The following is a 62,673-nucleotide window of genomic DNA, read 5'->3' as shown; positions in this document are numbered from 1 at the left end:
TATTTGTCCCGCATGGGGAAACTGCAGGGTCGCAGCAGCAAAAAACGTAGAAAGAAAAGTAGAAAAATACAAAGCCCAACCATACAAGGGCAAGTTAATTATAATTTGTATGTAAAATTAGATGTAATTGCATAACAGGAATATACTGACCGACACAACTTATTATTCAAGTTAAATTAAATATAATGAAATACAAATCGAAGACACATATAATTAAATAATAAATAGAAGCCGACAGATGTAAATCAAACTTAATTCACACCAAGATCTAAGACAGATATAATGAAATAAATAACAGACATAGGTTCGATATAATTTAAATATACATTTAAGACAGACAGTGAGTGGGTGATGAGCACATGAGGGGAGATACTGAGGAAGTCACGTTCAGAGGCTTTGGAATGTTTTCATCCTGAACCCTCAGCTTTCTACATCTTCTACAATAAACACTAAATCAATAGTTTAAAGGGAGCAATCAAACACATCACGCAATAAAAACACTACAATGTCTTTGTCTCTGCACTACAAACACCGACTGTCACTTGTAATGACTTATTTTTTCTCATGATACACACTTCAAATTGTTCTCAATTAAATGGTAAATTGACACCAATAATGTTTGCTATTTTGCCATGGCCATATCTGACGTCTGAACCCCGAATCATCCTGGGTTCACAGCCTCTATGTGCTGCAGCGCATTAAATCCTGTTGACTGCAGAGGCAAAACAATTTTGATAATGCATGGACGCACAATCATATTGTGCAACCAATTTCTATTACATTTTGATGTTTTTTTTTTTAAGGTGTTTCTGCAATGTTGAGACACTATGAATTCTGACAACTCACCTTCAAGTCAGACCACTTTTATTCACTTCAGCAGTAGTGCGCCCGATTGCACTGGCACCTGCTCCCACTCAACGTGTCTCCGTTTGTCCCTCCACTGCTGTGTCCTCCAAAAAGGACAGCAGACCGGCTCTCCACCTCACCAATAAGGGGTGGGCAGCATCACCTCAAACCTCCACAGCGGCAGATCCACCGCCTGCATGTGGTGCGTGTCACCTGCCGGCCTACACTTGTGTTTTGCCCTGAAGCAAGATGCTGATCGCCCTTACTCTACTGAATGAGCGATTAAATTGTAAATGCCATGATTATGCACACTCTTGCTCGTTTGGCTGATCAAAAATGTTTTTCTATCGTTTTCGTTTGTTTCTTTATGTTTGGAATAAGATTTAAAATGTTGCTTTTTTTTAATTTGAGTGCTTCAACACAACCCGCCAGAATGTCATAAAAATCTTAATTTTTCGACACGTCATCTGCCTGATCCGCGGTTATCTGCAGGCTCCGCGCTGCACTGCACCGTCTAATGTACCCAGATTTCATTCATGAGTTCATTTGCATACCCATATATGGTGCCAAGGGGTGGAGTTGGGGGGATTGTGGGTGTGATCGGCCACCGTCACTTTCTCCGCAGGATTTGAAACCTTGACTTGGAAATTGCGAACAGCTGTGCGGCGGACCTTTTTTTTGGTTCCTGAATTTTTTTTGCGGACAGAAGTTTGCGTTGCGTTCCCACGCACAATTGTCAGATTTTCCCGCAGAGTTTCATAGGTGAGGCCCCTGGTCCCAGATAAGCAGTGGAAGATGGATGGATGGATGGATGGTTAAACAACCATGTCTACATGGATTTTTTCAAATCCAAGTTCAACTCCACTGTCTCATTTACATGGCTGTTATGTCTACAACTTTGTCTGCTGGTGTCATAGAAATAATTAAGTCTTGATCATCTGAATTTGTTGTTTAAACCTTTGGCGGATGAAAACTATCACTCCAGCCAACGCTTTGGTGCCATTTAGTGGATAAAGCCTGAAGTGTCCCACAGAGAATACAGTCAAGCAACACTTTGGACTGAATTTCCGTCATGGTTTATTAATCAGTTTAGTTAGAAGGAGCATTTTATTACATGAACAGAGAGTATGCAAATGAACACATACAAATACATTTTTAAAAAGTAGTTAGGAACAACAGATAAAAAACATTTTAAATTCAGTTATTGGTCATAAGGAAAAAAATCTAATGAATGAGGCACAGCTATTTTCATTACAACTTTGTTAGTATGTTTTTGAATTAATTACCAATGAAAATAATATTTAAGCCCTGAATGAGGTACGACATTACATCTATTGTCTATCAGTTCCCAAGTTAGTTACAGATATAAAGGGTCATTTTTTAATTGGAGACAGACACAGTAATGAACTTTACAAGAAGCATTTGTTGAAGTGAAAATCATATTAGTAATGTTGGTTTTCATTTCCATATTCAAGCAATCTGCCACTGAGAGCTGTGACTTCTCCTTCAGTCGTCATCTCACTGTGAGCTTCAGGTTTGTGGTTGTGCTTCAGGTGGAGACGCCACGTCCACAGACTGTTGTGACATCAGGAGTTTCTCTCCTTTCGATACCTTGGTCATGAACTCTGCTTTCTCCTTCATGGACGTCAGAGCGTTAATTCGTTCTTTAAAGCCAGGTTTGCCTTCACTTTTCTCTCCCTCAATCAGCATGTCAATGTACTCTGGAGTGGACAGAGGGTTGGGCTTCAGCGCTATCTCTTTCAGCCTATTCAGACACTTGGCAGACTCTGACATCAAATTCACCACCTCAGTCTGCATCTGGCTGTAATCAGCCTTTAGGCCACAAATGATCCCCTGAACTGTCAGTTTCTCTCCTTCAGCTTTCCGGTACTTCTGTTCCAGCTCACCGATGGTTCGTCTTTCTTGAACATCCACGTACGACCATTTGTACTTTTGGTTGAAGTGCACATTCCAGTAGCACCCGCCTGGACACTGATTGCAGTATCCATTTGATCCCATTGCCCAGCAGCCACTTTTATCGCCATCACTGGGAATGCCACATGGGTAATGGCAGGTAACAAAACACTGTTGACAGTTGGTGATGTAGTTCCCAGTTCTGGAGATATCCTCCTTTTCGGGCTTCGTGACAGTAACGTAGAACTCAAAGTTCTTGTTTCTGTTGATTTCTGCCTCGTGGTCTTTGAGCTGTTTCTTTGTTTCATTTATCTCCTCCATCTTTGCTAACCCCAGTTTAACCTGAGTCTGCAGATTTTCGATTGAAACTTCAAGCTGCTGCCGCTCTCTGAGCACCTCCTTGGTCAGTTTCAAGCTTTTGGTGGTTATGACGTTCAGAGCATTAAAGAATCTCTTCATGCTTTTTGACCCCATGTCCCAGAACATCTTGTCAAAACCACCATCTTCACCACCATCATCATCATCATCATCTGTGTTGTTGGCCGCTGAGGACTTGTTGTCTGCAAACAAAGCTGAATTATTGAATTTGAAGTGAATCGGCAGCCCGTCTTTGGATTTGGGACATGGGACACCTGAAGCATTGATCGCCTCCAGGACTGGTGGACGTTGACCATCTGCAAATGTCACCAGGATCCTGATGTTTTCTGCCACATCTTTGCCAAAGATTGACAGCACTGAATCAAACACATATTTCTGAGAGGCTGTGAGACGTGCCAAGGAGGCCTGAGCTACAAAGCAAATGGCGTCGATTTCAGTGACTCCAAAATCAGAAGAGAAGAGATTCCGCAGCTGCTCAACTATCTCCCTGTCTCTGTCTATGCCTCTCGTGTCCCCAAACCCTGGAGTGTCCACAATGGTCAGGGAGAAGGGGACTGTAAAGTCCTTCTCGTGGTTGAGTTTGTACACAGTAACCTCAGAGGTCTGGCTGTGAGCTTGTGATTTGGACGCGTCTTCATCAACTAACTTGAATCGATATGAGTCCTGAAACTGAACACCGAGGATATAGTTGATCATCCCATTGATGAGGGTTGACTTTCCGGCACCAGTGGCTCCGAGGACCATGATGGTACGGTTGTGTTTGGTCAAAGATTGTCCATAACTGAAATGTTTGCAACCATCTACATCAATTTTGTTCTTCTCCAGAGGAATGACGTACACAGGTAGAGGCCCTGGGTCTGATTTAAGCCGCCTACTTTTGTCTTTGACAGCTTCACAAAGACGCTTTGGGCCTGACTCTCCCAAAAGAAACTTCTTCATTCTTCTTTGAAGCAGTCAGGCAAAACAAAATTAGGATTACAGATTGTTTCTTCCTCTCGTGAAGTAAAGATGCGTTCCCGGTGGCTGAATCTGGAAAAAGACAGAACATTCCAATTTAAAATACTGCCACAAATACACGACACTGAGCTCTCAAGAAAACTAATATAGCTCACAAAGTGTATGATTTTCTCTATGATATAACTGAGTGAGATCAGATACCTAAGAATGTAATTCTGCTTACAAATTTTTAGTGAAAGGATTCTACTGTGACTTTATATTTTAAAGGAGTCATATTATGCAAAATTCACTTTAAAAAGGTTTCTTTACAGTCATATCACCTCCCAGAGCCTCTATGAGCCCCAGAAGTGAAACATTCAGTCACCTCCCTCCTTTGCGCACTCCACTTTTAAGGAAAGATACACTCTAACACGCGGTTCTGAAATCTTCCTCTTTCTGACATCATGAAGAGGAACACCACTCCCCCCCGGAAGAGGATCCAGCCTTTGGCCCCCGGACAGGTGGTGACAGCAGTGTGTGCTGCCGTAGCCTCATTAAGACGTTCACATTTGAAAACTGTCTTTTTCCTCCTTGTCTCACTACTCCACATTTTTGAAAATGAAACTGAAACTGAAGCTGAAACTATCGAGGGGATGTGCCTCTGACTGTGCCCCCCCCCCATGTGTGAGAGAGTGGGCGTGGCCAGATGCGTTCAAGTGCATCCCGGAAAGTAACGCCGGGAACGCACTGGACGCGGAAGCGTAGCGGAGGCGCCGCGTCTCCGCGCCGGCGCTTGGCTGTTCGCACTGGAGGCGTATCTGCTGCCTGCGCTCTCCGCTGGTCACACATCGGCTGCACTCGGCTCGCTCCGTCAGCTCTCGGTTTTCACGTTTGTTCCCTGTTCCCTCCGTCTCGCTCTGCCAGGATGGATGTGTGTGTTTTGGTGACCTGTGGAGAGACTTTTTCTCCTCCTGTCCTCTTTTTTTCTGCATCACGTGAATGTCTGTCGCTGTGTGTGTGTGTGAGTGTGTGTGTGTGTGTGTGTGTGTGTGTGTGTGTGTGTGTGTGTGTGTGTGTGTGTTTGGGTGCGTACATGCGTATGTCTGTTTGTGTGTCCATCTGTCTTGTGATTAGACCCAAGTGACAAATTATAGACGGACGAGCAACACCGCCCGTAACTAATCGTCATTTAATTTGTTATATTTTGAAAATGGGCCATTTTCACAGCTCCACTACTTCCTGAAATTAACTGCGCACATTAATTTCCTGTCTTGCATTATTGGCCAAAATGATTAATCCAGGTGTGTCTTGTTGCAGCAGTCTAAACCAGACACACCTGGATTAATCAGTTTGGCCAATAATGTAAGACAGGAAATGAATGTGCACAGCTATTTTCAGGAAGTAGTGAAGCTGTGAAAATACCCCATTGACCGGATTCTCTTGCCTTTTCTGTTTCCGACTTCCTGTCTGGTCCGATCTGCTTGATCCAGCTTGACATATGGCGCTCCTGGCGCTCGCGGCTCGCGTGAAAAATAGAACCAAGCGGAGCGGGCGCGTTGCAGAGCGCGATCCGTGGCGCGCGCGGCGCTCCACTGCGCGTTCGGTGCGGCCGGTTAGATAGGTTAACATGGGAGGCGATCAGAAGCTTCCGCATGCAGTGCGTTCGGGCCGTTAGCTGTGAAAAACAGGCTGTTCGGAGGAGGGCTCCTCAGAGCCACTTTTTAGACGCTCAAACTCCGAACAGAGGATCAATGTGGGGCAAACAAACTTATATACTATGTTTTTGGGCTTCTGTGACCGATATGACGTGACTGAGAAATAGCATAATAGGTCCGCTTTAAATATTGGAGAAATTTCACTTTTATCCAGTGTGTTTCTTGGGAGCAAGTGTCTTCAGTGGGGAGCAGATTATAGATCACGACAACTGCAATGATACAGTCACAGAGGAGGGAAGTCTTCTGTTTACAGACTGGGACTGCCTACCGCTTTCCTGGAAGCTGCTTCACACACTGCGAAGGAGTGGAAAATTCTGCAAAAGGAGAAAAAGAAAAGAGGAAAAATCAGCATTGAGTTTTACTTTTAAGAGATGTCGAAAAAAATATAGTTGGGGTTACAACCCCTTAAACATTGGACGTAGTATGGACGTCCAGATCATGTCCATATTGTGTCCGTCCGTCCAAGACCAATTATAGACCTATTTTGGACGTCCAAAATAGGTGCGGTATTTGGACGTCTTATTATTACCCAATTTCGACGTCTAGATGAAGTTGAAGATCTGGACGTCTAAATTAGGACCCAGTGTCGACGTCTACATGCGGTTGAACATTTGAAAGTCGGGGAAACTTTATGTTCCTTGATTAAAAGTGTTTACCATCTGAACGAGATGAGGAATGATTTATTATGTATGAAATGGGTTTTGATGTATTTTATTTTTGTTTTATTTTGAAGGGCGACAGACAGGACGTTCTGTGTCTGTGTTCACTTATTGGCTGCCATAGTGTATATTAGCTTGACTGAGTGAACCCGGAAGTGGAGGTGTGTCAGATGTGTACACTTTACTGCGAAAGCCACGCTGCTGTCGGGCTAGTGGGGTATTTTCACAGCTTCACTACTTCCTGAAAATAGCTGTGCACATTCATTTCCTGTCTTACATTATTGGCCAAACTGATTAATCCAGGTGTGTCTGGTTTAGACTGCTGCAACAAGACACACCTGGATTAATCATTTTGGCCAATAATGCAAGACAGGAAATGAATGCGCACAGTTAATTTCAGGAAGTAGTGGAGCTGTGAAAATGGCCTATTAAGTGTTTTTCCCTTAATCGCTCGTCCAGCGGTTGTCGGGGAACCCTGATTCCTGTTTTGTGGACCGACGGTAGTCTGGAGCCACCTTGGACCGGCCGGTCTCAGTCCCTTTTGAGGGCAGTCAGCACCATAGCATGCTGGGACAGCGGATGGAGGAAGAGTTCGCTGCAGATTCGTCACTGGTCCGGTATTTTGAGTACTGTGAAGTTTTTGCAATAAAATCTGTTTAAAAAGAATTGGATTGTGATCGTAGTTTACTGTACCTGTAAATTTTGCTGTACCTTGTACCTACTTTTCCGTAAAATAGTGGTCACCCTCCCGTTTACTTATGAAATACTCAATAAACTAACAGCTCAACAGGTAAGGCTGAGGATCGCTGAACACTAAGTCGTGAGTTCAAATCTTGTGTGACACCAGTCTGTATTGAAATACTGAAACAATATGCCTCAAACTCAGAGCGTGTACCCGGTGATTAGATTTTGGTCAATTTAAATTATATTTTCCCCGCTTTTTTTGGCCCTTGTCTGAAGGTCCTGATGACATCGATACCCGACGTCAAAATTACGTAAAAAAAGACGTCATCTGGCGTTTCATTAGGTGCGTTCACGATGGCAAAGCCAGAGGTAGACGGAGCTACACGAAGCAGACGGCGCAGCTGTGGGGCGGAGTTATCAGTCTGCCTCCAACTCGGACAACTCTATGTTCTCCATGTTTGTGTTTCTCATGACTCCCACCGTGGGGGGTGTTTACAGGCCCGGCGTCCGGGGTGGCAATTAGGGGGGCAATGCCCCCCCCCCCCCCCCCCCCCCCACCGCCTGTGCCTCCTTGCCCCCCCTGGCTGTCAGAGGGGTAATTTTGTTTTTCTTATTAAAAACAAAAGAATTCATAATTTCTTTTGTGTGTCACATTGTGTTAATTCATATTCAGTTAACTGAAATAAATAAAATTTAAAAAACAAAATAATTTTAAGTTACGTTTTGGCTTCTGTCATGTGAAGCGTGCTGCTGCTGCAAGTGCTACCAGGCATCAAGGGGGGCAGACTGCCTCGCCCCCTCAGTCCAAAAAATTAATAAAGTTTTCAGTCTATTTTGTGCATAAAAAAAACAACATCAAACTCCACTGGCTTGGTCAAATCAATATGAAGTGTTGTGCTATTCAAAATTCCAGAAAAAAAAAGAGGAGACTCCAGCTCTACTAAAGGTGAGGGCTGGTTATTTTATCATTTGTTTTATTACTATTTGTGCTTTTTAGCAGTGTGATTAATGATCATATGTTGTTGGACATGGTAGAACAGGCCTCTGATCTGTGGATTCTGTTTTTGTGTTGCTCCGTTACTTTTTCGCCACCTTTGCGCTACCCCCCCCCCCCCCCCCCCCCCCCGTTTGTAGCCGCCCGCCCCCCTCCCCCCTCTACACTGGGCTGGAGCCGGGACTGGGTGTTTATTTATGCAAATACAGCGTGTTGTCATCAAACTGATGACGAGTGGGCTGGGGTCCAATCCCCTGCCTGTATGAACCAGAGAGGTGGGCCCGGTAGCCGCGGTGAGTTGCTCTCCAGCAGCTCACGCGGCTACCTCTGTGACCGATCTCGTTTGGGTCTCGCGAGTTTTCGATGCCCTACGTAGGTCCTACGTATCAGTGACGCCGGGCCACATCTGGGCGGGGCGGCTCAAAAGTCTTAAAGGTCTGCCTCTGGCTTTCTCGTGTCGAACGCACCTATTCTGCACCTTGTGGGTACCTTGCTGGGACGTCCAAAAATTACCTTAAAAAGACGTTGATTCAACGTCTTTTTGCTCAGAGGGAACTGTTTTCTATGAGGGGCCGTACAGGACACCATTCATTCTGGCCCTCTCACACACACACTCTGCTTTCACATTCATATAGTGTCACTCCTACTCTTGTCCTGTCATTTCACAAAACTGCAGTTTGCTGTTTTCTGTTGTCAGGCAGGCCAAGTGTGCAGGAATGCAGAGTGGTTTTTTGTTTCATTAGTGGGATGTTGCTGCCATCTAGTGGTTGTAATGGTTAATGAAATCTGCATGAATGGAATTGAAATAAAACACACCTCTGATGACTGCTGTCTGGGTTCAGCTGCAGAAAGTGTGAAGACGACTCCAATCAATACCTTCAAAATACGAAGAAAACAAAGAGTCAGAAAAACTGGTAATTCTAAAGGTCTGTGTAGTTTTTAAATGAATACCTTTAAAATGAAGAAGACAGCAAAAAAAAAAAAAAAAAGAAAGAAAGAAAGAAAGAAAGAAAGAAAGAAAGAAAGAAAGAAAGAAAGAAAGAAAGAAAACCAACAAGCCAGACAACCCTCATTATTACTTTGATTATTCATGACTGCATTTTTATTGAGTTTATTCATTTGAGGTTAAAAATGAAAATTGGTATTTTAAAACACGAGTTCTGCTTATAAAAGGTCAACATTCATTCAGCAGGCAGGCAGACAGAGCAGCTACTCGTTTTAAAATCCAATTTACAGCTTTCATTATATTATGTAAATCACGAATAAGTTGTTCAGAAAAAAAGAAAAAACTTTTGAAAAGTCACAATATTGAAAGAGTACATTTTAAACTGTGCATATAATTGCATAGTTAATAAGAAACTGATGAGCAACGTTCCTGAAACACAATTCACTGCATTCTTCTTTACTCTCTGTAACGTTACTTTTGCAAATAGTCTCAAATTGCACCAAAGGTGAAAAAATATGCATCGAGAGCAATGAACAAGAAAGAAAAGGCAGAATAGTTCAGTAGCTTACCTCTCAGTCTGACTCGGAGCAGGATGGAGGAGGGAGTCCTGCTGCAGTCGCTTCTGTGACCTTTTTTATACTGGACAGACACACAAAGCCAGACCGGGGGCGTGGTTTCACTTCCCATTTAGCAACCACCACCACCCCCCCACCCCCCCCCACCCCCCCAGTCCGCCCCCAGTGCCAGGATAATCTGGTTCAACAACATCACGTCTTCGTCTAAGCACTTCTGCACAAGTACAGTACAAGGCACTAAAATGAGACAAAATGCTGTTCATGTACTGTTCTTAAACATGCAGAGCAACAAACACAACGGACATTACTGTAACATGAGAAATACACTACAAACTGGCCTTGGTGCTTTACCTTTTAAATCAGAAGGAATGTGCATTTGTGGGATGAGCAGCAGAGCGATGGAGCCAATGCAGAACAGTTTGTTCCTTCGCTGGTGACTGTTTGTTGGATGAGATGAATAAAACCTGAAAAATATGTCATTTTGGCAACTTGCAGCTCACATACTGAGCTCTGCTGCTTGTCCCATGAAAGATGTTTCTTTCAAATGTGTCAGCAGCAGTGTTTCCATAAAGAAATAGAATTCCAAACTCAAGACTCCTTACTTGCGATGCATCGTTCAGATGGACTCACCCTGGCTGCGCTGCTGCAGGCTCAATGCTTCCAGACAAGAAGGGCCGAAATTTAACAATTTTATAATTTTCACAAAACTAAGTTACTGGTGTGTTAAAGGGCAACTCCGGTTTTTTGACACCTGGACCTTATTTCTAGGTGTGTCATGCTCATAAACTCACTCAGACAAACATGGTGCAGCTCGGAGTCCTTCAGAAGTTATTTAGATCCAAACGATGTAGCCGCACTAGCGGGGTGCCACAGCAATGGAGCGTTAGCGCGGGACATAATCTCTGCAAAGTCGCTCATTTCGGCTGTATTTCTTCATCCATCGCCAGTGTTATCATAAAGTCAGCTCGTCTACCGTCTTCAGGTGGGTCAGCTGAAGAGCTGACAGTTTTCGCTAACTTAGCCACAATTAGCTCGGATGGGAATGTTGCGGAGCTCCTCTCCCCAGCAGAGAGGCACTTTGAGTCGGCCTCGGCTGTCACGGCGCCCCGGCGTCTGACTTCCAGGGGCCGAGTTGGAAAACGGCCCTCAGCTGCTCCACGGAGGCTCCGGACACCGGCGAAGACGCACGGCTCACACGCGGCCGCTGGGCCGCTGGACGTCTCTCCTCGCCGGGAGGATGCGGATCTCCGCTCCCCGGCAGATGCGCGCTCCACGCCGGCCACGGGACGCACAACGGCCGGAGCTCTGTTCTCGCCGGGAGAATCCAGATCTCCGCCGCCCGGCGGATGCGCGCTCTGAGCCAGGCCGCGGGACACCGCCGGAGGCCCCCCCCTTCCGACCGAAAGGCAACCCAGCGCCGATGGAGGAAAAATACAGCCGAAATGAGCGACTTTGCAGAGATTATGTTCCGCGCTAACGCTCCATTGCTGTGGCCCCCCCGCTAGTGCGGCTACATCGTTTGGATCTAAATAACTTCTGAAGGACTCCGAGCTGCACCATGTTTGTCTGAGTGAGTATATGAGCATGACACACCTAGAAATAAGGTCCAGGTGTCAAAAAACCGGAGTTACCCTTTAAAGGTGTAATACAGGATTTTGATTTCCGGGTGGATCACTTAAATAACTGGTGGGTCTGTTTGTCAATCATTCTGACGAGCTGCTTTCGTAAGGCGGTTCCACGTGCTCGCGCCCAATCAGCTTCTCCCTTTTGCGCATTCAGAGTGTTTCTGTAGCCGTGAGCTTCTGAGCTCGTACTGACCGATGGCGAGTCTGACATAATGAAACTGGAACTGTTTCGGAAAATAAGCTTTATTTATGAGCGAGGCCGATCGCAGAAACTGTAAACAGAGCCGTGCACGCCGGAGAAGAGGAGATCGCGCTCACACGCTTCCACGTTTCCTGGGAGAAGCAGGAGAGCCGGGCGATGGTCTGGAGCATGGCGTTGTTCAAAAAGTGAGTAACAGACGTTTGGCTTCGTCTTTTCGAGAAAATCCTGTATTATACCTTTAATGTCAAAAGTCATGTATTTCAACCTGTTTTTCAACTGATGACAGTTCACCTCATCTTCAGAGCCTCATTCCCTGCTCTGGAGGCCAAAGGGGAACCCAGACATCAGTCTGTGGGTGGTTTTAATGTTATGGTTCATCCAAACAACAGCATTTACTTTAAATCAGGACATTTCCCAGAAATTGTGGTAAGTTGAAAGTGAAAGTAAACTTGTGCGCCCTCCTCCCCATGACTTTGAGTTTCCTTTTTTTCCCTGTCCATTATTCCAGCAGCCCATTTCCAGGAAGTCAGCTGCTCTCCTCTCAGTCCAGCCTCCTGCGGTGAATAACCATGAGGGGGCCGGGCCTTCCACAGAGGATATAATGTCTGAAACTGCAGCTCTCACCAGAGGACCGCAGACATTCCTGCTGTAAGTACTGAAGAATTTATCCACGATGCTGCTGTGCTGTGCTTCTTTAACCCTTTATCAGCCAGATATGACGAGGCTTTAGGAGAGACTGAGCGTCTCACGTTTCTCTTTTGGATGTATGTTTTGGATGTATGTTACATCGGTGAAAGAAGTGAAACTAATGTTTTTTAAAGTAAGGCTGTTCAGCAGAAGCATCAGTATTATTGCTGTCAGGATAGGTTGATCATTGCTCTGTCTGAAATTTGACAAATGAAGCTCTCACATTTCGTAATCATGAGCACAGCATGTTTCAATGTGGGTCTGATAATTAAGTCTCAGGAGGGCGGCTGTGGGTCAGTCGGGAGAGCAGTCGTCCCACAATCAGGAGGTTGTGAGTTTGATCCCTGTCTGCATGTCAAAGTGTCCTTTGGCAAGACTCTGAACCCTGAATTACCCCCAGTGCTGTATGTTGCTTTGGAAAAGTGTCTGCTAAATAAAATTGTAAAGTCTAATCTTTATGTATATTCAATTAAGTGTACATACAGAGAAATGCATGTCAAATTCAAGCAGTTCTATTGAAAATTCTGGACAGAATTAGGCTACTAGTTCAATAGAAAAAGCTTAATAAATCAACATGCTTGGATTTCACAGTTCAATGAACATTTATAGATTCTGAAACAGTGGACAATTAGCCAGATCTGGTTAATAAGTGGCTGTGCACTGGAATGTGCCATAAACATCTGATTTGTTTCAAAGCTAAATATAAGAAACCCCTTATGTTCTGTGAACTCGTTGTAAAACATTCATTAATCCCTCTCTGACAGAATTGTGCAGAATGGAGCATAACTGCATTAAACAGTAGACGTTACAGCAGGTTTGTTGTCCTGAATCACTGCAGACGAGACAAAAGTACCTCACAAAGTGAGCATGAATGAATGAGAACAACTCTGCCTCAACACAACACAACTGATGTCTGACGTCTCATCACTCAAAGTGTACTGAAAGACATGAACCAACATTCAGAGCTGTTTGTATTTCAGAGCTTGAGAGATGGACCCTGAAGCCGGCAGAACCATGGAGCTGGCGGCCCTCGGCCGACCGTTTGGCCTCGGCATGCTGTACGACTGTCGCCAAGACTTACTGGTCCCTGGTAAGAGCTTCACAGGATCGCACTGAGCTCAAGCTTTCAAATAAACTGCAGCTTTCATACTGAAATACTGACTTATCAAACTGTAAATTGAACAAGACAATAGCTCACATATTCTGTGTTATTAATTCGTCCACAGGAATCACAAACCACCTTTAAAAAAAATCCATCAATGACATTTTTATTGACTGCTCATTTAGTGTCAGTGAATTGTTTTCCTTTCACGGTGCTTTTAGGGCCTCTCAGAAAATCACAACCACACTGTCAAATTGTGTTTTTATGCCTGTGGCTCCCTCTAGGGGATTTCCAGGTGAACTTCACTCTCAGCTTCCACTTGTTCTTTCTGTTCATCATTGAAAAAGAAGAATAAAACAACAACAAACAATGTTCAGCCCATCAATTGCTATAAGAATGATCTGATTATTAACTGACACATGTCCACTGAACAAGATTCAGCTTTGTTTTCTTGTCTTCATCAAGAAAGATCTTCACGGGTGTGTGTGTGTGTGTGGGGGGGGTGGGGGGGGGGGGATGAAATCACCATATATGGTCATGATCTGTTAAAGTTTCATAGCAGTCAAAAACACAACACTTTAACAATTAAAACATTTATTTATTTATTTATTTATTTGCAGAGCAAAATGATACATGAAAGGTTTTAGAGGATTTTTTCCTGACTGTCTTTAAGCTACAACTTGTAAAATAAAATGTCAATCCATTTAAAAAATACTGTTCATCATTCTGAAAAAAAAGAAAAATTAAAAAAAACAAAAAAAACAAAAAAACACACAAAAAACAGGCAAAATAAAACCCAACAACAACAAAAACAGTAAAAACATTTAAAAAAGGATGTTTCGGTGTGATCTTAGTTGGTGATAAGATGTGTTTCAAATAAGGGCCCAAAAAGTGATTTTTTTTTAAATAAAATGAAATGTAAAATTATAGGTTATCCAGCATTAATGATAGCCTTCAGAAAAGTCATTGTTTATCAAAATTCCTGATAAAACCTTCTAAGCTGACATTTCAGTCACATTTAAGAGGAACAAAGGACACAATTCCTTCACACAGCACAGCGTGTGGGCGTGGTCACGGCCAGGCTCGCCATGTTCAGCGACGCTGTGGCGAGGTCCCAACCATCCTGCTAGCAGCTTTGATAATAATAATAACTAGAAATTGGCACTCAGAGAGGCAGACCTCCTCCACAGCTCAAATCAGTCACCAACAACCGTAAGAACACCAGATATAATCACACAACATTGTGATCGGGGGAAGGGGGTGGGGGGGGTGATCGGAGCAGAGCGCTGCAGCGTGTGGTGCCTCTGTCTGTCGCCCTGTCGCCCTCTCTCCCTGTGTGTGTGTGTGTGTGTGTGTGTGTTTATCTGAAAAGGAAAACCGAAAAGTGACATAATTCATGTGATTTAACTTCATTTTAATTTGAAAATCGACTGGATTCTCTCGTATTTTCCGTTCCCGACTTCCTGTGTGGTGCGATCTGCTCTGTCCAGCTTTACAACTGGCGGTCCACGGTGCGAGCCGCTACGCCTCCTGTATGAACCGTCAGAGAGGTTAACGGGGCGCCGATCTGACAGTCGGTGCGCGGCACTTCCACTTCCGCATCGGAGGCGGTGCGTCCTGTGAACCAGGCGTTTGTCCCCCCTGTCGGCGGGCCTGCCCAACCATGTGAAAGACTCCCTATCTCTCAATGATAAAGAATCCTTTAAAACATTCCTGGATCCAGACAGTGATCCGGATCATGACCAAAATTTCATCAATTCTAAGTTAGCCCAAGACCCACCTTTCCACAAAGTTTCATTGCAATCCATCAATTACTTTTTCCGGGATCTTGCTAACAAACCAACCAACCAACCAACAAACCGACATGATTACATAACCTCCTGGCGGAGGTAATAATAATAACAATAATATTCATGTCATTAATATTATTATTATTATTACAACCTGAAACTGTTGAAATGAGGATAGAAAAAAAATGTATCCTGAAGCTGTGTCAAATACACATTTAATCATTGTTTTTGTAACAGTTTTTCTGCAATATTCCCATATTTTCCACACTATAAGGCACACAGTCAATGAATGGCTTTTTTTCTTTTAACTTTTTTCATACATGGTGCGCATCGCATTATAAGGCGTAAAGAACAGACAACCCAGTCTCACAACAATTTGTGCCATGAGCCAGGTAAATTAATCTACTGAATCCTGTCCAGCGCTTTGCAGTTTTTTCGTGTCCCACGCCTCTTTTTAAACGCATACATTTCATTGAGAGTCGCCTGGCCACGCCCCCCTCACATTAAACGAGGCATATACTGTTGTTTCTTTTATCCAGACGCTCAGATAACAGCCAGTTTTACTATCATGGCCCTGTCCACACTGAAGGTAACTTTAAAGATGTGTGCAGCCACACTGCTGAACAGGAACATTCTGGAGACATGGCGATAGTGTCCAGTCCAGTATAAAAGGGGAGAAAAAATCATCCACTTTCTGTATGGTCGAAATTTTGGCGATCTAGGCGGTCACGTTCTCGGTTGAAATGTGTCCAATAGTGAATAAAGCGACATACTGAAGTGAGTTTGACTGAAGGACGCTCGTCTTCACGGACCTGCGGCGCAGCGCCGCCACGACTGGTCTGACCCGCTTCATCACCAGGGTCCAGCCGGCTGGTGAGCCCGGCTGGTCTCCTGAGCGAAGCCCCCCACCGACAGCTCAGCCGCGGCCGGCCAGCCGCTCCCGGCGTCCCGGCGGGCGGGCTGTCGGCCGGTGGCCGGCTGCTCCCGGCGTCCCGGCGGGCGGGCTGTCGGCCGGTGGCCGGCCGCTCCCGGCGTCCCGGCGGGCGGGCTGTCGGCCGGTGGCCGGCCGCTCCCGACGTCCCGGCGGGCGGGCTGTCGGCCGGTGGCCGGCTGCTCCCGGCGTCCCGGCGGGCGGCTGCTCCCGGCGGCCGGCGGCTGCGCAGCCTGTGCCGTGCTCCCCGGTTGGGAGACTGCAGGACAGACTGTGTGTTTATGGTGACTGACGGGTCAGAGGTGGAGAATGTGCCTGAAGCTTCGTGTTTGCCGTTCTGTTTGAACTGACTAGCTTAGCTACAAGCAAACAGGGGCTGTTTGCTCATGCGATCAGATCGCAAAGCATTATGGGAACCATAGCAAAAACAACACGGGCTGACAGCCGTGTGGTCTTTATGTCTTTGGGTCTTTCTTGTGTTATTTTCCACTATAAAGGCGCACAGGATTATAAGGCGCACTGTTGGTTTTTGAGAAAATTAGAGGCTTTTGGGAGCGCCTTATAGTGAGGAAAATACGGTAATGTTGTCCGAGGACGGAAGATGTTTTCCTGTCATTCAGTTGGAAGGTTTAGGGTGAAGTTAATTTTTCTGTTTATTTGTGTAATTTGAGTTTACATACATTTTTAGACTTATTTTTACAACAGCAGTTGTTAATTAGGGGCCGTGCACCAAAGGGACGTAGGACCCTATTGTATCTGAAACAATATTTTTATTTCTTACTAGCAAATCACATTTTTTGGCTGCAATAACATGTTTAAACAAATGACATGTTCCACCAAATTTGGTGGAAAAATCCAGTCAGGTGGGCAGATTGAAATTTCTTTGATTTCAAACATGAGTGGGGCCAAATGGCTTTCAATACCACCTACGGATTTTTTAAAAATTCATGAAAAATCAGTGGCTGGACTTGGGAGATTGAAATTTGGTAATCGTATAGAGCAGTGGTTTTCAAAGTGTGAGGCGCGCCTCCCCTGGGGGGCGCCAGAGGGTTTCAGGGGAGGTGCGGTGCGACAGAGAAGAGTGCATTGTGTCCTGTGCGATTCCTCACCCCCACCCCGCCGCCCCCCCCCCCCCCCCCAGGGATGGGAATCGAGAACCGGTTCTTTTGCAGAGCCGGTTCCTCATGTCTCGATTCCAAGGAATTATTTGTCTGTCTCCTTAACAATTCCGCTTATCGGTTCCGCTGTGTGCGTAACGACGTACCAAGGACTCCCAGCAGCCCCGGCGGCTGCGGTCCGCTCTGGCGCCGCTACAGAGCCGCGGACCGGAAACTTTCAGCAAGGATCCTGTTTCCTCACTCCGGAGCCGCTGCTTCAGTCTAAACAGAACCAAGTCGGTGCCAGATGGAAAGTAGATACGTGTTCCTAAATCAGTGATTTCAAAATAAAATCTGTGTCGTGTTTTTGCCTTCACATTGTTTTTTGTAATTCTTCTGGTAGAATATGTGACAAACAACGCGATCTGATCATTATCTGCATTAGAAGAATGAACAATGTTGTTCTTACTCACTGTAGGAAAGTCAAACCACACCAAAATTGCACAAATCAAAGCTCCATGACCGGAGCGGCTGTGTTGCCAGATTGGACGGGTCTCTGCACAATCAAGCTTCTTTTGAACCCGAGGTGGGTTTTTTTTGTGATCAATTTTTTATTCATTTTTGCATATTTATACAGTGATAAATTGATTTACATTGCTTGTATTTTTAACCCCGCCCCCCCCCTCCCCTTTTCCCAACCAGCCTCCCTCACACCCACCCTATGGGACATTAGAAGGCTGTAAATGATGACAAAATAATAAAAGTAAAACAAGTAACAATAATAATAATAATAATTTAAAAAAAAGGAGAGAAAGAAAAAAAAGAAAAATTAAAGCCGCAAGCGGCATTGGTAGTAACCGAGCCTCCCCGCCGGCCCACGACTCGTACCTTGCTGGCCGAAATCCAGGTCACAGGGAGTTTTGCTACTCTGTAAACATCAATTTTCATGATTTTACCTGATTTTCTGTTGTAAACAGGCTTTATTCTGAAGGAATTTTGGGCTTTTGGTTTGGAAAGGTAGTATATGTTGTCATTGACACCGGTTAACCCAAAATTGTCAATGTTTTTGTTTGAAATGTCATTTTTCACAAAAATTTTGACTTTTATTTTGAAAGGGTTTGAGGCTCTTAATTTGACACTCCAGAAACCTTTTAGACCTCAATGAGACGAACGCGTGAGAGTTGGTTTGATCTTTCTATGACATTCCTGCGGGCCGTGGCGACCATTTTCGTTTTTGTAGGTGGCGCTAGAGAGCAGATGGGGTTAATTTTTCCATTTCATAAAAGTGTTCACCATTTCGGATGTGCGTGCCAAATTTGGTGAGTTTTCGTGCATGTTTAGGGGGTCACATTTGAGTTTGTTTCCACGACGGAATAATAACTAGCTGTTAGCATCTGTCATCCGCTAGCATTGTTCTTTTTAGCACTGTTAGCATCTAACACCCTTTTAAATTAAGATGTTAGCATCTCATCTATTAGCATGTAGTTGTTAGCATCTTCCATTCATTTCACTGGAAATGTTAGCATTCTATCTACTAGCGTGTAGCTGTTAGCATCTGTAATCTGTTAACATGGATTTTTTTAGCACCACTAGCATCTGTCACCCACTAACATGGGAGTTGTTGGCACCTCCCATCCACCAACATGTAGCTGTTAGCATCTCTCATCCACTAACCTGGAGCTGTTAGCTTCTCCCATCTGCTTTTGAGAGTCATTGAGTGTCAGAGTTTGATTGACAGCTGCTGTCAGCTGTGTAACTGCACCGTATGCCCATATATGGTCATGTCCGTTAGAGTGGCGAGAGGAGAGAAAAAAAAGTTTCTGTTTGGGAAACAACTGCTCCTTGTTCCTTTCCTGTTTGGCAAAACTGAACAAAAAATATCAGGTTTGATAGGAAAATGAGTTGTCTTTCAGTTTGTGAGGCTTTCAGAGCAGTCAGACTTTTAGTTTGGACTGTAGAGGCCTCAGTTTGTGAGAAGCGCAACATTTTTCCCCATCCGGCTCCATTATAACTGAGAGCAAAAAAAATGCAGAGCACACACCTTTTCATACCTGTGAAAACGTACATGTATCATAAAATTTTTAACACTTATGTTACATCATCTTGTTCGGAAGGACCTTGTGAGTCTTCACATGTGCTCGATTTGTTGATAGGAGTCACGGTTGAGCCACAGTAGCCACTTGTTCAAGGTGCTGAAAAAAGGCGACCTTTTTCCTTTTTTCCCCATTATAACGGATGAGGGCCGGAGCAAGGCAGGATTTCAGACTTCCAACTTTGAACGTTAATAAAATCCACACCATGAAACTTTTGACAAAGTTTTTCACAACTTTTGTAGAGACATTTGTCCTCTATCACGTCACGTGACGCTTATGTCTGTACGACAAACGGTCTCGGAGGAGATCATTTTTTCGTGAGGAGTGATTTTGAGCAAAATTTTACTTTGAAAGGGAAATCGCGGACTTCCTGTTGGATTTAGGTCAGGGATGTCATTTAGATCTCAATGAGACGAACACGTGAACGTTGGTTTGATCTCTCTGCGATATTCCTGCGGGCCGTAGCAACTGTTTTAGACGTTTTTTGGGATATAGGTGGCGCTAGAGAGTTGAGTGTAGATTTTGTTTTTGGTATTTTGAAATTTCCATACCCTCTTAAATTATGAACTGTCTCTTTTAATTTGAAAAACTTCTGTATATTATTTGGCAATGTTTTATTAAATGCTTTATGCAGAATAATTAGTGTGTTATATTTCACAAGATCATTGAATTTTAATAACTTAGACAGAATAAAAAGATTGTGAGTATGTTCTAAAAAACTAACCTTGTGTATGATCCGCACAGCTCGTTTCTGCAGTATGACTCGGGGATTTATTGTGCACTGGTAAGTGTTCCCCCACACCTCCACACAATATGTGAGGTATGGGAGTACCAGCGTGCAATACAGAGTACGGAGGGCATGTGCATCAAGGCATTGTTTTACTTTATTTATAATATAGAGGCTTTTGGATATTTTTGCTTTTATATGTTTAATATGTGCTTTCCAAGTTAATTTATTATCAACTACAATACCTAAAAATTTATTCTCGCAAACATTTTCAATTTCAGTACCTTCAATAACTATTTGCTGAAATGACTTTGTTGTAGAATTACCAAACATCATTACTTTAGTTTTACTTATATTCAATAACTATTTGCTGAAATGACTTTGTTGTAGAATTACCAAACATCATTACTTTAGTTTTACTTATATTTAGAGACAGTTTATTTATATCCATCCAGGTTTTTATTTTATTGAGTTCCATGTTCACAGTTTTTACAAGCTCATTGTAATCATTACTACTATAGAATATGGTCGTGTCATCCGCAAAAAGAATGAGTTTTAGGGACTGAGATACGTTAAAAATGTCATTGATATACACATTAAATAGTTTCGGCCCTAAGACGGATCCCTGGGGGACACCACAAACAATGCCAAGTTGCTCGGATACATGCTTCCCCATTTTTACAAACTGTACCCTTCCTGTCAAATAGCTTTTAATCCAGTCCCCAGCTACACCTCTAACCCCGTATTTTTCCAGTTTATTTACTAAGATGAAGTGATTGATTGTGTCGAATGCTTTTTTGAGATCAATGAAGACACCAACTGCAATTTTTTTCTGATCCAGTGCAGTAGTAATTTCTTCAGTGGCTTCAATTAGTGCCATTGAGGTAGTTCGCTTGGCTCTAAAACCATACTGACCATCATTTATTATGTTATGTTTCTCTAGGAACTTATCAAGTCGAGAGTCAAAGAGTTTTTCAAGAATTTTAGAAAATTGTGGCAATAGTGAAATCGGTCTATAATTTGTGAAACAGTGTTTGTTACCATTTTTGAATACCGGAATTACTTTTGCGATTTTCATTTTGTCTGGGAAACGGCCAGACTGAAATGATAAATTACAAATATAAGTGAACGGTTTTGCAATATTGAAAATTACGTTTTTTACTAAGAACATGTCAATATTGTGATAGTCGGTAGAGAACTTATTTTTACATTTCAGTACTGTATTTATAACCTCCTGCTCATCTGTTGCCAAGAGAAACAGTGACGATGGATTGTTCTTAATAAGGTTTAATTCATGGTGTAATGTTGAAGCTTTAATTCTTGGCTTCTTTTTATTCCAAAGATAAATGCTGACAATAGAGTGTAATTTCTTCCAGAATCCTTGTGGGGGAGTCAGAGGCAACATAGAACTTCAGAAGTTTATTCGAGGTAAAATATTCATTTTTATGACTGAAAGGCGAGACTGAAAGGATGTTGGAAGGGAGCACCAACGATTAGAGTCATTTGTAATAGAGTTTAGAGTTTTGTTAAAATTATTCTTTGCCACTGCGTCTATAGTGGGATATATGAAGATCCCAAGATATTTAAAGCTTTTGACAATTGGGATTTGTGAGGGTGGCAGATTGGCTGAGGTGTCACTCAAGGACATCAGAGCTTAGTCCAATTCACTTTATATCCAGAGATTATCCCCAAATTGTTCAAAAGTTTAGAGTAGATAGGGTATTGACATATCTGGATTACTTGTATATATCAAAGTGTCATCAGCATAAAGTGAGATATAGTGAGGAGTATCGTGTACCATGATTGGCGCTACTCTTCCAGATGTTCTAATAAGTTGTGCTATGGGCTCTAGTGAGAGACAAAACAAAAATGGCGAAAGGGGACAACCCTGACGAGATGAGCATGATACAGTAAATCTGGATGAGCAAGTATTGCCAGTTAATACTACAGCTGTAGGGTTTGCATACAGTGTTTTAACCATAGATATAAAACCTTTGCTGAAGCCCATATGAAAAAGTACTGTTGTGGAAATTCTATTAATAAATGCACCAACGATGAATTCCTTATTGGTTCCTTTATTTCCAGTTGCAACAGGAGAGAAGTCACCACTGCTCAGTCAGTGTGAGTTCTAAAGTTCTGTGATACAGACTGATATTTATACCCCGCCCTGAACCCCTGTGGCCAGGGGCAGACATGTTAATGTCATTAACATGTCTTAGAGGCTGCCCTGAGATAGGAAGGGACACATATTTAACATATGAAGTGACAAAGGAACAAACTCCAACCACCCAACCTACTTCAACCCCCTGTGGCTGCTGATGCATCAGAGAAGAACAGCATACAGACCACAGATACCATTTGGAGATTACACCCGGTCAGGGGGAGACACATCTGCTTAAAATGCAACAGGACAGAAAGGAGAGAACCCCCATTTGGGTTTCTTGGTGTCAGGAGTCCAGGGGGCCGTCTGCTAAGGAGTCTACTTAAAGTTGATAACCATCACTTGCATCAAATACATAAAATTTCCATTACAGTTTCCCCCTTTTGATTAAATCAAATACATTACAATCAACATTATTGAATGGAAAATTTTACTCAAACATATGCAACTTTAAATCTTCAGCAGCAGCATAGTCAGGGTTCTAGCACAGTTCCCCAATAAGAGCGCAAAACCCCTCCTTTCTCGACAAGAAGGAGATTCAAGGACACTCTGTTCCGCAGGCTCATGACTCGCATGGTTTTCTGTTCGTCTGTGAGAGTCAAAACGATACAGCTGGAATTACGAAGTCCTCGTGCTCCTGTGTGGACTGTTTTCTACCATCGGTTGTCTTGAGGTCCCATGAGGTCTGCCATGTGTCTGTGCTGAGGCGAAGGTGCTGTTGTCGTCTGAGGCAACAGCTTCATCAGGAACAGGAACATCTTCATCGTTGCCTCGTGGAGGGTGGACTACCTCACACGGGAGTTGATCTCAGGGATTATTCTGCCCTGTGGCTGGGAGATCAACTTAACAGCAGTGTTGTCTTGTCTTCCAATGTTTCCTTCAGCAGTCCTTTACCAGGACCCGATCTCCTGGCTTCAGCTGATGATGAAGTCCTTCTGCAGGGCGAGGGAGAGCTTCTTTCATGGTCTGTCGGTCATGGAGACTCTGTCTTCTCGGAGTTGCATCCTCCAGTGTCTGTCGAGTGGCAGCTGCTTCCTCCTGGGTTGACCTCTTGTTCTGTGCCTTCAAAGGATGATCTGGAACTCTTTCCATGCACATCCTGTGACCGTCTGTCCCCATTGGAGATGAAGCGTTGTTGAACTGCAGTCATGGCATCTGAAAGGAAGAAGAGAAACAGAGACAGACCATCCTACCCTAACTTTGAACTAACCCAAATCTTTTAAACACATAAACACAATTATTCGTTTAATCTAATGTTCCCTGACATAACATGACCATTAAAAATTCTTTGAAAACCTAGAAGTCAGTTACTGCTTCATTGTAAAAACCTTGACTCATTAGTTTCAACCTGAACCTTCGTTGATGCTAAATCACCATTGCAAATTGCCAAATTAATCCTTGACCTTGTATAACCTAAAGAAGTCCTAAAGCATAATGCAAGAATTTAGTGTCAAATTCAACATTATATCCCAGATAAAATGTTAGAATTGATCAGCCAATTTCTTCCCTCTGACATGCTGGAACTTCTGAAATGATAGAAAACAAAGTTAGACAATAATTCCATCATCCATATTCATCATATGATGGTATTGATGGAGGTGTTGGGTTCCAGGATCTTTGTCACCTGTTGAAAAAACTGTGAGTCTGGTTTAGAGTTAGTGGATTATTTCTGTTAGTTTAAGTGTTAGTCATATCATGCTTGAGACATGCCAGACAAACAGACAAACAAACAACAACATTTAACATTTAACATCCTATCAGAAGCTGATGAACATCCCTCTATAAAACTGGATGCTGAGCGGAGCGCATCACAGCAGCACATACACCCATTTGGTGAGTGTGTCAACCCCCACCATGTGATAGTTCTTCCCCTCCACAGGGGTCAGTTCATCAGATGATCACAGGAAAGTCTGGTGAGGATGAGCAGCGTTCTCCACAGACTCGACCTGGCCTGCATTGTGAGCAGCACACCCCAAACATTTTTTACAACTCTGTTCTACGACTACTGAGAATCCTTTAGTGGACTGCAGTGATGTAATCTGTTGAACCATTCCCGCTCTTCAACACATGGTCAGAACCAGGTGTAACTCTGCAGTTTGAGCAGAGTAGTGAGCAGGGAGGGAACCAGAGATCAAAGTTTCATAATCTGAACAGACAGCGAACCCAACCCGGTTCTTCCTCTGCCTCGAGGGTCCATGGAACCGGTTCTCCAGCTGCGAAAATGAGACCCATAGATGCCTCTGTTTAGAGAACACTTGTGACCTTACCCAAAGAGATGCTGCAACAATGTCAGGGTGTCAACTTGACACTAGGCCTCTGTAGGTAAGCAGACCAGAAGATCATCTACATACTGCAAAAGGAAGAGCAAAAGATAAGAGAGGAGGGCACGCAGTACTGAATTGTAAATAACCTTGCCACAGCCATGTGAAGGTGTTGGTTTCCCTTGGAATTCAAATGCAAACCAGCACATCTGGGTGAGCTGGGGCAGAGAAGAATGCATTTGAAAAGGTCCACCACAGAGAAGAATGCTGCTGTTGGTTCTCTTGCTCTGTGTCCTGACCTCCTGCAGTGTGAAGAACACATCTCTGCAGACTTAAACTCCAAATTAATTTAAAATTACTGAATGTGCTGTGCAACCACTGTCTACATAAAATCTCAGCACTGGTCAAAAATTAAGGTCTTAAGATTATTGATCACAAAAACTTTAACACATCACAGAAAAGTTGACCAGAAAATGTTAATTCCTCCCCCTTTAAACTGGTGTTTCCTCATCGTGCAAGCACCAGTTTAAAATATATCTGTGATCAATGGTGCCATTTAAAAACAGTTGACTTGTAACAGAATGATTTTTCACCATGAAAATACCATTCTACTGCATTCTCTTCATATCACTTACTCTTCTCCTTCTTTACACTTTCCCTTCACCATCTTATCACTTTCATCATCTCCTCCTCTTAACCTGCTTTTCTCTGACTACAAATCTGTCTTTTACCTGATTTCTTTTTCCCATTTAAACTTTACATTTTCCCAAACTCTACCTTTTGGGAAAAAGGCACTTCATTTAACTGGAACCTTCCACTTTGCTGCAAAGCAGCCACACATTCAGTAATTCTTCTAGTCTACATGAACCCATCATGCTCTTCTCTCACTTGCAGTATCACATCAACCATGCTCTCATGACGATTTGCCGACAGTGCCGGACTTACAAATGAGATACTGAATAATTATTTGCCCAAAACATAAAACATAAACCATACACATATTTCAGACCTCACCATGTACTCACTCACATCCAAGACACTTCCTGGATGTGGAAAATCACACCTTTCTTCCAAAACCCCAAACTACAACCCACAGATTGAACTGGGTGCAGTAGGTGTCCACTGAGTACAAAGCCAGAGCTTTAACACACCAAAAAGATCAACACCATGTATTCAAGGCCTTCAGATCACTCAAACTTCCACATTCATACTCAAAACATCGATGTTTTTTCCACTGAATACATTCACACTCACACAGGTACATTTGGGTTTCCCGTAAAAAACACTAATTTAGATGATTTAAAAGTTTCTAATTTTTCATTTTGGTATATTTTGAAGTCAATTTATTACAGTTCAGGGTCAGCCTGACTTTCCCTACTCTCCCCACAGCCTCTGCAGCAGCTGTGGGCAGGGATTGTGAAACTGCCCCTCCTCTTTCTTAAAATCCTATTTCGCTTCCATTCTTATTGTCTATTTGCAGTTTACTCTTCTTTTTTTTTTTTCTCTCTCTTGTTAAGTTTATTGATTTTGTTTTTTTTTTTTAGAGCTTGAAAATATACTAACACATCAGCTGCACAGTGCGCTGGGCAGGAAAGACATTTGAGGCAAAGATCCTTCACCCCCCTTCACAGAGTGAACTGTGAAGGAGTGAGGGAGACCACAGTCCCACACCAAGTGTGAAACATCAAGTTTGTCATTTTGTCTCTCTGAACAACTGTTTTTCATAACTTTCATCTAGACCATCATAGCAGGAATAGGACATACAGTGCAAATCTTCTGCTTCCATAACAACTAAGGAAGACACCACTCGATCATAAATCTTTTCAGCCAATTGCAAATTAGTTGGTTGTTGACCAAGTCTCCACTGATACACACAGCTGGGTGTCAGTGGGCAATCTTTCACCATTGTGAATTTGCTCATATTGTCCTCCACAGGAACAACTGGGGCCCAGCCCCTCAGGTCCTGACACAACCACGAGCCTGATTTTACTATTAGATCTCTACCCGGTAGATTGATCGGGCATAATTTTGATAGAAGAAATTTGTGAGTGAACTGTGGTCCTGTAGAGGGTGAACAGGCTGCTGGTGCTGTAAACCACTCTCTCTGCTGATGCTCAGATATGGCTGGAGTTTATGGAATCCTCACTCAGTCTTAGACCTGGAGTGAGGAAGCCATGCTGTATGACTGAATGGGTGGCTCCTGTGTCCACCATAAATACTACAATGTGACTTCTTGTATCGCTAAGTGTCTATATATGCACGTGTGTGATGTCGCATATATGTTTGTGTGTGTGATGTCTCACTTCCTTTTTCTGTCGCTGTTGAAATCTCATCAATGGAATCCACCTTCCTGGAGTCGCCTCCCCCGTCTGACACCATCAGTCTGCTGCTCTTGGTTGTCCAACGTCCATGTTGTCCACACATGAAACAGCAACCAAAATCCCTTCTGTGTTGACCTCCTCTTCCACAACCTCCTCTTTCGTGGCCACGTCCTCTCTGACTTCCTTGGACAGGTGCAGATCCGGAGCACATGGTTAGAGGCGCCTTATGAAGTGCAGCATCTCACTTGGCAGTTTGTACAGCGGCCTTTTCCCTGAGCCTGTGTCGGGCATGGCTGCAGAGCCTCCTCAGCAGAGACGGATCTCAGGTCTCAGTCTCATGTAGAGGTGGCTCACATGAGCTGCTGTGTTGGAAGACAGTCCATCCATGATTGTAGCACACAGAAGCCTTTCCCAGTAACCCGCGTCGTTCCCCAGTGTTGCAGGACGCTGCAGACCAGAGTGAGATTGAAAATGTCTTCTGCACGATGCATGAAATTCTCCACCATTTTCTGAGGGCCCTGCTTCAAGGTTCTCAGGGCTGTCAAGGCCATGCGATGTGAGGCATTGTCTGCGTGGTCCCAGTCCAGGTCTCTCATGTGGCTCCATCTCCTGCTGGGTTGTCTGCTGAGGGTGACGGTGCCTGGTGTTGCTGCTGGTGGCGAGGGCTTTTCTCATCTCTGCTCCAGTGGGTCTGAATTCTTTTCAGAATACTTGAAACTCCTGTCCAAATGCCTGTCCATTTTCGGTAATGGTGGAATCTGCACCCCGATCGGATCTGGTGGACACAGAACACTGACGTTGGCGAGTGTGTGGCAGAGATCTCACAGGACTGTGACCTCGACATCTGCTCGCAGCAGAATCTGAATCAGCGTTTCCTCTGGCTTGATCGTCTGCGGGTGATGATGGTGTCTGCTGGCGGTGGCGAGGGGAATGCGAGTCCAGGTCAGGGTCCACTTTCAGCGCAGTCAGTCCCTATATAGCAGGAGCATAGGCCAGGAAGGTGAAGCACCACTGTTTGAATTAGTGTACGGCGGGGGCCGTGTCAGATGGCTTTAAAGCTGTTTCCTTTCTGTTTCCTACATCTAAACTCACATCCAAACCTCCTGCCATTTTACACTTAGTTGCTTTCTTATTTTCTCTTTTTTTCTTAAAGTTTCTGATTCACACTCAAACTCAAACTTCCCCCTTTTTGGGGAGGCCAAACTTCTCACACCATTCTCTCACACACTCCACACACTCGGGCCCATATTTCTTAGACATGTCATTACATATTGGACTGTCTGGAGGACTTTCTACTTTAACAGATCTGTTACCCATCCTCAGTTGGAACGTCTTCCACTGGCCTTTGCCTTTGTGACCCCGTCACAGGGTGCAATAGTGCTAAAAACCCCCTTCCCTTAATGTAACCCAGTTACTGTGGCCCTGCCACTTAAGGAAATGTTCTTTGTGACCCAGGCACTGTGGTCCTGCCACTTAGATATCTGGTCACTGTGGCCCAGCCACTTAGATAGGAAATGCTCTAGGTGGTCCAGCCACCCTTCCTATCTCAGTCCCCCAAACAACCCGATATGAAAGGAACTCACCGGGTGCCTGATGAATTTCCTCTGAGGAGAAAAAAAAATCTGTTCGTGGATCCTATCGGTGTCCCGGACAGTGGGCTCAGACCCAGTCCCCTTCTGGTCCAGCAAACGCGGTGGGGGCTGCAGTAATTTGTCTGCAGGATGATCAGTCACCAGGTCGTCGTCCGCCCCCGGGGTTCACTCGTAGGATCCTGCCGACAACGCCAAACTGTTGTGGAAATTCTATTAATAAATGCACCAACGATGAATTCCTTATTGGTTCCTTTATTTCCAGTTGCAACAGGAGAGAAGTCACCACTGCTCAGTCAGTGTGAGTTCTAAAGTTCTGTGATACAGACTGATATTTATACCCCGCCCTGAACCCCTGTGGCCAGGGGCAGACATGTTAATGTCATTAACATGTCTTAGAGGCTGCCCTGAGATAGGAAGGGACACATATTTAACATATGAAGTGACAAAGGAACAAACTCCAACCACCCAACCTACTTCAACCCCCTGTGGCTGCTGATGCATCAGAGAAGAACAGCATACAGACCACAGATACCATTTGGAGATTACACCCGGTCAGGGGGAGACACATCTGCTTAAAATGCAACAGGACAGAAAGGAGAGAACCCCCATTTGGGTTTCTTGGTGTCAGGAGTCCAGGGGGCCGTCTGCTAAGGAGTCTACTTAAAGTTGATAACCATCACTTGCATCAAATACATAAAATTTCCATTACAGTTTCCCCCTTTTGATTAAATCAAATACATTACAATCAACATTATTGAATGGAAAATTTTACTCAAACATATGCAACTTTAAATCTTCAGCAGCAGCATAGTCAGGGTTCTAGCACAGTTCCCCAATAAGAGCGCAAAACCCCTCCTTTCTCGACAAGAAGGAGATTCAAGGACACTCTGTTCCGCAGGCTCATGACTCGCATGGTTTTCTGTTCGTCTGTGAGAGTCAAAACGATACAGCTGGAATTACGAAGTCCTCGTGCTCCTGTGTGGACTGTTTTCCACCATAGGTTGTCTTGAGGTCCCACGAGGTCTGCGATGTGTCTGTGCTGAGGCGAAGGTGCTGTTGTCGTCTGAGGCAACAGCTTCATCAGGAACAGGAACATCTTCATCGTTGCCTCTTGGAGGGTGGACTGCCTCACACGGGAGTTGATCTCAGGGATTATTCTGCCCTGTGGCTGGGAGATCAACTTAACAGCAGTGTTGGCTTGTCTTCCAATGTTTCCTTCAGCAGTCCTTTACCAGGACCCGATCTCCTGGCTTCAGCTGATGATGAAGTCCTTCTGCAGGGCGAGGGAGAGCTTCTTTCATGGTCTGTCGGTCATGGAGACTCTGTCTTCTCGGAGTTGCATCCTCCAGTGTCTGTCGAGTGGCAGCTGCTTCCTCCTGGGTTGACCTCTTGTTCTGTGCCTTCAAAGGATGATCTGGAACTCTTTCCATGCACATCCTGTGACCGTCTGTCCCCATTGGAGATGAAGCGTTGTTGAACTGCAGTCATGGCATCTGAAAGGAAGAAGAGAAACAGAGACAGACCATCCTACCCTAACTTTGAACTAACCCAAATCTTTTAAACACATAAACACAATTATTCGTTTAATCTAATGTTCCCTGACATAACATGACCATTAAAAATTCTTTGAAAACCTAGAAGTCAGTTACTGCTTCATTGTAAAAACCTTGACTCATTAGTTTCAACCTGAACCTTCGTTGATGCTAAATCACCATTGCAAATTGCCAAATTAATCCTTGACCTTGTATAACCTAAAGAAGTCCTAAAGCATAATGCAAGAATTTAGTGTCAAATTCAACATTATATCCCAGATAAAATGTTAGAATTGATCAGCCAATTTCTTCCCTCTGACATGCTGGAACTTCTGAAATGATAGAAAACAAAGTTAGACAATAATTCCATCATCCATATTCATCATATGATGGTATTGATGGAGGTGTTGGGTTCCAGGATCTTTGTCACCTGTTGAAAAAACTGTGAGTCTGGTTTAGAGTTAGTGGATTATTTCTGTTAGTTTAAGTGTTAGTCATATCATGCTTGAGACATGCCAGACAAACAGACAAACAAACAACAACATTTAACATTTAACATCCTATCAGAAGCTGATGAACATCCCTCTATAAAACTGGATGCTGAGCGGAGCGCATCACAGCAGCACATACACCCATTTGGTGAGTGTGTCAACCCCCACCATGTGATAGTTCTTCCCCTCCACAGGGGTCAGTTCATCAGATGATCACAGGAAAGTCTGGTGAGGATGAGCAGCGTTCTCCACAGACTCGACCTGGCCTGCATTGTGAGCAGCACACCCCAAACATTTTTTACAACTCTGTTCTACGACTACTGAGAATCCTTTAGTGGACTGCAGTGATGTAATCTGTTGAACCATTCCCGCTCTTCAACACATGGTCAGAACCAGGTGTAACTCTGCAGTTTGAGCAGAGTAGTGAGCAGGGAGGGAACCAGAGATCAAAGTTTCATAATCTGAACAGACAGCGAACCCAACCCGGTTCTTCCTCTGCCTCGAGGGTCCATGGAACCGGTTCTCCAGCTGCGAAAATGAGACCCATAGATGCCTCTGTTTAGAGAACACTTGTGACCTTACCCAAAGAGATGCTGCAACAATGTCAGGGTGTCAACTTGACACTAGGCCTCTGTAGGTAAGCAGACCAGAAGATCATCTACATACTGCAAAAGGAAGAGCAAAAGATAAGAGAGGAGGGCACGCAGTACTGAATTGTAAATAACCTTGCCACAGCCATGTGAAGGTGTTGGTTTCCCTTGGAATTCAAATGCAAACCAGCACATCTGGGTGAGCTGGGGCAGAGAAGAATGCATTTGAAAAGGTCCACCACAGAGAAGAATGCTGCTGTTGGTTCTCTTGCTCTGTGTCCTGACCTCCTGCAGTGTGAAGAACACATCTCTGCAGACTTAAACTCCAAATTAATTTAAAATTACTGAATGTGCTGTGCAACCACTGTCTACATAAAATCTCAGCACTGGTCAAAAATTAAGGTCTTAAGATTATTGATCACAAAAACTTTAACACATCACAGAAAAGTTGACCAGAAAATGTTAATTCCTCCCCCTTTAAACTGGTGTTTCCTCATCGTGCAAGCACCAGTTTAAAATATATCTGTGATCAATGGTGCCATTTAAAAACAGTTGACTTGTAACAGAATGATTTTTCACCATGAAAATACCATTCTACTGCATTCTCTTCATATCACTTACTCTTCTCCTTCTTTACACTTTCCCTTCACCATCTTATCACTTTCATCATCTCCTCCTCTTAACCTGCTTTTCTCTGACTACAAATCTGTCTTTTACCTGATTTCTTTTTCCCATTTAAACTTTACATTTTCCCAAACTCTACCTTTTGGGAAAAAGGCACTTCATTTAACTGGAACCTTCCACTTTGCTGCAAAGCAGCCACACATTCAGTAATTCTTCTAGTCTACATGAACCCATCATGCTCTTCTCTCACTTGCAGTATCACATCAACCATGCTCTCATGACGATTTGCCGACAGTGCCGGACTTACAAATGAGATACTGAATAATTATTTGCCCAAAACATAAAACATAAACCATACACATATTTCAGACCTCACCATGTACTCACTCACATCCAAGACACTTCCTGGATGTGGAAAATCACACCTTTCTTCCAAAACCCCAAACTACAACCCACAGATTGAACTGGGTGCAGTAGGTGTCCACTGAGTACAAAGCCAGAGCTTTAACACACCAAAAAGATCAACACCATGTATTCAAGGCCTTCAGATCACTCAAACTTCCACATTCATACTCAAAACATCGATGTTTTTTCCACTGAATACATTCACACTCACACAGGTACATTTGGGTTTCCCGTAAAAAACACTAATTTAGATGATTTAAAAGTTTCTAATTTTTCATTTTGGTATATTTTGAAGTCAATTTATTACAGTTCAGGGTCAGCCTGACTTTCCCTACTCTCCCCACAGCCTCTGCAGCAGCTGTGGGCAGGGATTGTGAAACTGCCCCTCCTCTTTCTTAAAATCCTATTTCGCTTCCATTCTTATTGTCTATTTGCAGTTTACTCTTCTTTTTTTTTTTTCTCTCTCTTGTTAAGTTTATTGATTTTGTTTTTTTTTTTTAGAGCTTGAAAATATACTAACACATCAGCTGCACAGTGCGCTGGGCAGGAAAGACATTTGAGGCAAAGATCCTTCACCCCCCTTCACAGAGTGAACTGTGAAGGAGTGAGGGAGACCACAGTCCCACACCAAGTGTGAAACATCAAGTTTGTCATTTTGTCTCTCTGAACAACTGTTTTTCATAACTTTCATCTAGACCATCATAGCAGGAATAGGACATACAGTGCAAATCTTCTGCTTCCATAACAACTAAGGAAGACACCACTCGATCATAAATCTTTTCAGCCAATTGCAAATTAGTTGGTTGTTGACCAAGTCTCCACTGATACACACAGCTGGGTGTCAGTGGGCAATCTTTCACCATTGTGAATTTGCTCATATTGTCCTCCACAGGAACAACTGGGGCCCAGCCCCTCAGGTCCTGACACAACCACGAGCCTGATTTTACTATTAGATCTCTACCCGGTAGATTGATCGGGCATAATTTTGATAGAAGAAATTTGTGAGTGAACTGTGGTCCTGTAGAGGGTGAACAGGCTGCTGGTGCTGTAAACCACTCTCTCTGCTGATGCTCAGATATGGCTGGAGTTTATGGAATCCTCACTCAGTCTTAGACCTGGAGTGAGGAAGCCATGCTGTATGACTGAATGGGTGGCTCCTGTGTCCACCATAAATACTACAATGTGACTTCTTGTATCGCTAAGTGTCTATATATGCACGTGTGTGATGTCGCATATATGTTTGTGTGTGTGATGTCTCACTTCCTTTTTCTGTCGCTGTTGAAATCTCATCAATGGAATCCACCTTCCTGGAGTCGCCTCCCCCGTCTGACACCATCAGTCTGCTGCTCTTGGTTGTCCAACGTCCATGTTGTCCACACATGAAACAGCAACCAAAATCCCTTCTGTGTTGACCTCCTCTTCCACAACCTCCTCTTTCGTGGCCACGTCCTCTCTGACTTCCTTGGACAGGTGCAGATCCGGAGCACATGGTTAGAGGCGCCTTATGAAGTGCAGCATCTCACTTGGCAGTTTGTACAGCGGCCTTTTCCCTGAGCCTGTGTCGGGCATGGCTGCAGAGCCTCCTCAGCAGAGACGGATCTCAGGTCTCAGTCTCATGTAGAGGTGGCTCACATGAGCTGCTGTGTTGGAAGACAGTCCATCCATGATTGTAGCACACAGAAGCCTTTCCCAGTAACCCGCGTCGTTCCCCAGTGTTGCAGGACGCTGCAGACCAGAGTGAGATTGAAAATGTCTTCTGCACGATGCATGAAATTCTCCACCATTTTCTGAGGGCCCTGCTTCAAGGTTCTCAGGGCTGTCAAGGCCATGCGATGTGAGGCATTGTCTGCGTGGTCCCAGTCCAGGTCTCTCATGTGGCTCCATCTCCTGCTGGGTTGTCTGCTGAGGGTGACGGTGCCTGGTGTTGCTGCTGGTGGCGAGGGCTTTTCTCATCTCTGCTCCAGTGGGTCTGAATTCTTTTCAGAATACTTGAAACTCCTGTCCAAATGCCTGTCCATTTTCGGTAATGGTGGAATCTGCACCCCGATCGGATCTGGTGGACACAGAACACTGACGTTGGCGAGTGTGTGGCAGAGATCTCACAGGACTGTGACCTCGACATCTGCTCGCAGCAGAATCTGAATCAGCGTTTCCTCTGGCTTGATCGTCTGCGGGTGATGATGGTGTCTGCTGGCGGTGGCGAGGGGAATGCGAGTCCAGGTCAGGGTCCACTTTCAGCGCAGTCAGTCCCTATATAGCAGGAGCATAGGCCAGGAAGGTGAAGCACCACTGTTTGAATTAGTGTACGGCGGGGGCCGTGTCAGATGGCTTTAAAGCTGTTTCCTTTCTGTTTCCTACATCTAAACTCACATCCAAACCTCCTGCCATTTTACACTTAGTTGCTTTCTTATTTTCTCTTTTTTTCTTAAAGTTTCTGATTCACACTCAAACTCAAACTTCCCCCTTTTTGGGGAGGCCAAACTTCTCACACCATTCTCTCACACACTCCACACACTCGGGCCCATATTTCTTAGACATGTCATTACATATTGGACTGTCTGGAGGACTTTCTACTTTAACAGATCTGTTACCCATCCTCAGTTGGAACGTCTTCCACTGGCCTTTGCCTTTGTGACCCCGTCACAGGGTGCAATAGTGCTAAAAACCCCCTTCCCTTAATGTAACCCAGTTACTGTGGCCCTGCCACTTAAGGAAATGTTCTTTGTGACCCAGGCACTGTGGTCCTGCCACTTAGATATCTGGTCACTGTGGCCCAGCCACTTAGATAGGAAATGCTCTAGGTGGTCCAGCCACCCTTCCTATCTCAGTCCCCCAAACAACCCGATATGAAAGGAACTCACCGGGTGCCTGATGAATTTCCTCTGAGGAGAAAAAAAAATCTGTTCGTGGATCCTATCGGTGTCCCGGACAGTGGGCTCAGACCCAGTCCCCTTCTGGTCCAGCAAACGCGGTGGGGGCTGCAGTAATTTGTCTGCAGGATGATCAGTCACCAGGTCGTCGTCCGCCCCCGGGGTTCACTCGTAGGATCCTGCCGACAACGCCAAACTGTTGTGGAAATTCTATTAATAAATGCACCAACGATGAATTCCTTATTGGTTCCTTTATTTCCAGTTGCAACAGGAGAGAAGTCACCACTGCTCAGTCAGTGTGAGTTCTAAAGTTCTGTGATACAGACTGATATTTATACCCCGCCCTGAACCCCTGTGGCCAGGGGCAGACATGTTAATGTCATTAACATGTCTTAGAGGCTGCCCTGAGATAGGAAGGGACACATATTTAACATATGAAGTGACAAAGGAACAAACTCCAACCACCCAACCTACTTCAACCCCCTGTGGCTGCTGATGCATCAGAGAAGAACAGCATACAGACCACAGATACCATTTGGAGATTACACCCGGTCAGGGGGAGACACATCTGCTTAAAATGCAACAGGACAGAAAGGAGAGAACCCCCATTTGGGTTTCTTGGTGTCAGGAGTCCAGGGGGCCGTCTGCTAAGGAGTCTACTTAAAGTTGATAACCATCACTTGCATCAAATACATAAAATTTCCATTACAGTACAGACCATAGATATTCCCATTCAAGCCGATCAGATGCCTTCTCGGCATCAAGTGAAATGACAGTATTTAGATCGGATGATTTGGATGACGTGTCTAGGACATAAAGTAAGTGACGTATATTATCAGAAGCGTGGCGTGACTTCATGAACCCTGTCTGATCATGATGAACAAGGTGCAGCATGTGTTCCTCCAGCCTCACAGCTAAAACTTTAGCGTAAATTTTTATTTCAGTATTTGAAAGGCTAAGGTAGGAAGCACACTCAGTAGGTGGTTTATCTTTTTTAAGGAGTAAAGAAATAATAGCTACATTGCAGTTGTCATTAAAAGAACCTTGAGAGATAGAAAAGTTTAACATTTCCAGAAGGAGTGGACCAAGCTGCGGCCAAAATGCAATATATAATTCAGGAGGGATCCCGTCTAAGCCAGGCGATCGGCCTTTATTCATGTTGTTTATTGCTTTGGTTAATTCTTCTAATGTAAATGCTTTTTCTAGTGCGCTTGCTGCATCAGAGGGAATTTGGGGCAAATGAAGCGATTTTAAGAAAGAGCTGCAAGTTTCTTGGTTGTGCATGACTTCTGAAGTGTATAGCTGTTGATAGAATTTTTTGAAGGTATTGTTTATACAGGTGGGATCAGAAGTTATAACGCCTTCTTCTGTCCTGATTCCAGGTATACTTGCGAGTTGTTCACTGTTCCTAATTTTGAAGGCTAGAAGACGGCTTGGGCGAGCATCATTTATGTAGTTTTCCTGACGTGTCCTGTATATCTGAAATTCAGTCTTCTGCCTCAGTAGTTCACTTAGTTGTTCTAAAATTTTCTGGCGTTTTGTAGTCATTTCGGATGTAATTCTATTTGACGTATCCTGATCCTCTGTTGTTGTGTGGAGCCACTACCATCGCTCTCCTTTGCTGCTTTTTTTATAGCAAGGACTTCAGCTGCTCCTTGCACCCTGGTGCCATCTTCAGGTGTTAGAAACTTGAGCTTTAGCAATCGAGGGTCAAGTGCAGCTGCAATGAGAATTGGGCTTTTCACTGGTCTTTCCCTGCTGATACAGTACTGAACAGATTCCTCCATTTCTCTTCTACACCATGTTTTGCACTGGAAAGAAAGGCTTTCCCTGAACTGGTCTCAAAACTACATTGCTGCATGAACCGCTGCAGCCCTTTGACCACCTGTGGGAGACAGGAAGCAGTAGTGTACTCCTGTCCACTGAGACAAACTGTAGCACATTCAAACGGCCGCAATCCCTCCACCAACTCTCCAAGCAGTGCCCACTGCTCTGTCTTCAAGTCCAAGTATTTTTTCCCTTTGCAGTTATTTCAGGGTCAGACAGAGTTGCAGTAACTGGCCAGCGCTGTTCCAGGAGTCTCTATCATGTAAAAAGTACTGTTCCATCTTGTACTTACATCCTGGATCATGCTGTGTTCTGGTGAGTCTTTGAGGGCATTGTTAATGATGAGCTGGAGTGTGTGCCCAGCGCAGCGGACAGAGGCCCATCCATGCTTTTGTTCCAGTAGTCACATTGCTGCTACCATGTTAGCCCCGTTGTCGTGCATTGCTGCTTTTATTTTTGTAGGCAAGATGTTGAATTTTTCTACAACCTCCTCCAGCCATGTCGCAATGTTCTCAGCAGTACGCCTCTCCTCCAGATGCGAGGTAGCCGGGTTCAGGGTCTTCAGCTGCCAATCGTCGGTCATGAAATGGCAGGAAATCCCCAGGTATGCCTCTGTAGCACGACTGGTCCATCAGCAGTCAAGGCAAGGGAGCTAACATTTTTAAGCATCTCCTTTACCTTAAAAAGACATGGGATTAAAGTTAACATTTAGGAGAAGAGCCCCGAACTTAAAAACTCTTTTAGACTAGAATAATTTACTTAACTTATCAGCAATCATATTTATTGTCAGTGTTGTCACATATTACTTGAAAAGGTAATCTAATTACTGATTACTCATCAAAAAGGTAATCTGGTTACTTTACTGATTACTTCAATATCAAAGTAACTAAGTTACTTTAAAAAAAACTTAGGTACTTTTTACCGATTTCCTCCCTTTGCTGCCTCAACATAAGAACAACAAATGGTTGTTTAAATAATACTTTATTGAAAATGCACGAACTTGAATCATGAACATGTTTTTTTTGTTTCTGTTTCGTTGGCTTTACAATACAGAAATCGGTGTATAACAATGTATGAAATGCATACTGATGCATAACACCACATGCATATCAATACTAAAACAGCCAATTATACTACAGGAAAACAAAAAAATCCCCTTTGCAATATGTAAATATCTGCAAAATTCACATCAAGAAAAAAACAAAAACAATGTGCAGTGTGCTGTAGAAATGCACAATAAAGATGAATGTGCATGTTTCAGAATAAAAAAAAAAAATTGCCAAATATCACAGAAATAGGAACTATTTGCCATTTGGTGCCTCATTCAGCAGCACTGTGCGGTTACGCTCAAAGATGTCTCCCAGCTGGATGACCCCTCAGTCACGTGTAACATATCATTCGAAAGCTTGCAAGACGTAGAATGTCAACAAACTTTATTTAAACTCCCAAAATTAACGACAAGCCCACAAGATGGCGACAAGGGGCAGCAGCATGGCACTCTTTCACCACTCCAGAGGATTATGAGGTTAGTTCTGGTCAGAGGAGCGCGGATAGGTGGAAAATGACCACAAAACGGTGAGGAAATAAAACATGTTGTGTTTGGTGTGAACAGCTTTGAGATTTGGTGAAGAAGTGTGTGAGAAACATGCAATCTGAGGTGCTGGCTGTGAAATGTGAAGATCGGTTTTGGGTTTGTTTTGCTGCTGGAGGGAGCTGCTCGGCTCAGAGAATATTCTGCCTGGTGTCTCTTAAAGTGTAGATTTTCTCGTTTCATTCGATATCCAATATGTTGGGGTCTATATGTCTGGAGGTGCAGGTGAGGGGGGCGTGTCGAATCGTTGCATCTGGATTTTAAAGTTGTTACAAAACAAACACTCGGTCGTCAAAGTGCAGCTGGAGCCTCAGTCAGTGAGATCAAGGCTTCTGGTTTGAGACACAATTGAAAGAAAAAATGCATGCAGCACTTTAGTCACTTTTTACACCTGGTGAAGTCGCACACAGCTGTCGGTCCGTCGGGCAGAACAGGTTAAATAAATGAATTAAATAAAATCATAGTCGTGAATACGTGACCCAGCGTTTTGTCCTCCTGGGAAAACATGACATACGATGTCACTCCCAAATGCAAGAGAAACATTTTCTCTTAGAAATTCACTGATACATATATTATGAGGCAGTAACGCACAGTCACTTAGAAAACTAACTTTAATCAGATTACTGGTTTGGAAAGATGAACGCGTTAGATTGCTCGTTACTGAAAGAAAGTAATCAAAATAACGTGTTAATTAGTAGCACGTTAGGGACAACACTGGTTATTGTATTATCGAATATACATTAGCTTAACTAAAATATTTAACTAAAATATTTACCCAGAGTGAGTGAGTGAGTGAGAGAAAGAGAGAAGAAGAGGTAGAGACTTACCTTCAGATGTGTTTCATTTGTCCTCCATCAGTCTTGTGAAGTGGGTTCTTGATGGTAAGATGTATTCAGGGTTGAAGGTGTGAATCATGTCTTGAAAGCCTTTACCATCAACTATGGAGATGGGCCTCATGTCTTTAATTATATTTAAAACTGACTTGGTGAGGCACTTGCTTGCTGTGGAGTACAAGTCTGCTTCTTTTGAATGTAGTCATCCATGGCACCTTTAAGGCTTCATTCACATATACGTGGCTGTGCGGGCACGGATCTGTCCGGGTTTGCACGGTTTCTGCACGTAAAAGTCAGAACTGCATGCAAACATATCAGTTCTTTCACACTCACACACTGTGACAACGAAACAGCTCCCGACCAGTGTTGCCAACTTGGTGACTTTCTTGTTAAATCTGGTGACTTTCCAAAGCCTCTTGGTGACTTTTTTTGTCAAAAGCGACCAGCAACAAATCTAGTGACTTTTTCTGGAGCTCTGGAGACGTGACAGGACGTCTCGTTCTGCAGCTGCTGTCCTCAATGAGCTGCAGTGCTGCGTGAGCCCCTCCCCGTCCCAAAGCACTCACAGGCGGCCAGTCTCAGCAGCGCCCCCTGCTGCAGGCAGAGCAGAGAGGAGACCCACACCACTCCTCCACACTTTAAATGAATCGCGTGTGTGCTAATACGCCACTGCTCACTGCTGACAAACCAAGAATCAACAGAGGAAAATTCATTTGTAGTTCTAAACATATTTAGGGTGTTTTTTTAACTCACATTTTGCTTCTCCCATGACTATTCCTCTCTCCTATAGCGTCCATTACAATTACATGCAAATTGCAAATTATGCAAATTAGGTAACAACCTCATCGAGCGACTTCTGGTGACTTTTAGGACAGCCAATAGCGACTTTCCTTACTGGGGAGTTGGCAACACTGCTCCCGACGACAGCGCACTGCTTGGTCTCGTGCACAGAAAATTTAGATTTAAAAAGCCAGCGGATGGCAGCGTGGATAAAACCACAGCTGTATGCACATTGTGCAGCAAAGAATTTGCATCCCATCGCAGCACATCGAGCCTGCTATATCATCTGAATGCTAAGCATGTCGCAGCAGCGGCCAACACGCAAGCCTGGCATACAGCTAGAGTTGAAGAGGACGTCACTCCGACTACTTCAAGGACCCTAAAGTTGCACTAATCAGTGTGTATTGGTTTATTTGTCTTGGTTAAATTCCTCCTTCCTTGCTGAAAAAATGAACAGTGTTTTGTTGCTTATGCTTATGTATCACTATATTGATTCACTATACCAAAATCCATTAGAAAAAGGAAGGTTCTCACTGATCTCGGGTCAAATATCGATATGCGATTAATTGAGATTAATTAATTACAAAGGCCCTAATTAATTAGATTAATTTTTTTAATCGATTCCCACCCCTATTATAAACATTCAGAGACGATCACAATGCCAGGACCTAACCCTAACCGTAACCCTAACCCTAATCATATGCTGTATAGTGCTGTATAATGAGTTATAAAGCATTGTGATCATTTATGAGTGTTTATAACTACTACTGCTTCAAGTAAAGTGTTACCGATATTTCATATTTACATATAGGCCTGTGCGGTATACAGGTTTGTTCCGAATACCGGCTTTTATTTTCGTTATGATATGAATTTTTCATTATACCGCAATACCGGTGAACAGCCCAAACAATGTCTGGAACGTGCGCGGCGGTAAAGTATTTCAGTGGGAGCAGTGTTGCCAACTTAGCGACTTTGTCGCTATATTTAGTGACTTTTCAGACCCCTCTAGCGACTTTTTTTTAAAAAAGCGACTAGCGACAAATCTAACGACTTTTTCTGGTGCTCTGGAGTCGTGATAGGACGTCTCGTTGCTGTCCTCAATGAGCAGTGGGTGCTGTGTGAGCCCCTCCCCGTCCCAAAGCACTCACAGGCGGTCAGTCTCAGCAGCGCCCCCTGCTGCAGTCAGAGCAGAGAGGAGACCCACACCACTCCTCCACACTTCAAATGAACTGAGCGTGTGCAAATCCGCCGCTGCTCACTTCCTGGGTCACAGAGCGGGATGGACATGTTGAATGTTTCTTCACTGTCACACTTTTGTCAGTTCATCTGTAGTTCTAAACATGTTTAGGGTGTTTTTAGCTCACTTTTAGCTTCTCCCACCACGTTATTCCTCTCTCCTACAGCGTCCATTACAATTACATGCGTAGCATGCAATTATGCAAATTAGGTGATTTACGTCATCTAGCGACTTCTAGCGACTTTTAGGACAGCCAATAGCATATGTGTATGTGAGGGGAGAGGGTGGTGCCCTGTGGGGGGGGCCTGGTAGGCCTGGGGCCAGTGGGCCCTGGGTCTGGGTTCTTCTGCTGCCGCCTGTCTGTCCTCGCCTTCACTCCTCCTGATGCATGATGGGTGGGGGTTTCTTGTATCAGTAGCTCTCTCCCAGTCAATCCCCCCTCTCTCGCGCTCATTCACACACACACACACACACGTAGGGTTTTGGGAGGCGTGCTCATCAGGTAGGGTGTGGTGGAGGAGGCCATCTAAGTGGCCTCAATCACTGCACCCTTCAGTGGCTCACCTCTCAATTTTAATTACACCTAGTCATCCAACATGACCAAATACATACAACACACACATCCGGGGGACTTGGGGGGGGTTTTCTCGGGTAGGTGGGACTGCTCGTTTGGCCTCGCTCACGGCACGGTGTAGTTACTGCTCCGCGATTTTAAATTAACCTGGTAAAAGCCATATTTACATGTGCAGCAACGAATTGCTTCACATGTCAATCTGGGATTTCACCCGGCAAATCCGTTTGGGGAAGGAGGGCCTTGCTGTAGAACTCTTTGCGTTCATTGGACGGAAGGACACAGTGCGCCCGCCTAACCATGTTTGGTTTCAGCCAATCACTGCAAAGAAAAAAACCTCTTGCTGATCGTTTTTCAAAGACGCAATAGAGGATTCATCCAAAACAGATTTAATCGCTGTCGGGATAGCCACTGTTTTCGCTAGCCATGCTAATATTATTAGCAGTCCGTCGCTTCCTGCTTCCGTCAAAGCTTCATGTCCCGCCCTAAACGACGCGTGATTGGTCCGACCGAAAAAAATTTGAGCGTGATTTGTCCGGCCGAAAAAAGTCCGATCCCGAGCACATAGGCGCGAGCGGTACAAGATGGATTCTCATGGTGTGTGAGAACAAATACCGCGAGAATTCAGCTTGCCTGCAAGGTTAATTTTAAATACAAACAACATATAATTTATCACTACTCATAAGCGAGGGAAGAGAGGGCAGTGGGGTCTTCTACACTCCGGGTCCCTTCCATTGTGGGGGGGGTGGGGGTCGGTTGTTTCCCCACAGGTCTGCGGTTTGGGCCGGCTATGGTTTGGGGAGCTGCTGGCTGTCTGCAGCTGTGGGGCTTGGGTGGGGTTTGAGGGTGGTGGAGGGGCCTGGATGTGGGGTTCAGTGTTCCCTTGTCTTCTGGGGGGGGTCTCCCACAGAACATGACGGATGGATGACGCGGTAATATGAGTGTGTTTGACTGGCTGTGTGATGTGGGTGGGGTTGTTTGGGAGAAGTGGGGTGGCCTGGACAGGGCTGGGGGGGGGGGGGGGGGGGGGGTCAGGAAGGTGGGGGCGGGGGTTTAGGGAGGAGGTGGGTTGGCTGGGCGGGTCTGGGTTTGAAACTAACATTTTAAACATTTTATCAAAATTGGGTTATTTTGGCTCCAGTCTCCTTTAACCACACTTTGGAAAAGGTGCCTATAGTAAACACATGAATGGAAAGAGAATCGTTTGAAGATCTGGTTGCATAGATTTAGTAAATTATAACATTTTTGACAGTCTATAGAATTACTTAGAATGTCTTCCTCTTCCTCAAACTCACTGCTCCAGGGACTTCAACTGCTTAGTGTGTGAAAGGTCAACCAAACAAGTCACTCATGACTCTGATGTCAATAACTGAAGTTTTTTTGTTTTTTTTTCAGTAATGCTTCTTTGAAAATGGAACTCGTGTTTCATTCCACAAGGAAAAAAAATTATGCGTTGAACAGTGGAATAATGCTCCATTGGTGACATGATATCCTTTTGAAAAACACAGTGCATATGTACCATGGTGTTGACAAGAGATCATAACCACTAAAGGACTTGAAACATTTACAAACAGGAGAAATCTGTCCAAAACAGACCATTGACTAATTTTGTAATAATACACTATAAAAGATGCCAATGATGAAATTGTAAAAATAAGAAAAAGATTACTCATTGAATAGTCACTAGTAGTTGCTGTTCCCATTTTAAGAGATCTTCAATAAGCGTTGTGCCATCTTTTCATGTTTTGACAGGAATGACACTATGGGACCGTGATGACCTCGAGAAAGATACAAGAGAAAGACCAAAACCCAACAGTGACTTTGAGATAGTTGCATCTGAATCAATTGAAGATAAATCATCAGCCCTGAATGTTCAAGCATCCCTAAAGGCGAGTTTCTTGGGTGGACTGATCGAGGTTGAGGGATCGGCCAAATATCTAAATGATCAACGGACATCCAGCAATCAGGCCAGAGTAACACTGAAGTACAAAACAACAACAAAGTTCCAGGAGTTGTCAATGAATCATCTTGGAAGAGGCAATGTGAAGCATCCTTATGTTTTTGACCAAGGCATAGCAACACATGTAGTCACAGGGATACTCTACGGGGCTCAAGCCTTCTTTGTGTTTGACCGTGAGGTGTCTCAAACAGAAAATCATCAAGATATTCAGGGAAACTTGAAGGTGGTCATCAAGAAAATCCCCCTCCTTGCCATAGAGGGTGAGGGGTCCCTGAAAATGGAAGACAAGGACAAAGCAAATGTTGACAGATTCTCCTGCAAGTTCCACGGAGACTTTTGTCTTCAGAACACTCCAACATCCTTTCAGGATGCGATTGAAGTCTACCGAAGCCTGCCGAAATTACTGGGAGCCAATGGAGAAAATGCTGTTCCAATGAAGGTCTGGCTCTTGCCCCTGACAACTTTAGATTCTGCTGCTGCTAAACTTGTCCGTCAGATAAGTATAAGATTGGTTCAGGAGGCACAAAGTGTCCTGGAGGACTTCAGTGAGCTTGAAATGCGATGCAATGATTCAATGAGAAGTGCCACTGCACAGCAGTTCCCTCAGATCCGCAAAAACCTGAAAAGTTTTAAAGAAATGTGCTCTGAGTTCAGACTTGAATTTCAACGAACCTTAGCGAGGAAACTTCCTCGAATCAGAGGAGGAGGAGAAGAGGAGTCTGATCTTGCCGCCATCCTGAAGAAGAGACATTCGTCTCCATTCAACAGCAAAAACCTGACTGAGTGGATGGACTGCAAAGACAAAGAGATGAGTATCTTGAAATCTTTCACCAATATGATGAAAAACACCAAGGTGATCTCATCACAGAGTGGTTTGCATGAAGAAGTTTTCAGTGTAGAACATGCACTATGCTTTGTTTTCACCTCACTGGGAGGTGCCGAGCCGTACCTTTCAGCTTTATCAAACTATCTGACAGGAGCAGTCAAACCTGAGGATCTAAATCCACACACTCATGACATCGAGAGGGACCAGTGGTACCTTTCAAACCAAGTGGCTGATCAAATGAGGACAAAGGCAAAGCTCTTCAGTGACTTTGCTGATGCCAACAGAGACAACAAGAAGGTGAAGTTCCTGACAGTGGGATTAACAAATGACACACACAAAGGTTCCAGCATTTACCTTTATAAAGACGGCTTCCCCAAGACTGAAAACTTTGAGCCGCCTTCAAAACCTGAAACTGTGACTGCAGCTGACATAAACCACGACAGTGTGACGCTGAAGATCTCTCCTCCCAGATTTGGAGCAGAAAACATCACGTCCTACTCTGTTGAATACTGCGTCAGTGGAGAGGAAGAATGGCAACAAAAGACTGAGTCAAAAGCTGAAGAAGTCACAGTGAGAGGTCTGAGACCGAACACTGAGTATGTGTTCAGATGCAGAGCAGCCACCTCAGTGGGTGTTGGACCCGCCACCATCGTCAGCGAGTCCATTAAAACCTTACCTTGCAGTCCTCCTGGAGAACCTCAAGTGGAGTCAAACTCATGTGAGATATCTGTCAAGTGGGAGAAGCCGGCGGAGCTCGGACAGGATGTTGTGATACTGAGCTACATTGTGAAGTATGCCAAAAAATCAAAAGGTGAAGAAGAGAAAGATCTCCAGTGGAAACAGATGATGGCTACAGGTGAGAAGGCAGTCATTTCAAAGCTTCAAACGGAGACTGAATACGCAGTCAGGGTCAGATGTGACTGTGGTGTTGATGGCAGCAGCAAAGAAAGCATCACTGTTCATGTTTCTACAACCAAACGGGAGTTTGCACGTCTTGCTGAATACCTGAAACATATCAGTGAGATGACAAACTCAGGCTCGATTCCAGTTTACAAGCTGCCTCTAGAAGAAGATGATTTGGACATCGATGGCTGCAGGAGGTTCAACTTTGGCAGAGAAAGCATGAGGCAGAATCGGACGATCATGCTTCTTGGAGCAACCGGATCAGGCAAGTCAACTCTCATCAATGGAATGATGAACTTCATTGTTGGAGTGGAGTGGAAGGACAGTTTCAGATTTGAACTTGTTACCGAAGATAAGTCCAAATCACAAGCTCACAGCCAGACCACTAAAGTTACTGTGTACAAACTCAACCACCAAGATGGATTTAAAGTCCCCTTCTCCCTGACCATTGTGGACACTCCAGGGTTTGGGGACACGAGAGGTGTGGCAAGAGACAAGGAGATCACAGAACAGATTCGAAAGCTTTTCACTTCTGTTAACGGAGTCAGTGAGATTGACGCTTTGTGCTTTGTGACTCAGGCCGCTCTTGCACGGTTAACAGCCACACAGAAGTACGTGTTTGACTCGGTGCTCTCCATTTTTGGCAAAGATGTGGCAGAAAACATTGAGATGCTGGTGACTTTTGCTGATGGGAAACAGCCGCCAGTGCTTGAGGCAATAAATGTCTCTGGTGTTCCATGTCCTAAGAATGAGTTAGGGCTCCCAGTTCACTTCAAGTTCAACAACTCAGCACTGTTTGCAAGCAACTGCCACAGAGACAACGGGGACGATTCAGAAGATGACGATGACAACTTTGATGAGATGTTCTGGAAAATGGGGGCTAAAAGTATGGAGAAGTTCTTCACCGCTTTGGATAAAATGAACACCAAAAGCTTGCTCATGACTAAGGAGGTGTTAAAAGAACGAAAGCAGCTGGAAACGGCCATTGAAGGTCTGCAGCCACAAGTCAAAGCTGGATTGGCGCAACTTGAAAAAATAAAGTCGACAAAAGAAAAGATCAAAGAGCATGAAACAGTCATGACTTCAAATGAAAACTTCCAAATCGAAGTTGACATTATCAGGCCAGTCATGAAACAACTGACAGAGAAAGGAGTGTATATTACCAACTGTCAGAAATGTTCAATAACATGTCACTATCCATGTGGAATCAAAAATGATCATGAAAAACATGGCTGTGCATCAATGAACAATGGGATGTGCACTGTGTGCCCTGGAAAATGTGTCTGGAATGTGCATTTCAACCAGACTTACCAGTGGGAGTACGTCCCAGTGAAAGAGAAGCAGACTCTACAAGAACTGAAGAGCAAATATGAAAGAGCTACAAAGGAAAAGATGACTGTTCAGCAACTGATTGAAAGGCAGGAGGAGGAGATTGTCAAACTTCAGGATCTGATCGTGAACCTCATGGATCAGTCGGCCTGCTGTATTAGCCGCCTGCAGGAGATCGCCCTGAGGCCGAACCCTCTGACCACTCCAGAGTACATCGACATGATGATCGAGGGAGAAAAGTCAGAGGCCAAACCTGGCTACCAGGCCCGGATTCATTCTCTGGAGGGAATGAAGGAGAGGGCAAAACTCATCTCCAAAGTAGCTCAGCGAGACAGACTTACAAAAACTGATGACGAATTACTTCAGGAAAGAGAGGAAAAGAAAGAAAAGAAAGGCCTGATGAAGAAATTTGCAAATTTCTTAGGTTTTGAGTAGAAGTCACATCAAGCTGAATTGATGACAGCAGCACGGTGCCGACAGATCAAGCTAATGATCACATGATAGGAACACAATGACATTATCACAAAAGAATTCACCTCTTCGGTCAATAAAGTGTTTCTATTCTGTTGCATTTACTTTAACATTGAGATTACTTTTTTCTGTCTCATGTCACGTTAGCAGTGTGATTGTGTAATGTTGGTCATCATGTGAATCTCACCATGTATTATAAAACCACACAGATGATTCAAATCATAATTTTCACAAACATAATTTCTTTAGATATTTTTTTTCCCAAATGAATAACAAACTTTAGACATTCAGAATTAGTGAGATTCTGCTGGAACATTTTACCAGTGAGGAAACTGATACTTTCTCATTGTTTATTTTTATGGTTGATCAAATTTGAATGTTAAAGCTGATTGATATATTCTTCAGTAAAGTGAAGTAGCCTCTGTCTGATGTGTGTGTGGAAATCATTCTCTGGTATGTTCAATTATGTGTAATAAATTTAATCAATGAGTTCTGATGAATGTTTCTTTTTTCTGCTTTAAGCGTTTGACTTTTAGAACCCTGTTGCATAAAACAGTGACTGAGGGTGGTTACATGGTATTTTTCAGAATTGGTTTATTCTGAATGAGGTAATTCAGAATTATAGTCATGAATGTCGTGTTTATGGGTAAAACAAAGGATTAACTCCTCTCTCACACTGGGCTCTATGAAGCGTTCTGATTGGACGGGACAGCCGTGACCTACTGACGTCTCCCAGAAGTAAACAGCGTTTTTCTCTTCTTTCTCTCTCGATTAACTTTGACGCTACAGCTTTGAAAATGTCTGTGTTGTTAAGCGCCCGTCAACAGGGTGCGAACTACAGGGGGGCCATGTCTCAAAGCGCAAAGTGAGACATGAGCCCCCCTGAAAACATGATTTGTGAAATTTTTTGGGGGGGGAGGGCAAATATTGGCAAAATGCTGTTTCCCCATATATTTCCTTTACGTTAATATTATTATTGCGTGATCATAATCATGGATCATGTGCAGAATTAGGCTATTTTTAATGTATGATTCGCCCATCTCTATTTCACTTTAATAACAATGCCGGCCTGCACGCAGTACTTGGGATTACAGTCAAGTTGGCACCAATTCAAGTCGGCACTGACCAACTAGGCAACGCCCCTGGGATACAGTCAGGTCGGCACATAGTGCCGAAACATATCGTTTCATTATGTCCAATTCATCTAAAAGAAATCTTAAATAAATTGTCTCCATATGAATCGAACCGTGGACCGTGGGCCGCCATCTTGGAGCTTTGCATCATCACAACGGAGCAGAATGAAGTCGCCTAATTTACAAATAATTCTGCTTTCAAAGGAGAATAAACCTGCTGCTCCATTCGGATTCAAACTCAAAGCAAGCTTTCAGGCGTTTACATGGTCAGAGCCGAATAAGGCTTTATTCAGATTTATAGTTATAAAAAGTCCCATGTACACACACAGACTGTATTTAGAGTGTTAAAGGACCTATATCATGCAAAATCTACTTTTTTAAGGTTTTAAGCATGCCCCAAAGTTGAATTCCCTTAAAAACCACCCCCAAAATTCTTCCACGCATGTCTGAGTAATCTCTTCCAGTCTGCTGCTCTCTACAGCAGCCCCTCCCTTCGGGTAGAAAACAGCTCGTTTGAAACTCAGCAAACCTAAATACTTCACAAATGTTGAACTCCTCCCCATCACTCTTCTCCCACCCCACCCCCGCGCAGACAACACGCCAACTCTCCTCTGACCAGCAGCAGCTGATTCGCATTTTCCACTGAGGAAAAGATGTTTTCGTGTGTCTCTGTGTGTAGAGAAGCTAAAGCTAAAGAGCTAAAGCTAACCCTTAGAGACGCTAACGCAGCTCTGATTGGTTGAAGTAGCTGTCAGTCAAAGTCCACAGGGGGAGAGGCGGGATTTTCAGTGAAACTGAGCGTTTTCTCTTCCGGGTTTCAGAATTAACCTCCGAAAATCCTTGATTTAACACAAAATGACTTTTCCTTAGCGCCAAAAATAAACTATTACCATGTTAATGCCAATAATAGGGTTTGGACGAGCTAAAAAAGCATGATACAGGTCCTTTAACCACCATCTTTTGTTCTGAAGACCATAAAAACCTGGAATTTTCTTGGGGTTTTTGTTGGGCAATTCGTATTAAATTACTGAAGTATTGATTACCGGAAGTAACTGATTACTTTAAGTAATTAGCTCATTAATTTAAGTAAATTGTTATTTATCAATTAATAATTCCAGGTCATTAGCAGTGAAACACCAATAACAATCAATTACGGTATAATAAAGTGTTTAGAGTGAAGCACAAAGTAATTCGAGAGAGAGAGAGGAGGGGTTTCCCATCCAAGGCAAGATTCACGGAGAGGGTGTGCCAGAGAGAGATAGAGAGATACCCCTTTTCGATGGTTCCAGGGCCAAATCGGGGCTAGTCCCAACTTTCAACCGCGGCCCTGGCTCTGGCTCCCAAAAAATCGGGCTTTGGAGGCACTGCTTCGGAGCTGGGCTACCTCAGGCCCCGATCTGGCCCCGGCCACAAGTCGACTACGTCAGGCCCTGGGGGGCGGGGTTACGGCGAGATGTGATCTGTGGATACACGGAAGAAGCCGCCATTACACCACTTTCGCTATTGGCTCAAGCATCGTCTCCCTCTGTGTAAATCATTTTATTTTCCCTTAACAAAAAAATGGAGGCAACAAGCAACAGTGGACCGAGGAGGACAGTGCTTTTTGGCATTGTGGTCTTCGGCCGAGGTGCAGGCCACGCTTGAGGGCGCGACTCATACGTTTTTGTCCAGCTGCAGCGGGACATGGCTGCAGCTGACTACACAAGGACCATCGCGCAGCTCCTGAAGAGGATGAGGAGTTCGCACTTCGACCTGCTGCATTCCGTCCTTGGCGACCAGCCAGTCAACGCCTCGACGGGGGCCCTCAACTCCATCACAGCAGCGATGCTCTTGGATGTCCATGGCGAACGAGGGTGCCGTGCACACTCCAGACCTCGATCCTCACAACTGTCCACAATTTTACCGCATAAAATAGCATAAAACCCTGAATATTTATTTGCATAATCAAGCATTTTAGCTCGCATAATCTGGAATTTAAGTATGCATAATCAAGAATTTTTGCTCACGTTTTTCTGGAGGGTCTAATTAGTTTCAAGAAACTCGGAAATTTTTACAGACAAAAACTGATCAAATGACTTATCAGAAAGTAATGAGGGTTGAAAACGCCAGTTAAATTGCTGCTTTTGGTGGTTTAGGTCAAGAACCAGCAAAGTTGGAGAGTGGTCAGAAATTATGTTGTGATACGTTGAGGAAATCACATTAGATATCAAATCGGAGTCCATTATAAAATAATCTATTCGTGAGTATGATTTATGTCTTGGTGAGAAAAAAGAATAATCCCTGGCTGTAGGATGTTGCAATCGCCATATGTCAACTAAGTTCATAGAACAGGTTAAATTCTTTAACATCATAGAGGATGCAGATGATTGGGTTGTAGGAACAGACTTGTCCAGGAAACTATCCAGTACACAATTTAAGTCACTGCCCATAATAATGTGTGTGTCAGAGGAGCTGGGGAATAGATTTCACATTTTGCTGAAAAAAGATGGCTCATCACATCAGCTTGTTTGAACAAATAGTTATTTCACTAATTCAAGTAATATTACAATTTCTATAGGCATCTTCTAAAATGTGCTATTTTAGTACTCAACCATAATGTCTTAATATAGAGATTTTTTTGTTAGGATTTAAATCTCCCTACAGGGATGTTCAGCTCAACAGATTTGTGTCACGGTGCAAGGATGGAAGGACCCACGCGCAGGCAGCCAGGCAGAGTTGAGCTTGTTTGTTTGTAGGACACAGGAACGCAGGGCAAGCTGAGGTGAAATACAAGCAGGGACACAGAAGCACGTGGACAACCCACAACGCTCCGACAAGGACAAGTGAGGGATGCAGGCTTAAACAGGGTAGACACAGGTGAGGCACATTAGGGCACTAAAGAGGCAGGAGAACATGAGGAACAGACAAGCAGGTGGGACAGGGCATGCAGAAATGGGAAAACAAAACCAAAACCGGCCCGGAGCGCCCCACATGGCCGGAGGGGCACAGGGCGTGACAATTTGGCTCTTACTCTGCTGTGACACACTTTTGACATTTATTTGCACTTTTAGACACAGCTCAAAAACCCTAATATTGAATATTCCATGACCTGAGCTCCCAGGAGATGCACCAAATGTGAGTGAATGTGTCGCATGAGCACTAAACTTCAAACAGCTAACAATGACTGAGCAATTATTCACAATTTCAGTTAGTTCAGTTAGTCTTTTTTTTTAATACAGTACAGCTACAAATAGAGATTTGTAGATTAACAGTATGTTTACAGCAGCATTTGTCAAACTGGAGTCCCTGGACCTGCAGAAGTCCTTGAGCCATAGCTTGGTGATCTGTGAAAAAAAATTCAAATGAAATGGTAGTAACATGGGTAGCAATTCATCAGTTAAACAAAGTAATTAGCTTACTATGGATGTGATAGAGTGGGACACTCTGGCTGAATGTTTGTGATTTAATGGTTTCTTTTGACAGAGCTCCGGTCAGACAGAAGGGCACGGAGAGTGGGATTCCATTTAACACTTTATTCCAAGTTGGTATACATGGGTATACAGATGACAAAGCGTGCATATGTGCATGTGTGGTCTAGAATGGAAACAGATTCCAAATAAAATTAATAATACTGTAAAAGTAGAAAGGCAGAACACAATAATAACCTAAAGCCTGGAAAATATATCACTATAAATTAAAAAAAAAACTTAGTCATTCATGCCATATACAGGATAAACACAAGTGCAGTCTAGCAAAGGGTTAAATGAAGTGTAACAGAGTGGTGTGTGAGGTCAATTTGGATGATATCTCCTCAGCTTCCCCAGTCACACAGAAGGACACAGGTTCACTGGCTGACAAAAGGAGTACAGTGGTTCCTTTTTGAAAATAATTTCTGTTAAATTCTCTTTACACAACAAAAAAAGAACTTAATTTACAGACGAGCGCTTCATTCCAGTGAAAAGTCCCGTGCGCGGTTGGGCTGGCCCACACCAACACGCCACTGTACTGAGGACATGACGCAGGATCAACATTTAACATGACAGCAGCTCAGGATGAAACAAAAGACAAAAAGAAAGAAACACAAAGAACAAAGACAGCCGTGGTGTGTCTGCGCTGGAAACGGGGCTCGAACAGGGCAGAACCGCTTCCGACTTCCGTTAGCGGGGCAAATGCTCAGACCAGCACCGGACCATCGGGACCCACGCGCCCGATCTACAGCTGCTGCGGCATGCGCTTGACGCGCTCCCCCCGGAGCCATCGCGACACTGCAAGGCGTAACTTTCGTCAAAACCCAATACGATCTATTTCATGAGGGGAATTAGCCTTTACCTGTGCGCACGAACCACCGCTACCAGCCAGCACCAACCCGGAAGTGCAAGAACCAGAGGGCGGCTCAGACGTGGGAGGGGTTTTTATAGTGCCCCCAGCCAATAGGCTGAGACCAACCACAAACACACCCATCCTGCCACAGAAGCAAATATGAGTTTCAGACTGACTTGATGGTCTCTTGCTCCCTCAAGCGGGCGCACAGCGTAACACCGCCTACATCCGACACGAGGGATGCATAACACGTGAATAATTAACTCCAGAAAACATGCTGAACAGTATTCAAACTGGCATATAAACACACAAGAGGGTGGCAGCTAAACCAAGGAACATTGGGAGGTCATATTTACAACATATCACACCATCAAACTTACTTTCTGTTGTGGACGCACACAGTATGCAACCATCTCCTGCACGCAGTCGGTAAGGAAGTGATATCACTAGTGTGCGTGTCACGGTGCAGGTGGAAGGACCCAAGCGCTGGTAGCACAGGTGGAGTTGAAACTTCTTTATTTCCAGGAAACTCAGGAACGCAGGAACGAGCTGTGCAGAGCTGATGCAGGCCAGGACACACGACAGAGCACACAGACAGACCCACAAGGAGCTGACAAGACACGAGAGGAGAGAGGGCTTAAGTAGGAGGAGACGCAGGTGCCACACATTAGGGTGGTGACGAGGCCCTCCTGAGCCTGAGGGCAGACAGAAAACAAACAGGCCCCTCCCACCCCATCTGGCACACAGGCACAGGGTGTGACAGTGCGATTTCAAAGTAAAATATCCAGTAAACAAAAAAGACTCTGACAATGGACCAATAAAAACTGACATCATTGTTAAATATCACATAAATCTATGATGCATTACTCGCATCACATATTTAGGTCTTGCTGCTGCTTAGCATTTGTAGCTAGTGACGATGAAAGCATATTTAAATAAGTCATCTTCATCATGTGGTGCTGAGTCTAATCCAGCAGATCTGAGAAGAGATCATAATCTTTATCTGGAGTTTGGTTTCACTGAGAACAGAGACCAATGGCGTGTTTCCACCTACCCTACTCTACCCTACTCCTCTCGACTCCACCCTACAGTACCTGACTCGACTCGACTCGGTTTGTTTGTTTTTCCACTGGCTTTTTTGTCTACATGGATACCGTTCACAGTGGGCGGGGAAATCAGAAAATGGTAAACAATCCGCTGCTTTGATCTACTGCGGACCGACACAGCCAGTGCTAATGTTGCTACAAGCAGTGTTAGCACCTTGCCAGCAGCCCCATCAGAGACACCGTTCATGTTGGCGAGAAGGAGGCTGACAAAAGAGAAAACCGAGGAGTGTCACCGTGTGGTAACCAAGTTTGTAGTGAAAGGACTACTTCGTTTCTCGGTCGTTGAGTCTCCGTCATTCAAGTAAGTTAAATAATGTATAACGTTGCATATTTCCATCCTAAATCCTGTGGCAAAAACACAGTATTTTGTCTTGTGTAGGCTGTTTCCCTGCAAACGTCAATGCAAACTATAAAACGAATGACTTTGTTTAGAATTAAATCAAGATGAATCAATAAGAACTAAAATAAGCACAATACAGACATTCTCTATTCATTTTAAATATTTTCAGCTCTTGCAATTGTGTATTTCTGCCACTGTCACACTATTACTGATTCCCTAACAACAAAACAGTGTGATTCAGGGTGGAAATGGACGAGGCCTAAGTTTTTAGAATTAAAAAGAAAAAAGATGTTAAAACTTGTATAATGACAGTTACTGTTATGTTGAATCTTTCTTTGCAGGGAGATGACCAGGGCCCTGAATGCAAACTACACACCTCCCTCCAGAGATATTGTGGCAAATCATTTAATTCCTGCCTGGTACAAGGTGGAAAAGTCAAACATTATATCTGAGCTCAAGGATGTCAGCAAAGCTGCCTTAACCAGTGACGGCTGGACCAGTCTGACCCAAGATCATCACCTTGCAGCGACAGCACACTATGTTGCTGAGGGAAAGATGAAACTGGATCGCTACACCCCGGCCCCGGAAACGGCTCCCTCCACCGCGGCCCACTCCTCCTCGGCCTCGGAGAAGGAGCTCCCCGCCCCGGCCACGGATCACTCCGCCGCGGCCCGGGCCAACTCCACTTCGGCCTCGGAGAAGGAGCTCCCCGCCGCTGTCCCGGAGAAGGATGTCCCCGCCGCGGCCAGGGAGCCGGGCCGCTCCCCGCCGGTACCGGAGCGGCGGCGATCGCCCCGGACCGCGGCCTCCGCTGCCCGCCTGAGGCTGATTAGGGAGGCGGTGAGGAGGCATTCCGTGAGCCACCACCGCGGGGAGAGCCAGAACCAGGGCCAGGACCACCGCTCCGGCAGCGAGGTTGCTGCCGGCGGCGTCGCTGTACCGGCGGAGCGCTCCCCAGCCCTGGGTGCTGACACCGCCGCCCCGGACACCCACGACGTCGCCCCACAGCCGCCCCCGCCCCGTCCCCTCTTTTCCCCCACGACACTCGTGGTTGGGGACAGTAGCATCAGGAATATTCGCTTTTTTAACGCCATCACGCGGTGTATTCCTGGTGCTACTGTCCCCACGATCCTCCACGGACTCCCGGAGCTCCTGCAGTCCCTCCCCTCCACTGTCCGCCGGGTCATCGTTCACGTCGGGACTAACGACACGGCCCGGCGGCAGTCGGAGGTCATCAAGCAGGATTTTAAGGACCTTTTTAACCTGTTGCAGAGCTGTGGAAGGTCGGTTTTTATCTCTGGACCTTTGCCGACCTTCTTCAGGGGCGCTGAACGCTTCTCCAGACTGCTCGGCCTCAACACCTGGCTTCAGCGCTCCTGCTCAGCCTCCAACTTTTATTTCATTGATAATTTTAACCTTTTCTGGAACCGCCCAGCTTTTTATCACCAGGACGGACTTCACCCGAGCACGCTGGGCAGCTCCATTTTAGCAGGTAACATTCAGCACACAGTCCACACATCCCCCACTGACTGACTACCTGCAAGCCCCCCCCATCCACCACACGCCACACACACCCCTCACACACCTCCACTGCCCCCGGACACACCACACACTATCCACAGCATCCCAGTTATCACCTCGTGCAGACACCACATCCCCCGGACTGTTCTTAAACACAAAAAGACTCTTTTAACAGTGAAACTTCACCGAGAGCCACATCCAGTCCGCCCACCACCATTAACATGGCCCTGCTGAATGTGCGCTCTCTTTTAAACAAATCCTTTATTATTAATGATCTTATTTTAGATAATAACTTGGACAGTCTGCTTTTAACTGAGACATGGCTTGGTACTGATGCACCTGTTATCCTCACTGAGGCTTCCCCACCGAGTTTTAACTTTTTATTTTCAACCAGACAGGGTAAGAGGGGTGGAGGGACTGCTTCCATTTTAAAAACTTCATTTAGTGCGTGTGCAGTAGCTTTTAACAGTTTTACATCCTTTGAGCACCACGCCTTTATTTTTAGCAGTCCCCCGATCCTGTGTTTAACAGTATACAGACCCCCTCAGTACTCTAGTCTTTTTATTTGTGAATTTTCAGAACTTTTAACAATAATTAATTCTAAATATAGTAGAATTTTAATAACTGGTGATTTTAACTTACACCTTGATGACAACTCGGACTCTATGTCCAGAGAATTCTTAAACCTTTTAAACTGTTTAGATTTTAAACAGCATGTCGCACAGCCAACTCACAACAGAGGACACACCCTGGACCTGGTTATAACCCACGGTCTGTCCATCAGTGTGTCCTCTGTTGTTGACCTGGCTGTGTCTGACCACTGCTGTGTGTTTTTTAACATCACCAGTTTTAACCAGCAGGAAGCCCCGGTGACAACAGTGAGGAGACGTTAACTTACTTCTGAAGTGGCTGCAGATTTTATAGAGATTTTACAGAGCACTCCTGCAGTGATTTTACCTGCATCTTGTGATTTTATTGTTGACGATTTTAACAGTAAACTGAAGTCCAGTCTGGATTCAGTCGCTCCACTTTTAACTAAAACAATCAAGGGCCATTCCAAACCCCCGTGGAGGAGAAATGATATAGTCATCAAACTGAAAAGAAACTGCAGGAGAGCTGAAAGAAGGTGGAGAAAATCCAAGTTGACTGTACATCACCAGATTCTACGTCAACAACTCAAAATTTACAATAATGCAGTTAAACAGGCCCGAACTTCCCACTTCTCTAAACTTATTTCAGACAGTAAAGACAACCCCCGGTTCCTCTTCTCCACCTTCAACATTTTAACTGGCACTAATTTTAATAAAGCTTTTAAGGAGCCAACAGACGCTCTCTGTGAAGACTCTGCAGACCACTTCAGAACTAAAATCATGGACATCAGGTCCAGTCTTTTATCCCAACAGGTTTTATCAGTGAACACAGCTGAACCGTTGTCCATGCCTGAGGAAACACTGGACAGTTTTGACCTGGTTGATGCGAGGACTCTTGGTCGAGTTTTCTCCCAAGTAAAATCAACAACCTGCCTTTTAGATCCCATCCCCACACCACTTTTTAAATCACTTTATGGATTCCTTGAGGAACAGATTTTAAATATCATGAACAGCTCTCTTCAGACGGGTGTCTTCCCCACTGCCTTTAGAACGGCGGTGGTGAAGCCCCTTCTGAAGAAGAGCAATTTAGACCCCGATGTTTTTAATAACTACAGACCAGTATCCAACTTACCATTTTTAAGTAAAGTTTTAGAAAGACTGGTTTTTAACCAAGTCAATGACTTTTTAATGATCAATAACATTTTAGAAAGACATCAGTCTGGTTTTAGAGTGAACCACAGTACCGAGACGGCCCTTTTAAAGATTTTAAATGATATCAGGTGGAATTTAGATAATAAAAAGCTCACAGTGATGGTTCTACTGGACCTGAGTGCTGCATTTGATACAGTAGACCACCACATTTTAATAAATAGACTGAGTCACCTGGTGGGCCTCTGTGGTACTGTTCTTAACTGGTTCAGTTCTTATCTCACAGATCGATGTTTTTATGTAAGTATGGATACTTGTTCCTCAGGAACCCATGAAATTAGGTGTGGGGTTCCCCAAGGTTCAATTTTAGGTCCTATACTTTTTAACCTCTACATGCTTCCACTTGGGGACGTCATCAGGAGACACGGCATCAGCTTCCATAGTTACGCTGACGACACTCAGCTGTACATCGCAGTGTCTCCTGATGACTCCGGGCCAATAGAAACCCTTTTTAACTGTATTTCAGACATCAAGTCATGGATGCAGTGAATTTCCTACAGCTCAACCAGGACAAGACTGAGGTTTTAGTTATCGGTCCTGAAGGTCAGAGAGAGAAGATTTTACCAAAATTACGGGATTTTAAACCAGCACAATCAGTTAAGAACCTGGGCGTGATTTTTGACTCTGAGCTAAATTTTATTCCACACATAAAAAACATAACTAAGATTGGATTTTATCATCTTAAGAACATAGCTAGAGTCCGCCCGTTTCTCTCTCAGGCCAGCACAGAGGTGCTAATGCAGCTTTTATCTCCTGTAGATTAGACTACTGTAATGCCTTGCTCTCTGGTCTGAAACAAAAAGAATATTTCAAACTTACAGCTATTACAAAACGCAGCCGCACGTGTGCTGACGAGGACCAGGGGGCGGAGCCACATTACACCGGTTTTACAGTCGCTGCATTGGCTCCCTGTCCGCTTCAGGATCGATTTTAAGGTTCTCTTATTAGTTTTTAAATGTCTTAACGGCCTTGCGCCTTCTTATTTAGCTGATCTGTTTTTACCCTATCGACCCTCGCGGGCCCTGAGGTCCTCTGGCAGTGCCTTATTGTGTGTTCCTAAAGCCAGAACCAAGACTCATGGTGAGGCGGCTTTTGGCCATTATGGCCCCCGCCTGTGGAACAGCCTGCCGGAGAACCTCAGGACCGCAGAGACCGTTGATATTTTTAAAGGGAGGTTGAAAACACACCTTTTTAATCAGGCTTTTAACTGACCTTTTATAGTCCTCTTATTCCATTCTTATTTATGTAATTTTATTCTATTTTATTATGCACATTCAACTTATTTTACTTTTTTTTTTTTTTACTTTATAATCCTATCTTATTATCTTATTTTAATTTCGTGTCATATTTTATTATGTTTTAGCTGTTTAATTCCAGTGTTTCCTCAGGGGGGTCCTTCACACCGGGAGTTGGTCCTGGTCCAACGCTGGGGTTACTGTGCCCGGGTACTCTGGTCCTGGCTGGCCTGGGGGCTCCACACTTTGGTGTGCGAGTTCCCATGGTCTGTCGGGGTCGGGGGTCGGGCGCTGGAGCCCCAGTTTTAATTGACCCTCGACTTCCCTTGGTGTGGGGGGCCCCACTGGTGGCGTTTTCCCTAAGATGCTCAGTGCCATGCCATGTCTCCTCTGTTCTGTGCGAATTAATGGTAGAGTGTGAGTGTGAGTGTGAGTGTGAGTGTGTGTGTGGTGCATACTGTTTGATGGCGCGGTTTTTATTCTTTTTTCTTTTTGAAGAGGCGTCCATTCCGCTCATCTTCCAAAAAAGGGAGACACATGACTTGAGAGATAAGCACATTTAAGCTCAAAAAACATTTTTTTGCCCTCCAAAGTAAAATTTCCATGGTTAAGGTTTTTTGATTGCTGTGTTTGAACAATTATAGAAAACTTTGAAAACATTTCACACATGTTTTATTGCTTTAGTAAACTACATCATGAGTCTGTACAGTTAACATGATGCTAGCTCAAAGCAGCTGGGGGAGGCATTTTTTTCAAAATGGTGGGCCTGGGCTAATTTGTGCCAAAGGGCCTGGGTTAAGTTGTGCCACTGGAGATATTATGGTCTGCATGAAGAGGTCATCCATGGCAAAGATGTACTTCAAGAGAAACAACAAATCCTCATTAAGCATCCCTGTTATGGCTGCTGCCGTATTGGTTGTGTTGTGTTTGTGTGTGTGTGTGTGTGTGTGTGTGTGTGTGTGTGTGTGTGTGTGTGTGTGTGTGTGTGTGTGTGTGTGCATGTGTGACTGGGATCTCTCCCTCTGTTGCACCCACAGGTTGTCCAGGAATGGATGAATGGATTACTGACTGGAGCACCAGACTGTTGGGGAGAACACGGCAGCCTCCAATCAAGCGGCCATGGGAGAAGCCTCTGCTTCAACAGCCTGGCAGGAGGATCAGTCTGGGAGCGTCTGTGTCTGTTTAGTGGCTTGTCGCTCCTCACTCGTGTGGCTCGGCTGTTGTGATCAACTGGACTGTGTGATTGTCCTGAGTTAGAGGATAATACTCTGTGGCTTGTGTTGTTTTGGTTTTTAGTTTAGGATCACCTTTTGGAGTAGTTTTGTTTCTGCATTTTGTGTTGTTTTTGATTTATCGTGTTCCTTAGTTTTGTAACATCCCTTTTTATTTATTAAACACCTTGGTAACACTTTACTTGAAGCCCCCCATATAACACATTCTAAGTACATTTATAAAGCATTATAATGCCATTATAACACGTGTAGCTATAAACATTCATAGATGATCACAATGCCATAACTTAACCCTAATCCTAACCCTAATCCTATGCTGTACAGTGAGTTATAAAGCATTGTGATCATTCATGAGTGTTTGTAACTACTTATAATGTGTTATACCGGATGCTTCAAGTAAAGTGTTACCAACACCTCTTTCACCTTTAACATCTGGCTTTTTATGTTACTTCCATTTCCTCCTTTTGAACTGCGGATGTAACAATCCGTCAGGGCTTGTCTTACAGAACAGCTAATTGATTATTGCAGAATAATAATAAATCTAATTTCCTGTGATTTTCTGTTTGTGTTATACTGTAGATCTGTCTCAGCATGCCCTGATCCTTGATGTTAGGACGCGTTGGAACTCCCTCTACATGATGATGGAACGATTCCTCGAGCAATTTCCAGCAATTCAGGCAGCCTACCATGATCACCGTCTGAAAAACCCGCTGGAGAGGGACCGGCTGGTTCGACCAACAGATGAAGACTTCAGAAAGGCAGAAGAGTTCACACACCTGATGAAAGTGTTGTACACATCCACACTCTGTGTTTCGTCTGAAACAAGTCCTACATGCAGTCAGATCCTGCCAATTCTGAAGAAACTCCAGAAGCATTTCACTGTGAAAGAAGAAGACATTTTTTGTCTCCACCCTTAAGCAGGCTGTCACTGCAGCAGATCCACGTTTCAAACACACTGTGGAGGACAGCACTGTGTTGGGGCGGGTCAAGGAGAAGACGATGGCAGGAAAGTCGACGGAGTCTCAGCAGCCAACAGAGCAGCATGCTGAAGAAGATGATGTGATGCTGTCAGAGGGGAAGGATGAAAGAGAGAACAAGGAAAAAGGAGAGCAGGGGAGAGGGAGAGGAGAATGTAGATATATAGATAAGATAGATAGATAAAAACTTTATTAATCTCCCAAGGGAGAAATTCAGGTGTCCAGCAGCAAACACAAATCATTCACAGGCAAAGAAATAAATCACAACAGTACAATAAAGTGCTCATAGTGTACTCAGTTCAGCTCAGGCACATCTGTTAAACAGCCTGATTGCCGAGGGGATGAATGACCTCTTGAAGCGCTCAGTTCTGCAGCGCAATGACAAGAGCCTGTTACTCCGGCCACTCTTTTGAGCTGCGACTGTGTCGTAGTTTGGATGTTTGGGGTTCCTCAAGATACCCTGCATTAGAGCCTCATCCTCCTCTCCAGGACTGCTCCAGCAGAGTCCACCTTCCTCCCCATCACAGATGCACATTTCCTGATCAGTCTGTCCAGCCGATTGCTGTCTCTTTTTGTCATACTGCCACCCCAACAGACAACCCCAAAGAGAACAGCACTTGCAACAACAGACTGGTAGAAAATGTACAGCATGTCACCACACACGTCAAAGGATTTCAGTCTCCTCAGGAGAAACAGCCTGCTCTGTTCTTTCTTATACAGGGCCTGGGCCTGCTCCGAGTCCAGTCTGTGGTCAAGGTGCACACCCAAGTATTTGTAGGTGTAAACAACCTCAATACTCTCTCCGTTGATGATGACAGGTTGATGAGAGGCTTCCTGCCAAAGTCAATGATCATCTCCTTCATCTTAGAGGTGTTCAGAATGAGACCATTGTCCCTGCTCCAGGTGGTGAATCCCGCGATGAGCTCCCTGGACTCTTTTTCATCCCTACCCTTCACACATGCGACAACTGCAGTGTCATCTGAATACTTCTGCACTCGACACTCAGCAGATCTGTGAGCAAAGTCAGCAGTGTACAGTGTGAAGAGAAAGGGAGATAGTACAGTCCCCTGCGGTGCACCAGTGTTGCTCATCAGGGTCCCAGATTCCCCCCCCCCCCCCCCCGAGCCGAACGTATTGTGACCTCAGAGTCAGGTAGTTGTGGATCCAGCGAACAAAGAGAGGATCCACTCCCATCCTCTCAAGCTTCCCCTTCAGTAGCTGAGGCTGGATGGTATTGAAGGCGCTTGTAAAGTCGAAAAACATCAACCTCACAGCCTCCAGCTCCCTCCAGAGAGGAGAGCGCCCAATGGACCATAAACAAGACCGCATCGTCCACTCCCATGCCGTCCTGAAAGGCGGACTGAAGGGGGTCCAGCGCCCCCTCCACTTGAGGTTTGAGCAGCCGGAGCAGCAGCCTCTCAAAAGTCTTCATTACCACAGATGTCAGGGCCACTGGTCTGTAGTCCTTCATCCCTGCAGGCCTTGCCACCTTGGGCACTGGGACAAGGAATGAGGTCTTCCACAGCGCAGGGACACATCCAGTCTGAAGACTCTGATTGAAGATGGTTTGGAGAGGCACAGCCAGCTCTGACGCACACTCCCTCATTAGCTGTGGTGATATCCCATCAGGACCCGCAGCTTTCCATCCAGGAGCCTCCTCAGCTCCACACACACCTCCTCCACAGTGAAGGCCGGCGCGTCAGCAGAGGTGGAGCAGCCGCTGGGTGGAGGAGAGGAGCAGGTCACAGCAGCAGAGGTGGAGTGGCCGCCAGGTGGACATCTGTTAGTGTGTGTGTGCGTTTGTGCAGAGTCAAACCGGTTGTAAAAGCGGTTAAACTCGTCCGCCATGTCCACATCACCAGGAGCTACACATCCCTTCTCCTTGAAACCAGTAATGGTTCTCATGCCCTTCCAGACCTCTCGGGAGCTCTTATCCTGCAGCTTCCTTTCAAGCC

At 44.5% G+C, this 62,673-nt stretch overlaps 2 protein-coding genes across 2 annotated transcripts; one reads left to right on the top strand and one right to left on the bottom strand.

Moving 5' to 3' along the window:
* Positions 1-1,954: 1,954 nt before the first annotated feature.
* LOC115405597 (uncharacterized) lies at positions 1,955-8,993 on the bottom strand. Its single transcript, XM_030115213.1, has 3 exons — positions 8,943-8,993; positions 6,058-6,103; positions 1,955-4,167 (listed from the first exon to the last, which is right to left on the bottom strand). The coding sequence occupies exon 3, from the start codon at positions 4,075-4,077 to the stop codon at positions 2,377-2,379; it is 1,701 nt and encodes a 566-aa protein (XP_029971073.1). The 5' UTR covers positions 4,078-4,167; positions 6,058-6,103; positions 8,943-8,993; the 3' UTR covers positions 1,955-2,376.
* Positions 8,994-12,107: 3,114 nt separating this feature from the next.
* Positions 12,108-47,500, top strand: LOC115405714 (uncharacterized). Its single transcript, XM_030115394.1, has 3 exons — positions 12,108-12,122; positions 13,142-13,251; positions 43,340-47,500. The coding sequence occupies exons 2-3, from the start codon at positions 13,152-13,154 to the stop codon at positions 47,038-47,040; spliced, it is 3,801 nt and encodes a 1,266-aa protein (XP_029971254.1). The 5' UTR covers positions 12,108-12,122; positions 13,142-13,151; the 3' UTR covers positions 47,041-47,500.
* Positions 47,501-62,673: the final 15,173 nt, after the last annotated feature.

Source organism: Salarias fasciatus, chromosome 18, assembly GCF_902148845.1.
Source record: "Salarias fasciatus chromosome 18, fSalaFa1.1, whole genome shotgun sequence".
Lineage (NCBI taxonomy): Eukaryota > Metazoa > Chordata > Actinopteri > Blenniiformes > Blenniidae > Salarias > Salarias fasciatus.
This window is presented reverse-complemented; position numbering and strand designations above follow the sequence as displayed.

Excerpts from the sequence above, each read along its gene's own strand:
- LOC115405597 (XM_030115213.1), bottom strand. The coding sequence starts at position 4,077 with ATGAAGAAGTTTCTTTTGGGAGAGTCAGGCCCAAAGCGTCTTTGTGAA.
- LOC115405714 (XM_030115394.1), top strand. The coding sequence starts at position 13,152 with ATGGACCCTGAAGCCGGCAGAACCATGGAGCTGGCGGCCCTCGGCCGA. Across the intron at positions 13,252-43,339 it reads CCAAGACTTACTGGTCCCTG|GAATGACACTATGGGACCGT; the intron begins GTAAGAGCTTCA and ends ATGTTTTGACAG.